This window comes from Lontra canadensis, unplaced genomic scaffold (assembly GCF_010015895.1).
Source record: "Lontra canadensis isolate GAN:19392208 unplaced genomic scaffold, GSC_riverotter_1.0 scaffold134, whole genome shotgun sequence".
In the NCBI taxonomy this organism is placed as follows: Eukaryota; Metazoa; Chordata; class Mammalia; order Carnivora; family Mustelidae; genus Lontra; species Lontra canadensis.
This window is the reverse complement of record NW_022631128.1, coordinates 1776029-1847021: the sequence shown is the minus strand read 5'-3', so window position 1 is coordinate 1847021 and position 70993 is coordinate 1776029. Positions and strand designations below refer to the sequence as shown.

The following is a 70993-nucleotide window of genomic DNA, read 5'->3' as shown; positions in this document are numbered from 1 at the left end:
CCTTTATTACTTTGAGGTATATTTCCTCTAAACCTACTTTGTTGAGGGTTTCTATCATGAATTGATGTTGTACATTGTCAAAAGGTTTTTCTGCATCTATTGAAATGATCATATGGTTCTTATCTTTTATTAATGTGATGTATGACATTGATTGATATATGAGTTTTGAACCACTCTTGCAACTCAGGAATAAATCCCACTTGATCAGGATGAATGATTTTTTTTTAATGTATTGCTGGATTTGGTTTGCTAGTACTTTACTGAGAATTTTTGCAATTATGTTCATCAGGGATATTGGTCTATTTTCTTTTTTAGGGGGTCTTTATCTGGTTTTGGTATCAGGGTAATATAGAATGAAATGTGGAAGTTTTCCTTCCTTTTCTATTTTTTGGAATAGTTTGAGAAGAATAGGTATTAATACTTTTTAAAATATTTGGCAGAATTTGCCTGTGAAGCCATCTGGTACTAGATTTTATTTGTTGGGAGTTTTTTGATTACTCATTCAATTTCTTTGCTGGTTATTGCTCTGTTCAAATTTTCTACTTTCTTCCGTTTCAGTTTTGATAACTGGTTGCAAGAACTCATGAAATTCAGCCCCTCTTGTTTCCCAAGCCAATGGCTTTGGGGAAACCTCCTTTTGTGTTCTTCTCTCTAGGCTTTCTCTGTGACCATCGTTCCCTTCCCCCTGCAGCACCCATGATCCCTGTGTTCCCAAAACACATTCTTCAAGGTGGCCTCTTCTCTCTCTTTAGTTGTGGAGTTTATTCTGTCAGTCTTCAGGTTGACTTCTGAGGTATTTAGGATGATTTGGTACTCATCTAGTTTTGTTTGTAGGATGAGGCAAGCCTAGGGTCCTCCTACTCTGCTGCCATCTTCCTGCCTTCACCCCCCCAACATCTGCTTTTAAGGGTTCATGTAATTACACCAGGCCCATTTGGGTAATCCAGGATAATCTCTCTACATTAAGATAAACTGATTAATAATATTAATTATAGCTGTAAAATCCATTTTGTCACGTGACAACATATTCATGTATATGGCAACTCATCACTCAGTTGCTGGGAATTAGGGCAGGGTATCTTTGGGTGTCCATTATTCTGCCTATTATACCACCTAATCACATAGGTTCAAAATATATAAAGTGAAAGTTGATAGAATTAAAAGGAGAAATAGACAAATCCCCAACAAAGTTAGGGACTTTAACCCACCTCTCTCAGTGATGGAACTAGAAGAAAGAAATCAGAAATGATATAAAAGATTTGAATAACACAATTAAAGAATTTCATCTAATTGGTACATGGGCAACACCATGCCCTGCAACTGAAGAATTCACATTCTTTTCAGGTGCACAAAGGACATTTACCCAAATAGATCTCATGCTGGTATACAAAGAAAGTCTCAACAAATTTCAAGGGATGAAGTTTAACTGTGTATATTCTCTGACCACAATGGAATTAAATTACATATCTATAACAGATAACTAGAAAACCCTCAAATATGTGAAGATAAGTCACACACTTGTAAATAACTCATGGATCAGGAAGAAATCACAGTAGAAATTAGAAAGTGTCTTGGACCACATGTTAATGAGAATATGTCATTTCATTGATGCAGGAAAAGAGACTTGACAAAAATCCAACATCCTTTCGTGAAAAAACATTCAACAAATTAGGAATAGCAGGGCACTTCCTCAATCTGATAAAAGGCATTTATGGGAAACCCATAGCTAACATCATACTCAATAGTGAAAGAACAAAAGCATTTCCTTAAGATGAGGAACAAGACAAGGAGGCCCACTTTTGCCACTTCTATTAAACATTGTACTCAGAGTCCTAGCCAGAGCAATTTTCAGTCAAGAAAAAGAAATTAAAGGCACTCAAATTGGAACAGAAGTAAAACGATTTCTGTTCCCAGATAATATCATCTTATATATATAAAATCCTAGAGAATCCACAAAAAAACTATTACAGTTCATAACTGAATTCAGCAAAGTGTCAGAATAGAAGATCAACACACGAAAGCACTTGTATTTCTATACACTGGCAATGAACAATCTGAAAAGGAAATCAAGAAATCAATTCTATTTATAATAGGACCCAAAAGAATAAAATACTTAGAAATAAATTTAACTAAGCAGGTGCAAGACTTGTGCGCTGAAAAGTTTAAAACACCAGTAAAAGAAATGAAAGAGACTTAAATAATGGAAAGACATCCAGCGTTCATGGTTTGGAAGACTTAACATTGTGAAGATGGCAATACTTCTCAAAGCAATGTACACATTTAATGTAATCCTTACCAAAATTCCAATGGCCTTTTTTGCAGAAATGGAGAAGCAGATCCTAAAATTTATATGGAATTGCAAGGAGTCCCAACTAGCCAAGACATTTTTGAAAAAGAATAAAAGTGGAGAACTCCCACTTCCTGATTTCAAATCTTATCACAAAGATACAGTAATTGAAACAGTGTGGTACTGGCATAAGGAGACATATATATAATCAGTGGAATACAACTGAAAGTCCAGAAACAAACCCACCAGGTACAGTCAATTGATTTCAACAAGTGTGTCAAGACAATTAGATGGGGGGAAAGAACAGTCTCTTCAACAATGTGCGAGGACAACTGGATATCCACATACACAAGAAGGCAGCTGGATCCTGACCACACATCACATATAAAAATTAGCTCAAAGTGTATCAAAGACCTAACTATAAGAACTAAAAGTATAAAATTCTTTAACAAAAATATAGTGGTAAATCTTCATGACCTTGGATTTGGCAGTAGCTTCTGAGATATGACACCAAAAGTATCAGGAACAAAGAAATGATAGATGGGTTGGACTTCATCAAGATTGAAAACTTCTGTATATTAAAGGACGTTATCAGGAGAGTAAAAAGATAACTTAGAGAATGGGAGAAAGTATTACTAATCAGATATCTGATAATGGTTTAGTATCAAAAATATATAAAGAACTCTTACAAGTGAACAATAAAAAGACAAAAATCCATTTTAAAAAATGGGCAGAAGTGCCTGGCTGTTTTAATCAGTGGAGCATGTGACTCTTGATTTCAGGGTCATGAGTTCAAGTCCCATGTTGGGCATGGAGCCTACTTTAAAAAAAAAAGATTTAAAAACTGGGCAAAGGATTTGAAAGGACATTTCCCCAAAGATGATATACACATGGCCCATAAACACATGAAAATATTCTTACCATCATTAGTCATCAGGGAAATGCAGATCAAAACCACAATGAGATAGCACTTCATACCTCCTGGAATGGCTGTAATAAAAACAAATAGAAAATGACAAGTGTTGGGCAGGATGTGGAAAGATTGGAACCCTCCCACACGGCTGGTAGGAATGTAAAATAGTGTAGCCATAGTGAAAAACATTTCGGTAGTTCCTTAAGTAGTTAAACATAGAAATACCATATGGTCCAGCAAGCCTACTCCTAGGTATATACACAATAAAATTGAAAACAGGTGTCCAAACAAAAATTTTTACACGAATGTTCATAGTAGCAGTATTCATGATAGCCAGAAGGTAGACACAACCCAAACGTCTACCAACTGATGAGTGGACAAACCAAATGTGGTCTATCCCTGCAATAGAGTATTTAGCCATAAAGGAGAATGATTACTGATACATGACACCACATGGGTATATCTTGAGGCCTTATGCTCAGTGAAGGAAGCCAGACACAAAAAGCCACGTAGTATACGATTCTATTTATATGAAAATCCCAAACTGGCAAATCCATAGAGACAGAAAACAGATTAGTGGGAAGCAGGAGCTGAAGGCACAGGGGAGAATGGGGAATGACTGCTTTATGGGTAGAGTTTCCTTTCAGAGTGATGAAGTTAGTCTGTAGCTAGATAGGGGTCATGGTTGCAGACCATTGGGAATGTACTAAGTGACACTGAATTGTACACTTTAAAATGGTAAAAATAATAAATTCCATGTTATATGTATTTTATTGTGATAAAAAAGGTGTTCATTCTCTCTCCCTTTCCCTGCTATTGTGGCATGTGCAATTGATTTTGTTCTTCGTCATATCTTCTCACAAGACCTTTAGGATCAAGTGATTCCTGGCCAAGAAACATAATCAAGAATTATCTTATCCCTTGATGGGTTTGAATGAAAACTGGTGATAAAATCAGGTATAACTCCAAGAGGAGACAATAGGGAAGAACGAAGCTAGGTGTGTAAGGAATTGCACATGAGATCACACATGTATTTATGCTGTATCAAAGTCACTAGCATCTTAAACCATATCAAGCTGAAAACATCACCACTACCTGGACAGCTGGGCATGCTTAATTGGGAAAATGATTTTTCTGTTTGTTTCTGTGCTTCTGCACTAGAATGTTGTTTGTGGGACTTTTTTTTAAAGGTGTTAATATGGGGTACAGTATGGGTGACTGGTGGCCACAAAGCAGAGTGAATGCGAAGTGAGTAAACAGTGGGACCGGATGGGGAAATCTGGGGCACAGTGGGAGGGAATAGATTTGAATGATTGGTAGAGTAGGAAGGAATGGGAGCCAGGAGGGACAAAGGTGAGCTGCTATGGAGGGGCCTGGCAGTTTCAGACTTTATAGCTGAATGAGTCCTGTTCTTCTGGAAAGCACTGATGGAGAAGAAATACCCCCACTCATTTGTGTTCTGGGAAGTGGAGAACCGCAAAGTTCCCAGTATTAGCTCGAGCTGCCGTAACAAAATACCACAGACTGAGGAGCTTAAAAACAGAATTTAGTTTCTCACAGTTCTGGAAGCTGGGAAGTCCAAGACCTAGGCACCAGCCGATTTGATTCCTGGAGAGAACTCTCTTTCGGGCTTTCTGAGAGCCACCTTCTCAGTGTGTCCCCACATGACCTCTTTGTTGTGTGGCAGAGGTGTCTCTTCTAAGGACGTTAATCCCATCCAATCTGGGCCCCCCTGTATGATCTCATCTAACTTTAATTAACCTCCCAAAGGTCCCATCTCCAAATATCATCATTTTGGGGGCCAAGTCTTCAATGTATGTGTTTTGAAGGGGACACAATTCAGTCCATAGCAATTCCCAATACCTTTGCATATTCCAAGGTAAGACCAGACTCTGTCCTTCCTGACTCAAGGATGACTTTTTTTTTAATCTGCCTCATGTTAAAAAAAAAAACAACCAAACCATAGGTTCAAAATGGTGTCACTTAGACTGAATTCCCAAATATAGTCCCAAAGACATAATCTTTTTAAAATTATTTACATTTTGTTAATATACAGTGCGATATTGGTTTCTGGAGTAGAATTCAGTGATTCATCACTTACAACACCCAGGGCTTGTCACCCTCTTTAATAGCCATCACCCATCTAGCCCATCCCCCACCCATCTCCCTCCATCAACCCTCAGTTTGTTCTCTATCATTAGGAGTCACAGCGGTTTCCCTCCCTCCTTATTTTTTTTCCTCCTTCCCCTTTGTTCATCTGTTTTCTTTCTTAAATTCCACATGTGAGGGAGATCATATGGTATTTGTCTTTTTCTGACTGACTTGTTTCACTTAGTATAATATACTCTAGCTCCATCCATGCTGTTGCAAATGGCAAGGTTTCATTCTTTTTGAGGATTGAGTAATAGTCCACCATATATATACATCTATCTGTCTATATCTATGTGTGTGTGTGATATCACACACACACACACACACACACACACACATATATATATATATATTACACACACACACATACATATACCACATCTTCTTTACCATTCATCAGTCGATGGACGTTTGGTCTCTTTCCATAGTTTGGCTTTTGTTGATAATGTTGCTATAAACATTGGGGTGCATTTATCCCTTTCAATCTGCATTTTTGCATCCCCCAAAGACATAATCTAATTGCAGTTCCAACTTCCTGAAGAAGTGTAGTCTTAACCAGACAGCCAGGAATTTTTCAATCCACATCAATGAATCTGCCACTTGAGCCCTTTCCATACCACTCCCAAAAAAGATGAGGTAATCTGTAGGATAAGACATCTTGCTTTTATTGCACTACTGGGTATTTACCCTAAAGATACGAATGTAGTGATCCAAAGTGGCGTGTGCACCTGAATGTTTATAGCAGCAATGTCCACAATAGCCAAACTGTGGAAAGAACCTAGATGTCCATCAACAGATGAATGGATAAAGAAGATGTGGTATATGGAATATTATGCAGCCATCAAAAACCGAAATTGCACCATTTGCAACGACGTGGATGGAACTAGAGGATATTAGACTAAGCGAAATAAATCAATCAGAGAAAGGCAATTATCATATGATCTCACTGATATGAGGAATTTGAGAAACAGGACAGAGGATCATAGGGAAAGGGAGGGAAAAATGAAACAAGATGAAACTAGAGAGGGAGGCAAACCATAAGAGACTCTTAATCTCAGGAAACAAACTGAGGGTTACTGAAGGGGAGAGGGGTGGGAGGGAGAGGTGGCTGGGTGATGGACATTGGGCAGGGTATGTGCTATGGTGAGTGCTGTGAATTGTGTAAGACTGCTGAATCACAGACCTGTACCCCTGAAATAAATAATACATTATATATTTAAAAAAAAAGGGCACCTTGCTTTTCCCCCTAGAGTGAGGCCTGGCCTGAAACAATCCTTTTCTTTTGTTAATAACTTTCTTGCCCTCATCCTTCTGTACAAATGTGCCATTTTTTACAACTCCTTAGAGCACCTCTCTACTTGGTGGGGGAGGGGTGGCTTCTGGCCGATTCATGAACCATTTAATAAAACCAATTAGATTTTCAAATTTACTTGGTTAAGTTTTGTTACTTAACACTCTATAAAACCCCAGGTCCCTTTCCTTGCCTTTGAGATGTTCCTCGTTAATGAGTTTTCCCCATTGCAATAGCCTGAAAAAAAAATCATCTCCTTAATTATTATGTACATTTTGCCTTTCACATGACTAAGTGGTAGAGTGTGATTAATAGGGTAGAGTGTTTAAGGTCCAGAATCTGAGCACACTGTCCTGGTTGACCCTCCATAGGTTACTAAGGCCCAGAGGCCAGGGACCTGGGACTACAGGACTCGAACCCTGGCATCTCGACCCTCCCACAGCTTTCTGGGAGCAGATGCCTAGAAGGGGGATGGAATGTGGGCTTGGCAGATCACTGTCAGGTTCGGATTCTTATTTAGTCTCTAACTGATGAAGTTCTAGAACCTAGGTGAGGTTCGGTGGTATGAGGTCTGGAATCGATGACCAAGAAAGAATTCTTTAGACATCTTTGGTGCAAAATGGTGGTTTATTAAAGCACGGGGACAGGACCGGTGGGCAGGAAGAGCTGCTGCCCCGCTATCCTGAGGAGTGGCTGATTATATACATAGGAGTTGGGTAGGTGAGGACAAAGGGGGTGTTCAGAAGGGCTATCAGGGTAAAGAAGACTGTCAGGATATTGAAGCCTGGTTATTATCACGCCAAGGCCGTTTTTCCCTCTAATGGGGCACTAGCATGAAGACAATTGGGAGTTTCCTGGAGGAATGTCACATTCCTCCTATCAAGTGTCCTTATTAGTGAGATTTAGGTTTAGAAGAAATTTAACTTTATTTACATTTCCTTCTACCTCAGCCTCCTTCAGTTTTGTTTATGGAGGGGAGGGTGATGTTAGGGCTTGAGGAACTGAGTTATGTGTCTCTGGAAATTGGGCTATTGCTAAGATAACTTCCTTGTTGTAAATTTCTAGGACATTTGTAAACCAAGGGAGACTCCCGCCTTGCAGGATTGTGATCTCTGCAAGTTAACTATTTGTTTTTCTTTTAGGGCAGTCAGAGGTGCCTGAAGAATGTCACACATATTACCGAGGGGAGTGGGTGGAGAGGGGGTGCAAGGTGGCTAGCTTTTGCTTTGTTCTCAGCCAGCCTCCTGCTCCCTCATCATAACTAAGACCTCCCTGTCATCCCAATCCTCCCAAGGCTTCTGTCTCTGGCTCTCCTTGCACTTCTGTTTACCCTTGTCACTTTCTTCACCTGTCTCTTTCTGCGAGGACAGACTTTCCCCCATCTGCGCTAGTGGTATCTCCCAAAGAGGAAGGCTAGCTGAATCGTATCTATCAGAAGGACTGTACTTCCCCGGCTCTCCACGCCCCCATCTCCCCGGTATTACGTTCTTGCACCCCTACACTTTCTCTCTATTGCCCCAGTGGTAGAGGAAGGGATCATTCCCAGTTTGCTTCCCTTCTTCCCACTAATAGTTCCCGGGTATATCTGTAATACTCCCGGTCTCCTCACTCCCACCTCGCCGTGGTATCTTCCCACGGAGGCGGTGGTCTCGTCCTCAGCCCTACGTTGGTACAGATCAGTTCCCATCACACCCGCAACCACGCGCAAAACTCTCCCATCACTAGCCTTTGCGTCTAGGGCGTCAGTCATGGCAAGTTTTCAAAGTCCTCCCGAAATCTCATCTCTTCTGAACTTTCAGAGACACCTATCTCCGCTGTACGGAATTGGCACCTTCGAAAGATGTCTGCTCCCTGACAAACCGGTTTATTGGCGCGGCCATTTCCTTACCCCCGCCCCCCGCCGCCTTCACGCCCCACCGCCGCAGAAACAGGCACGCTGGGCGCGGCCACTGGCTACTGGCCCCGACGGCTTCAGCGAGGGCCACTGCGCATGCGAGGGACAGAGCAGGACCCTGCCGCCGGCTGGGTAAAGGACTGAGAGAGTGGTTGTCGGAGGAACTGGTGACTGATTGGGGGAAACTCCAGGCGGAGCTCGCCAGAATCCAGGGGGAAACAGGAAGAGTAGGGGATGGAGGGCGGACGGTTCGCTCAGAGCGGCGGGGAGACAGCGCGGGTCTGCGGGCGGAGCGGCACGTGCGAGTGCGGGCTGTGTAAAGACGCGACGTCGCCGGGTGAGTACTTGGAGGGGGCCTCTGAGATGGGTCGTGAGAGTCGTCGGGGGTATGCGATGGGGGGGGGCCCCTAGGGGGGGGGAGGGGCCGGGGGGGGGGGGGGGGGGGGGAGGGATGGGGGGTCAAGGGGGTGGGTTGTGTGATGGGAGGTTTCTGGCGTCAGGGATGGGGGATATGTGGGGTGCGTCCTGGGGTCCGTGGGGGTGAATAATGAGGGTATTTGGGGGTGATGTGGGGTGCCTAGAGTCAGTGATGGTTGAGGGTGAGTACTGGGAAGTCTGTGGATTCCGTGACAGAGCGGTGTTGTGGAACGATGGGGCTCTGTGGGGCAAACAGATGTTCTTTTCTGTTTTGTCTTGGCTACGGCAGGGTCATTTAACCAGCTGGCGTTTATGGATTGCTAGCCTTATGATTTGGTGAACTTTCCAGTTTTCCATGCTGTTACAACTCTTCTCTTTTCTTCTCTCCGCTCTCCAAAGCTTTGCTTTTCTAGGCCACTGCCCACTCTCCATAAGGCAGACATGACTAATTTCCAGGTAAGTTCTTATTTGCTCTCCCCTCCCTGACCCATGTTAAAACACTTAGAAGCAAAGAAGCAGTAATGTGTAGTGGTTAAGAGCCCAGACTCTGGGGCCAAAATGTTCATAATAGCTTTGTGAGCTTAAGCAGGTCTCTAACTTCTCTGTAGCTTAGTTTCCCCATTTGTAAAATGATGATGATGATACCTAAGCCTTTATGATTGCTAGTGAAGATCAATTGAGTTAATGTTAAGTGTTTAGGGGGCACATGGGTGCCTCAGTTGGTGAAGTGTCTGCCTTCAGCTCAGGTCATGATCTCAAGATTCTAGGATCCAGCCCTGCCTTGAGCTTCCTGCTCAGTGGGGAATCTGCTTCTGTCTCTTCTCTCCCTCTGTGCGTGCTCTCTCTCTCAATTAAATAAATAAAATCTTTTTTAAAAGTTAAGTGTTGGGTGGGTGGTTGGGTGAGCCTGGTGGTGGGTATTATGGAGGGCACGTATTGCATGGAGCACTGGGTGTGGTGCATAAACAAAGAATGCTGGAACACTGAAAAGAAATAAAATAAAATGGAAAATAAAAAATTAAAAATTAAGTGTTTATAACAATGCCTGGCACACACATAATAAGGTTTATATATGGGGTTGGCATTATTTATACCATAAAATGAGCATGTATAAACACATGAAAAGTTAGGATTAGGGAAATACAGCAATACCAAAGCAAGGTTGATATGTATACATGTAGATCATAGGATCTTACATAATTACATTGAGCTACAGTTCTTTTTCTGAGCTTCTTGGAAGCTGTGACATATAGGGGAGAAGCACTCGTTTTACTTATCGTACCTATAGAGAGAAAGTAAGCCATTCCCTCAGAAGCAAAGATTTCCCGATGCTGAGGTTTCAAAATAATTCTCTAGTGGGTTAGCCATATCCTCATCACCAATCTTGTGATAATCACAGGGAGATGATTGCTCTGCGTGTGACTTAAAATATATCTTCCTACCAGCCAAAGGTGTCCTGCTGGGACAGAACTAAAGGGATGTGATACTTCAGGAAACCAGAGCCATGTCAGTACAAGCAGCTGTCATGTTCAGGGTCAATACAGGGATAAAACCTTAAGGGTCAAGAAATAACCAGTAAATGGGGGCATCCAAGTGGCTCAGTTGGTTAAGCATCTGCCTTCAGCTCGGGTTGTGATCCCGGGGTCCCGGGATTGAGCCCTGCATCGGGATCCCTGCTCAGTGGGAAGCCTGCTTCTCCCTCTCCCACTCCCCCTGCTTGTGTTGCCTCTCTCATTGTCTCTCTCTTTCCTTGCCAAATAAATAAATAAAATCTTAAAAAAAGAAAGAAGCAGTAAACCCCATACCCTCCAAATTATTTTCCAGTATTTCTTTAAATTAAAGTATAATTTAACATACAATGTTATATTAGTTTCAGGCATACAACATATTGATTTGACAATTCTCTACCTTACGGAGTGCTCACCGGAAATAAGCGTAGTCACCATTTGTCCCCCGACGACATTATCACGGTATTATGGACGATATTCCCTATGCTGTACTTTTCTCTCCTGGACTTATTTATAACAGGCTGTTTGTACATCTCAATCTCCTTTCTCTATTTCACCCATCCTCTCACCCACCTCCCCCCAATACTTTGTTTTTTTTTCTCATCTGAGATTTCGGCAAAGCTGGAGCAATCCAAGATCTGACTTTTTCCTTTTCAGGCTGAGAATTCATGATGTCCCTGACTGTATTCAGTTCTTTCCCTTTTGCCCTTTGCATGTATGTATGTACGTATGTATGTATGTATTATGTATTTAATTCATTTGAGGGAGCAGGAGTGCACAAGTGGGGGGAAGGGCAGAGGGAGAGGGAGAAGCCGATTCCCACTGAGCAGGGATCGTGATGCGGAGCTCGGTCCGGAACCCGGGGTCATGACCCGAGCCAAAGGCAGGTGCTTAACCGACTGAGCCACCAAGGCACCCCTCCCTTTTGCCCTTTATAAAAATGTCTATTTCATTTTGTCATTTTTTCCCCCCCCTCACTATAAAAGAAGTGGCACCAAAAAACTCAGACTCTTAGGAATGTAGTCTAAAAAGAGAAAATATCTCTAGGTGTCATATCATCACTCATTCCAGATAACCAATTCTATGGTAAATTTAATTTCCATCGACACTCCTCTCTGTCCCTTCTTCTTTATATTTACATACACATAAAAGCATATTGTTGCTGTTGACCTTCCTTTGCTAAAATTTGCTCATAATATACTAACTGTTTTGCAACTCCCTGTTTTCTCTTTACATGGTAATATTGATGAAGGTAGTAGGAGTAATGATAACGATAATACAGAGGATAAGGAGGAGGATGGTATTAGTGAAGGAAACAGGAGCTAACATGGAAAGAGCCTGCACTGTACCGGGCACTCTACAAAGTATTTTATTTTTTAAAAAGATTTTATTTATTTATCGAGAGAGAGAGAGAGAGAGAGAGAGCGAGCGAGCTCATGGGCACACAAGCAGGTGGAGGGGCAGAGGGAGAGGGAGAAGCAGGCTTCCTGCTGAGCAGGGAGCCCAGCACAGGGTCTTGATCCCAGGACCCTGAGATCTGACCTGAGTCGAAGGCAGATGCTTAACTGACTGAGTCACCCAGGCACCATTGTTTTATTTTTTTTATCATGAGAAGCATACTCCATAATCTCCATCCCCTACTTCCCCCATTCTCCCACTTCTCTCCCCTCTGGTGACTGTTAGTTTGTTCTCTATTCTTAAGACTCTGTTTCTTGGTTTGGCTCTCTCTCTTTTTTTCCTTTGTTTTGTTTCTTAAATTCCACCTATGAATGGGATCACATAGTATTTGTTTTTCTCTGACTGCCTTACTTCATTTAGCCTAATACTCCAGCTCTATGAATGAAAATACCCTTTCTAATCCTTTTGTCATGTTTTTAGTCCTTGCCATTTGATAGTTAAAATATTTCTTTTGTTTGTGTTTATTTAGTTGGCAATGAGGTTGAGTGTCTTTTCATATTCTTTCCTTTGTTGGTGAATTGTTCTTTTACATACATGGCTCTTTTTCATGTGGGTTCTTTTTTTTTTAAAGTTTTTTTTTAAGTAATCTCTACACCGAAGGTGGAACTTGAACTCACAACCCTGAGATCAACTATCATGCTCTACCGACTGAGCCAGCCAGGTGTCCCTTTCCTACACGTTCTTAAATCTTTTGTTGTTGTTGTTCTTATTATCTTTGTCTTATTTTTTATGGAAATATTTTATTTATTTATTTATATGATGCAGAGAGAGAGAGAGGGAGAGACAGCAAGAGAGGGAACACAAGCAGCGGGGAGAGGCAGAGGGAGAAGCAGGCTTCCCGCTGAGCAAGAAGCCTGATGTGGGACTTGATCCCAGGACCCTGGGATCATGATCTGAGCCGAAGGCAGACGCTTAACAACTGAGGCACCCAGGCACACCTTTTTATGGAAATATTAATGGGAATATTACTTAGATAAGAATTTGGGGGTTGACATTTTGTTGAAGCATAGCATACAGAGAAAAGTTTATAATTTGTGTACGTTCATGAACTACAAATTGGAAACACCTGAATCAAGAAACAGGAAGTGCGAAGTCACCCAGAAGCCTCCTTCACACCCCTTCCAATCACCATCCCCTGACTCCCGGATAACAGCTGATTTCTTTAAGCATAGATTATTTTGCCTGTTCTTGAATGTCACATAGGTGGAATCATACATTATTCTTTTATGTCTGGCTTCTTTTTTTTTTTAAAAAGATTTTATTTATTTATTTGACAGACAGAGATCACAAGTAGGTAGAGAGGCAGGCAGAGAGAGAGGGAGAAGCAGGCTCCCCGCTGATCAGAGAGCCCAATTCGGGACTTGATCCCAGGACCCTGGGATCATGACCTGAACCGAAGGCAGAGGCTTTAACCCGCTGAGCCACCCAGGCACCCTTATGTCTGGCTTCTTTCAGTTATAATGTTTTTGAGATTCATCCTTGTCATTTTGTGTATCATTAGTTTCTCCCGTTACTGTGTACTGTTTTATTGTATAAATACATCACCATTGTTTATCCATTCTATGGCTGGTGGATGTCCCCATTTTGGCTATTTCAAATAATGCTTCCATGGATATTCTCGTACATGTCTTGACGTGTGTGCATTTCCACTGGATATATACATAGGAGTGGGATTGCAGCGTCCTCGGTTAGGTGTACACTCAGCATTAATAGATTCAGCTAAAATGTTTTCCAAGGTGGCTGTACTCTTTTATGGTTTACTCTCACCAACAATATGTGAGAGTTCCAGTTGCTCCATACCCTTGCCAACTTTTGGGTCTTTGGTCTTAATTTTAGCCACTCTGTTGGTATATAGTTATATCTCATTGTGGTTTAAATTTGTATTTCCCTGGTGACTGAAGATGTCGAGCACCCTTTTTAAATAAAATTATTTATTTATTTATGAGAGAGAGAGAGAGAACACAAGCAGGGAGAATGGCAGGGAGAGGGAGAGGCAGGCTCCCCACTGAGCAAGGAGCCCAATGTGGGGCTTGATCCCCCAGGACCCTGAGATCATGACCCGAACTGAAGGCAGACACTTAACTGACTGAGCTGCCCAGGCACCCCTTGGGCACCCTTTCATATGTTTACTAGTCAGTTGGATATCATCTTTTGTGAAGTATCTATTCACATCTTTTTCTAGTTTTTCTATGAGATTGCCTATATTTATCATGATTTGTAGGAGTTCTTTATGGTTTCCATAGTATAAAAGTCCTTCGCTAGAGATAGCTATTGCAAATATCTCAGAGAAAACTTTTTGGAAATTATTAAACAGTAGCCTCTCTCTAAAGAATATTCCATTTATCTTAAAATATATAAAATATAAAATATATCACCATTTATCTTAAAATATATCATCATTGAACAGATCGAGTAGAAGGATGCGATGACGGAGATCAGTGTCATTTGAGGATGTAGCTGTGGACCTCACCCAGGAGGAGTGGAATCATCTGGAATCTTCTCAGAGGATACTTTACAGAGCTGTGATGCTAGAGAGCTATAGCCATTTGGTCTCTGTGGGTGAGCATGGATTTCCTGAGTAATTCACAGTGTACCAAATAGGATCACTTTCGACCTCTGAAGTGTTTCAATACTTTGACCTCAAGTTCTAGGGATTCAAGATTCCTAATCCCTTTTAGGGGTACAAACACCCTTTAGGTGTTTGTATTTTCAGCTCATGTGAAATTTATATTTACTAAGATATACCTTCCTAATTGCCTTGAGGCCATGAAACCCACACAGATGTGCCTAGGTCATCTATCATTTCCATTACAGGGTGTCCTGTTACCAAACCAGATGTGATCACCTGTTTGGAGAAGAGAAGACTTCAGATCATAGAGAAATTCCGAGTTTGAGTTATACAGGTAAATAAGAAACGGACAGATGGAGATGATGAGTAAGACCCCAGTGGGTGAGTGAGGGCTGGATGTCCTTAGAAACTGAGAAATGTCTTCCTCAAGGATATACCTTTCTTTTTTCTTTTTTCGCTAACTCCAAATTGTTACTCTTGTGAGTTGCTGTCTCATGGTAATCTTGGAATGGAGTGGTGAGGAACTAGACTGTGATCTGCCTTGTCCTTCTGCTTATTCTCTTGGTCATGTCAGTTGTTTTTAGCCTTCCTTTTTTTTTTAAGAGCGAGAGAGAGCAAGCGCACATGCACAGGTGCACATATGCACAGGTGTGCACATGAGCAGGTCAGAACAGAGGGAGAGGGAGGGAATCCCAGGTTGGCTCCATGCTCAGTGTGGAGCCGGACATGGGGCTCAATCTCATGAACCTGAGATCATGACCTGAGTTGAAACCAAGAGTCCATCGCCCAACCGACTGAGCCACCTACGTGTCCCATTTTCAGCCTTCCTGGAAGGCTCTTCTGTTTGAGTCCCCTTCCTCCAAATCCTGGATCTACTACCTCTCAACAATCCCTTTTCCCTACTCATGGCTTTCTAAACCTATTTTCACCTTCTCTCTTCCATTTTAAGGTATTTTTCTTAATCAAAGTCACTTGTATTTTTTTAAAAAGATTTTATTTGTTTATTTGACAGACAGAGATCACAAGTAGGCAGAGAGGCAGGCAGAGGGAGAGGAGGAAGCAGGCTCCCCGCTGAGCAGAGAGCCCAACGAAGGGCTCGATCCCAGGACCCTGGGACCATGACCCGAGCCGAAGGCAGAGGCTTTAACCCACTGAGCCACCCAGGCGCCCCAAAGTCACTTGTATTTATCATTACTTTATTGTTCCAATTTCTTTTAGAGCAACTTGTGCTTTCTTTACCTCAAGCTCAGAATATAAGAGACATATAATTTGAATTTCTTTCTGACTGGTATCTAGACCTAAAAGAAAATAAGTCAACCTTTCAGAGGTCTGCTTCTAACAAAAGGTAGATTCACAGGGAATGCTTTCTTCTTCTTCTTCTTTCTAGAAGTCTGGCAAGTTGACCAGCTGGAGAGGCACCAGAAAAACCAAAATAGACACTGGAGGCAAACTACGTCCATTAGAGAGAAAGATGTGACTAAGGAGTAAGGTCGTGAAAGAATAGATTTGTAAATCCACTTCCTCAAAGGACATGGGTGGTTTCTGCATTACACATACCCTATATACAGGACTCCTATGGAATAAGTTTTTTTTAAAGATTTTTTTATTTAGGGAAGTCTGGGTGGCTCAGTCAGTTAAGTGTCTGCCTAGGGTTTGGGTCATGATCCCAGGGTCCTGCGATCGAGTCCTACATCAGGTTCCTTGCTCAGCAGGGAGCCTGCTTCTCCCTTTGCCTGCCACTCCCCCTGCTTGTGCTCTCTCTCTCTGTCAAATAAATAAATAATCTTTTTTCAAGGATTTTTTTAAGGCTTTTAAGCTACCTGATAAGATTTTAGGAGATCTACTTTTTACTTAAATTCAGCAGAGTTCATTTTTGCTGCTTTTGATGAATATAGAAATCAGTACCCAGAGTGATGGCACTCTTTATAGATCTCCAGGGAAGTGTGAGATTGGGCCCTCCAGGCTGGCTGGGGCTGAAGGCAGGAGAAATCAAAATGGCATTAAGGAGGGGGGCTCAGTCATTCTCCCACTGGTGGATATCTGCTTTAATGATCATCTGTGCTTACCCTGGATGAAGTAAACACTGAAAACAAGACTCTGGGTAGGTGAATATCCACCCATAATCAAAAAGTACAAAAGGCATGAGGGACTGCTTCCTCACAGGTGTGGTTGCTTCTGATGGGGCCAGTACAGAGAGTGGCAAGTTGAAATTCCTAAATTCTCTGCCCAAGACACAGATTCAAATCCAGTCATTCCGTAAAAAAAGAAATTACTACCCTGCGCATCCATTGAATTCCTGGCCTAGATTCCCACCTGTCATTCGAAATTTACCATTACTTATGAAAGAGGGAGTGTGGGGCCAACTGTTAGAATAGGGAGATATGGGAGGGTGTGGGAGAATGTGAACACTTCAATTCCCACTGAGTTTCCTGTGTAAGCTGAAACCAATCTTATTTTCCATGGAGAGACTGTATCTACCTTAATTAAAGACTCTGTAGTGACTGCTTTTTAAGGAAAGCAAATTTTCATAGCTCCTCATCCCACCCTTCCATCTCTAGACCGATAACTGCCTTGTGACACTCTAGGTGCTTTCCAAACATTCATTCATTTAATTCTCCCAACAGTCCCATGAAGTATGTGCTACCGTTATCACCCTCATTTTGCCAATGAGGAAGCAGAGGCACAGAGAAGTTAAATGCCTTGCCCGATGCAACATAGCTCCTGAGTGGTAGAGATGGTATTTGAACCCAGGAGAAGCTATGCTCTTACCTTCACCCCAAGCAATATGGTGTCCCTGATGAGAGCTTTGAATGTATGTGGGCAGTGATTAAATGGGTGGGGGGGGTACCTCCAGGCATTGGGAAAATGAAGAGAGTTAGGCATCAGAGGACGCTTGTCTAGTTTATAGATACCATTCTTTATTAAAACCACAGAAGAAAGAAAAGAAAGGAAAAGAAAATCTCTTCTTCTGGGAAACCGAGTCACAAATGATTAACCTTCTTTGCGTCAGGTTTCACAGGCATATTGCATCCCTTGAGCCATTCAGATAAATCATGGCCAGAACAGTGCCGGGTCCATGAATCCCTGGGAAATGAAGGGAGAGGAGGAGGGTGAAGCGGACAGGCTGATAGGGTGGCAGTGGCATTATCCCAGCTGCCCAGGATCCAAGCCACCCCTATGAACTTACCAAGTAGCCATACCATCCTGTGAGGACACCACCTGCCTGGCACACAAGATATCATCTAGAATATGGCGGTTGAGCAGGTCTAGGTGGGGAGGGGAGAGAGGGACATAGTGATCTGGTGCACTGGGGACAGGGTGACAGTGTATGGTGGGCCCAGGGGTTCTGGATTCCTTGGAGCCTGAATAATTTCAACCACTACGTCGACTGATTCTAGATGACCTTGATTCACTTGTCAGCTGGTTAGGAGTGACCTCAACTGCCATGTTGGCTGGTTCTATAGAACCTTAACTCACACTGAGAGATCCTGGATGATCTTGACTGTCATCCTGCCTGGTTATGAATATCCTCAGCCTTTATACTGCCTGGTCCTAACAACCTCAAACTCTGTGTTGGCCGGTTCTGGATGACCTCAACTGTAATTTTGTGTGATTATGGATGATCTCAACTGCAAAGGCAGCTGGTCTGACATCATCTTAATCCCTGTGCTGGCTGGTAGGGAAGCTACTCAGCTGCAAGGCTGGTCAGTCTTGGTGACTTCAAACACTATGTTGTCAGGTCTTGGATAACCTCAGCTGCCACTTTGGTTACAAATGGCCTCAGTCTCCATGCTGGCCAGTTCCATTCAACCTCAGTCATCATGGTGCTTGGTTCTAGGTGATCCCAGCTGCTCAACCAGGGTGACCTTCACTGCCATTCTGACTGGTTAGTGATCTCCACTACAATGCTGACCAGTCCTGGACAACCTCAGTTGACATTTTGACTCATTATAAATAACTCCACCCTCCATGTTGACCATTCCAGGACTGCAACTTCCATTATAGCTGGTCCTGGATTACCTCAGCTTCTACGTTAGCTCAAAGTGAACAACCTTAGCCTTTATTTTAGTTAATCTTGAGAAAGCTTACTATTCATGTTACCCTGTCCTCGACAACTTCAACCTCTGTGGTGGCTAGTTCTGGACAACCTCAACCTTCAAGCTGGCCAATCCTGGGTAACCTCTTCTGTTTCTGTAGCAGGACTTGGACAGCCTCAACCTCCATTTGGCCTGACCCCCAATGACCTCAGTCCCCATTTTGGTCTGTCTTGGACAACCCAAGTCCCATTTTGGCCAGCCCCGGACAACGACCATTACATTTTGTCCTCAATACCACCACACTGTTATCTGGAAAGCTCTCTTCTTTCTGCACAGATATTCCTTATTTCTGTTCCTATAGCCAGATGTGCATTTCTTCCCTCAGGGCCTGAACAGCATCAACCCCAAGTCAGGACAACCTCCCCCTTCCATTCCACATGGAGATAAGTTTCCTGTTTTCTGAGTCCCCGAAACCTTCGGCCTCCATTCTTAGGGAGGTATAGGACTTCTGAGCGCTCCTGACCTGGACAAAATCTCCATGTAGTCGGTAAGGATACAGGAGGTGGTGTCTCTGACAGCCCAGGCAACTATACTCCTTTCCCTATAATTTTTCTGCTTTTGTTACTGGAGAGTATGGCTCAGGCAACCTTGCCCTCTATGTGTTGGGCAGTGGGGCCGGGCAAGGCTTCAGGGTGTCCGCAGTGCTGCCTCACCTCGACACTCTATGTGACAGAGGTTCTGGGTGCGTGTAAGGCCGTTGTTGCACCACCAGGCAGAGTTCAGCTGGAAAATGCCGTACTCGCTGCTGCCGTCAGGATTGTGGTCCACGAAGGAGGTGTCAAAGCCACTCTCATAGTGTGCCATGCACAGCCCTGGGGCAGGGAGGGGATAGATAGGAGGTAAGCATGAGTCCTAGGACTGGCTGGTGGTAGGAGAGGGGGAGGGTACGGGGATGGTTGTCATCTCGGTTGTGGGGGGGTGATCTTGGTTTGCTGGTGGTGTAGACGTTGGTGATTCTGGTGAGATACGAGGGATGGCAAGGGGTGTTGCCCCTTGATGGCAAGGGGTGTTGCCCTGTGATGACTCAGGGTAGTGATGGTGTTGATGGCAGAGGTGAGGGTGATGGTTGTGAAGGCAATGATGGTGAGGACATTAGAGCAAGTCAGGGGGTGGCCGAGAGGATCATACCCTAGCCTAGGGAGGTGATAAATGAGAAGGAGGGGCCTGGGTCTGAGTGTGGTGGGTAGCTCGGGGTGTGGGTGGGACTTGGGGCACTGGAATCTCACAGTCTCCAATGCTGTAGCCCCTGAAGCCATTGAGGCCTGCCTTCTCCAGCTTCACTGCCAGTTCACAGCGTTCATAGATCTTCGCGTCCACGGTGGCGACCATCAGTGTGGCCAGAGTCACCATCACAGTGACGCAGGTCTGCATGATAACACCCATAGGCCCTCCTATCCAGCTCTTTGCTCTAGACTCAGACGCTGCCCTGCTCAGAACTAGGGGCATTCTGGAACTCCGGGCCCTGTGAGCAAACACTATGTAGTAGATTCTGGAACACAGAAGCCAGAGGGCTGGACACCCTCACTGTCTTTCCCAGTGCCATCTCTGTTAGAGACGGAAACACAAGGGAAAAAAAGATACTGACCTGTACATAAAGATGGGAGGGGGCAAAACCAGGGAGAAACCCTGAGATGTCAGAAAGAGCTGCAGGAAGAAAGGAGCTGGAGACACAGAGATAGGACTCAGGCCCTGGGCCTCCTGCTCAGCCCACATTCCCACACTTTCCTTAACATGGTGCCACTGCACTGTTTTTAATCTTGCTCTACCACTTGGTTCCCTCCATTTCCACTCATTCTGCCCTCATCGCCTCCATCCCCCTCACTCTGCTCAGCAGTCAGCAGTCAGCTCGGTTCACCACACTGAATCCTACCACCTCGGTTTCTCATGCTCTGCACAATATGGCCCCCATGCCCTCGCCGTCCGCCCCTCGTTACCTCCATTTACTCATTCTTGGCACCTCGTTCACTTCACTTACTACGCCCTTATGTCCTGGGATCTGGCCACGTTTGCCCGATTCGATCACACTGTGCCCTCCACTACATATTATACACGACACGTGACGGAGATGTGCCCTCTACTGCTGTTCTGCTCCCATTCTTGTTCCAGCTTTCATTCCACCCCCCCAACCCTGCACCATTCACTTACACTGCCTCTTGTCCACTACCCTTCCTGCACGCTGGGCCTCCTATGGCCACAGTTCCTTAACCCTCTCCTCACATGGCCCCAGTTCTCTCACGTCGTATTCCTTCACATCCACTCACTCTTAGACTCTCATTTTCCACGTTCCCCTCTGCTCCTTGACACCGCACGAAGCGGCTCCCATTCACGCTCATGTAGCCCACCCTTCCGCTTGGTTCCCGGGCTCTGGGCCTCATTCTCTCCCTCATTCACTCTCTTGCTGCCCCTTCTTCACCTTTGTTCTCTCTAACGCCGCTCCCACATTTACCCCCATTCCCTTGCACTAGCTCAGGTTACCCGCGGATTCTCCTTCTACGCTTGCTCAGCCCCATTCCTCACTTTCCCTTCGTTGACTCCGTTAACTCTGCCTCTTGTTCTTCGAAACGATCTCACTCATAGAAATTTCCAGTGTAACCCATTTCTCCTGGCACCACTCCCATTCTGCACCTGATCTCATGTCTAGTTGTTTTCATTCTGCCCTATAGTACCTTCATCCAATCACACTCTGCCCTGAATTCACCACTTTTTGCTAACACTGGTCCCCATGTTTCCCCAGTTTAGTCACTTGGGGCCACATGACCTGTGACCTTTGTCTTTCCCTTTGGCTCACAGTCCCCACAGTGACTTGCCTTCTTTTTGCTTCTATTCCCTCTTACTCTGCCCAGCATTAGCTCCATTCATGCCCATGCGGCATCTCCTTCACCTGGTTGATGGATGCTGGGATCTCTGGACATTCCTGGAGCCCCACATCACCCCTGTCTGGTCCCAGTCTGCCCCTCATTCACTCTAGCCACTCCCCTTCTCCCTCAGAGTGTCGCCACTCGAACTCAACCTGATTCACACATTCACGTTCTACCATGTATACGGCTTTAGTCCCTCTTCTTCTGTCCCTTGTGCTCCCCATTCTTCCTTCTATGCCCCACATTACCTCCATTCCCTCCCACGTTCCACCTAAATTCACCTCTCTCACCCTTAACATGCCCCATAAACCATCATTTATTCACACTCTGGTCCTCTGTGCTCAAAACAATTTGCACTCTCCTGCTTTGTCAACTCCATACACATTCACCGTGTGAATTGCTCCATTCACTCAATCTGCTCCTACTTTCACTTTTGGTCACTTTAGCCCAATCCTCAATTTCCTGTCACTTACTCAGTCTCATCCATAATCTCGATTAATTCAAAATCAAATGCACAGGCATTCCCTCATGTGGCTCCACACTACCCACTTTCATTCCACTCTACTCTTGCATCCCCCTCCCATCTCCCTCTGTCTCTCCTCGCCACCATTCACTCCCAATCTGCCCTTCATTCACCATTATTTACCCCTGCCCCCAGCCAGTCCCATATGTCTCCCATTGAGTGACACTCACATTGGCCAAGACAGAACAGGCTGACAGGATTCATGTACCAGTGATGGCATGTACTACAAACACCAGTGGCTTCAAAAGAATGGAAGGGGGTTCCTCTTCTTGGAAGCAGGTAGTTCAGGGCTAGCATGCCAGCTTCAAGGTCACCAGAGAACTGGCTTGTGAGCTGTTGCTCTGACAAACTCACCCACTACCTTATGGTCCCAAGTCACTGCTTGTAATTGGCCACGCTTCTATAGTTTTGATGAAATGTATCTTATATTGTAAAGTAAGCTCTATACCCAATGTGGGGCTTGAGCTCACGACCCTAAGATCAAGAGTCACATGCTCTACCAACTGGGCCAGCCACATACCCCCTGATGAAATGTATCTTAAGAGCAATCGTGGTGACGACTCACTGGTGAGGTGGGGGAACTGTGGGTGGGAGTGTCACACTGTACAAACTCTGTGGTGGGACCAGCTGCTGTCAGCTTCCCACACCCCTTCAGCTAGCTACCTGCTGCTTAGACCACTGTGTGAGGAGGTCGCTCCGGCAGGGACTGTTGGCAGAGGATGCCCAGCACAGAGTGAGAGTCCAGCTCCTCAGCCCAGAAAAGCTGGCCTCACATAGGTTGTCAATGTACCTTGTGAACCCTGGGACGGTTCTTGAGGGGTGTATCACTGACTCAGGGACATTTCTGGAGCTGGCAATCTCTGTACCCTAATACCCACCAATCCTAAAGGATTCTTTCTATACACAGGTGTGTGTGTACAAGGTAGTGGGGGGATGATGTTTGTAAGATGGAAGAGGCCAGGCTGGGATGGGCCCTACAGTCTGGCCCTTCCTATTTCCCACTGACATATTTTGTACCCAAGAAGTACTGATCCTTCGAGGAGCAAGAGATAGGAGCTAGTCTTCTGTTTTCTCTCTTTGCTTTGGCTGCCAAGAAGCTCCAACTAGATTTCTGGTAAAAAAAAAAATTCCTTGTCTAGTTTTAATGGTTCTGGAATGAGGACCTGCAGATTCTTTCCGGAAGTTCTGTGGGATAGCGAATAAACAAAAGAATATTATTGGGTAGAAGTTAAGGATCCAACCTTGGAAAACTGTGTGACCATGTGCACATTACTTAGTCTCTCTGGGACTCAGTTTCCTCCTCTGACAAGTAGAGACCATGGGACTGTTCACAGATAGTGGAGACTGAGTGAGGCAGGTCATACCATGTGCTTCACACGGTGTGTGGCACACAGGAGATACTGAGCTAGGTCTGAGCCCCCATTATCACTTGCTGGGCCTGTTGGCAGAAGCCACAGTTTTTCCTGCTTTCGCCCTTGCCCTCTGTTGTCTGTTCTTCAAAGCAGCCTGCAGGTTATCTTTGAATTTTTTCCTTTTGATTAACAAAAGCTTAATATATGTAGATGCCTGATTTTATTTAAATAATAATACTAAAACATGTGGCACTTGCTGTGTGCCAAGAATTGTTCTAAATCTTTACAATTACCAGTTCGTTGGTCATCGTCCCCATTTTACAGATGAGGAAACAGCACAGAGAAGAGTTCTGCCCTAGTTACAAAGCTGGTGAATGGGGGTTTGAAACCAGGCTGTCTCCATCATGTTTGTTTGGTTCTGTCTTCTTCCTTGCTGTGTTCCCAATGTCTGGAATACTGTCTGTCATACAGGAGAAGCTCATGTTCTAGTGGTGCACGACTCGCAATAAACAAGAATTCGAGATTGCTTCTGATGGGTTTTTAAAAAAAATCTAATCCCTCTCACGGCTCCCCATTCTGTCTAGAATGAAGCATGAGCTCTGTTCCTGGCAGAGGAGGCCCTACGGCATCTGCCCCCCCTCCCTCCCTCACACCTCCTACGCTCCCAACACACTGCCAGTTTCCATTCCTCCCAACACGCCAAATTGGTCCCACTTCCCGGCCAGGAGGCACTTTTCTTCGGCTGTTTGTGTGGCCGGCTCCTTTTGGTCAGCAAAACTGCCACCTCCGACGAAAGGATTTCGTTCCTGCCCATCCGGAGAAAAGAACCCGTCAGCTGCGGCTTAACACGTTGGCTTCACCGCGGGGTGTGTGTGTCCTAGGTCGCCGTTTATGTATCCTTCAGCTTGTTTGTATGCTGTCCTTCAAAACTCCCGGCTTTAGCCACTGGATGGAGCCAGTGTGACCTTTCCCAACCTCCCGGCCTTTGTGCACGCTGGGCGATTCTGCCACGCGTCCCGTCTTCCTGTTCAATTACACCTGTAAACCCGACGCTGCCCTTCGGGTTCAAGACACCAAATTCCCGCCTGCCAGGATTTTCCTCCGTTGGGCAGTTCCCCTCCCCATCATAAGGAAAATGGTTTTCGAAGCCTCGGGCATGACGGTCTCTGTAAAACCAAGTAGACACCTGCTCCACAACACAGCCCTCGAGGTGTAGAGCCCCGGTGGGCGCGGCCATCTCAAAGCAGGGACCGCACGGGCGCGGCCATCTTCCCTCCGCGCAGGCGCCGCGGCCCCGCCGCGTTCGCGAGGGGCCAGGGGGAGGGGGGCGGGAGGGGGCCGGGTGTTGACTATTGGCGGACGCGGGCTCAAAGCCCCCACTGAGCGTGCGCACAATCCAACCGCTGCAACACTGTAGGTTGCGGAGCCTGAGTTGGTCCTGAAGCGGAAGTGCTTCTTGGGGCCAGTTCTTGCACTGGTTTCCTCTGCAGTGAGCAGAAAATCTATTGTCGAGAGGGTGAGAGAGAGAGAAAGAAAGGAGTTGAGAGGGCGAGTGCTAGAGGTGATGGGCGGAGTGATGGGGAGTTCGGGGGGAACGAAAGAAGGGGGATTTTGGGGGGGGTCATTGATGGTGGGACTTGTGGGGTGAGTGATGGGAGACCGAATGACGATCTCTGGGCACGATGGTGGACAAAGTTATGGGACTAGTCAGGGTTGAGTGGGGCTTGTTAAACGTTGACTTTTACACATTTTCCAGCACAGTGACCTGCGCTAAGGGTTCATACGCACTCCTCAGGCCCCTCCTTAGGCGCCCCCCGCCTCTCCCCGTGCCCCTCTCCCATTGCCCGCGCCCCAGGGTAGGGGCCTGATGTGAATGCTTCAGCCGAAGTGAATCTGCACCCGAAGGCTTCCTTCTGGCTCCTGGGCAAGCCGGCCCCAGTGAGGTGAGGAGAAGGAAGAGGCACCTGAGAGGACTCATCTCCCGAGCTGAGAGCTTGGGACTTGGGAGGGGGGTGGGCGACGCCTGGTGCTGCGGGGTCTGGGGGTGGATCATCAGGCTTAAAACGTCAGGAGGCTGATAGTTTTCCAAAAATTCAGTTTTCTTGGCGTTTAACAAATACTAGCACATTTGAATTACAGATTAATTAAAAATAGTGGGAAAGAAAATCAAAAGGAATTCATTTTATCCCCCTATGCCTATATGTCCATTCTTAGACAGTTTTAGGGTTTTAGGGCTCTGGGTTTTTAAACATTTCACATATAGTTTGTGGTGGGTTCCTGCGGTTTTATAACCTACCTTTTTTTTCATTTAGAAGTTGACTGTGATTCAGCTTAATTTATTCTGTGACGTGTTAAAAACTTTCATTTAGGTATGTGTACAGAAAAGTACACAGATGCTAAAGCATACAACAGTCTTTTAAATAGCTATGTAGCATTTCACCCCTTGTATCTCCTTATTAATCTTCTTATTTTGAGTCATACAGGATTAACTTTGGCATTCATAAAGTCGACGCTGAGATGAAGGTACTTACAGAGGAATTGTGATGCATTAGAGTACATTATTTCATTAAGGAAAATGCCTAGAAATACTATTTCTGGGTCAGTACACAAGTGTATACAGACAAAACCCTTTTGTGTTAGATCCTCATGTTTGGAAAAGAATCAAGAATACACAGGTGGTTGTTAAAAACCACACGGTTGCCCACACTTCCACAGAGTGGCCTCATGCCCAGCTTATGGGAGGGAATTCTTGGGCCGATAATTCTAGGCAGATAGTCCTGATGGGTTCTCTCATACTCTGTATACTTCTCCGTTCTTCCAGCTCAGCCTTCGCACATCTCTGCCTTTTCCCAAGAAGAACAGGAAATGGCCAAACCCCAGGTAAGTATGTGGTCTGTTCCTTTTTTTTTTTTTACCATGGATGTGATGAGCTTGGGGGAATTCCTGACATAAAATAGGAAATTATTTGTAAATAAGCATTGGGATCAGGAAAAACGAGAGACAGCAGCAAGGCCAAGTTAGAGTGTAGACATGTGGAGGACTTAGGGTGTGACTGGTACTAACATTGACTTACAGATGTCTCTTTGAGCCTCTGGCTGCCAGAGGGATACTTAATTAGGAAGCTGGCTCACCTTGCTCATCAGGAGAGAGCACACCAAGTCCTCAGGGAAGTGGAGGTTTCCTGTAATTGCCTTCCATGGCATTTCTTTTCAGAGTCTTCCTGTGGATGGCGGAATTGTCTTTAAGCACAGCCTGGTGATAAATGCAGTCCTTGGTTTCCTGCCGATATTTCTTACAGCATTCCTCAGTGAGCTGGTGACATAACGTCAAGGTGTAATTTGGGAACGAAATGTCTTAGGGAACTGGCTTTTCTTGAAATCATTTTCCTGAAGTAAGTTTATCAGTCAGACTTTGGGTTCTCATTTGGCCAAGAGACAGAGTCTTGCAGATGTGCTTATAGCCACATCTTTTTTCTTTCAGTAAAAAAAAAAAAAATTAAATTAGTGCGCAGGAATATTGAATTTGTTGTCACTGCCCAGTACAATAAATATGAACCCATTTGACGTTGTTAATGTCAGTGCTGAGGCGAAGGTATTTCATGAATACAGATGGGTGTAACTAATCTATGGGATAGAGAATAGTTTCATCAGGCAAAAAAATGCCTTATGCTACTCCTTTATGGTTCTCTCCTTCCCCACTTGTAACCTCAGACAACCACAGATCTGTTCTGCATCACTACAGTTTTTATCTTTTCCAAGATGTCATATAAAAGGAATCATATGTATGTAACCTTATTAAAAAAATTAAATGTTCATTGGAGATAATCGATTGATGTGCAGTTATAAAAATACAGAGACATCCCATGTATCCTTTACCTGTTTCCCCCAATAGTACATCTTACAAAGCTATAGTAGAATGTCATGACCAGGATGTTGACTTTGCTGTGGTTAAGACAAGCCCCGGCACCGCAGGGACCTCTTATGTTGCCGTTTTATAGCCAAATCCATCCCTTTTCTCTAATCCTCCCTTTCTTAGCCTCCTAGGAATTACCACTCTCCATTTCTAAAATTTTGTTGTTTCAAGAATGAGATAAAAATCAAATCCTGGGGCGCCTGGGTGGTTCAGTGGGTTAAAGCCTCTGCCTTCAGCTCGGGTCATGATCCCAGGGTCCTGGGATCGAGCCCCATGTCGGGCTCTCCGCTCAGCAGGGAGCCTGCTTCCTCCTCTCTCTGTGCCTGCCTCTCTGCCTACTTGTGATCTCTCTCTGTCAAATAAATAAATAAAATCTTTAAAAAAAATCAAATCGTACAGTATGTGACCTTTTGATACTGAGGATGTTTTTACTCAGCATAATTCCCTAGAGATTCAGACAAGCTGTGTGTGTCAGGTCTTTTTATTGCTGGGTGGTATTCCATGATCATTGATGCACCACAGCTTGTCTGTCCCTTCTTCTGTTGAAAGACATTGGAATTATTTCCAGTTTTTGACAGTTACAAGTAACACTACTTTAAACCTTCATACACGGGTTTTTGTGTAAACATCGGTTTTCATTTCTGTAGAATAAATATTGGATTGCTGGGTCACATGATAAGTGTATGTTTAACTTTTTAAGACTCTGCCAGATTGTCTTCCAGAATGGTTGAATCATTTTTCATTTCCACCAGCAATGTATAAGAATTCCAGTTGCTACGTTTTTGTCGGCACTTGGTATTGTCACTATTTTTAATTTTAGTCATTCTGGCGGTATAATTGGTATCTCATCATGGCTTTAATTTGGGTTTCACTAATAGCCAATTATGTTCAAGGTCTTTAGATACGCTTATTTACTTTTTGTATATCCTCTTTGATGAAGTGTTCAATCCGCTCTTCTGCCCCATTTAAAATTAGATTGTTTTCTCACTACTGAGCTTTGAGAGTTCTTTATGTATTCTGTGTGCAAGTTCTTTGCTGGATACATAGTTTGTGTGGTTTGTCTTTTTATTCTCTAAACAGTGTATTCACAGAGAAAGAATTTTTAATTTTGAAAATGTCCTGTGTATGAATTATTTCCTTTATGGATGGTGATTTTGGTGTCATGGTTAAGAACTCTTTGCTGGATCCTTACGTCATGAAGATTTTTTTCGATTCTGTAAGTTTCATAGTTTTAGCTTTTACATTTAGACCTGTGATCTCTTTTGCATTAATTTTTATATAAGGGGTGAGAAGTAGGTGGAGGGTTATTATTTTGCATGTGTATTTCCATTTGTTCCAACCCCATTTGTCCAAAGGATCATTTTTCTCTTTTGAATTGCTTTTGCAGGTTCGTCATAAATCAGTCGGCCATATTTGTGGATCTATTTCTGGACTCTACTCTGTTCTGTTGATCTATGTATCTAATCCTCTGCCGGTCCCACACTTTTTCTTACACTTTTATTTAAATTCCAGTTAGTTAGCATACAGCTGTTTCCATAATTTGGCTATCATAGATAATGCAGCTATAAACACTGGGGTCTGTATGCCTTTGAATTAGTACTTTTGTATTCTTTGGGTAAGTACCTAGCAGTGTGATTGCTGGGTTGTAGGGTAGCTCTATTTTTAACTTTTTGAGGAACCCCCATACTGTTTCCAGTGTGGCTGCACCAGTTTGCATCCCTACCAACAGTACAAGAGGGTTCCCCTTTCTCCACATTTTCCACAACATCTGTTGTTTCTTATGTTGTTGATTTTACCCATTCAGACAGATGTGATGTGGTAACTCATTGTAGTTTGGATTTGCATTTCGCTGAGTGATGCTGAACATCTTCTCATGTGTCTGTTGGCCATCTGGATGTCTTCTTTGGAGAAATGTCTATTCATGTCTTCTGCCCATTTTTAACTTTTTTAAAAAGATTTATTTATTTTCATGCTTTACAGGTGTTTTATTTCCTAAAGCTGATGTCACTGCAAGCTGCTTTTCCATTTTAAGTAAAACACTCAAATTGTTGATAGGTTTTGCTGGTGGCACGGGGTTTGTGGTGACCCCTGCACATTGTTTAAAAATTGGTCATACTGCACTGGGACACTCAGGTCCATTTCAGGAATCTTTTCTTAAATTACTTACTTCAGTAGTCACTGGTATTCTGGGGAAAAACTTTGGGAAGTTTCTGTTTGTATTTTATTGTAGTTTATAATAAATCAAATTATTTTTTATTAGTTTCTGAGGTAGAATTTAGTGATTCATGGGTTGAATACAATACCCAGTGCTCATTCCATCAAGTGCCCTCCTTCATACCCATCACCTGGTTGCCCCGTCCCCTACCCACTTCCCCTCCAGCAACCCTCAAGTTTGTTTCCTAGAGTTTATTGCCTCTTAATGGTTTGCCTCCCTCTCAATTTTCATCTCGTTTTTTTCCCCTTCCCTTCCCCTATGTTCATCTGTTTTGTTTTTTAAATTCCAAATATGAGTGAAGTCATATGGTATCTGTCTTTCTCTGACTTATTTTGCTTAGAATAATATGCTCCATCCACGTCTTTGCAAATGGCAAGATTTTATTCTTTTTGATGGCTGAGTAATATTCCACTATACTATCTATCCATCTATCTATATATATATATATCTGTTCATGTCTTCTGCCCATTTTTTTTTATTTGAGAGAGAGAGAGCATGCACAGTGGGGAGGAGGAGAGGGAGAGAATCTCACTCAGTCTCTGTGCTGAGCTTGGAGTCCAATGTGAGGCTTGATCTCACGACCCTGGAATCACAACCTCAGCCAAAACCAAGAGTCAGACTATTGACAAACTGTGCCATTCAGGCATCCGTTCTGTCCATTTTTTAATTGCATTATCTGTTTTTGGGGTGTTGAGTTTTATACGTTCCTTAGATGTTTTGGATACTAACCCTTTTTGAGATATGTCATTTGCAAATATCTTCTCTTGTTCTGTCGGTTGCTTTTTTAGTTTTGTTGGTAGAAGACTTTTGTTTTGATTTAGTCCCAATAGTTTACTTTTGCTTTTGTCTTCCTTGCCTCAGGAGACAGATCTAGAAAGAAGATGCTTCTACGCATGGCAAGAAGTTACTGCTGGTGTTCTCTTCCACAGTTTTTATGGTTTCATATCTCACATTTAGTTCTTTCATCCATTTTTAATTTATTTTTCTGTGTGGTGTAAGTAAGTGATCCAGTTTCTTTTTTTTTTAAGATTTTATTTATTTATTTGACAGACAGAGATCACAAGTAGGCAGAGAGGCAGACAGAGAGAGAGAGGGAAGCAGACTCCCTGCTGAGCAGAGAGCCCGATGCGGGACTCAATCCCAGGACCCTGAGATCACGACCTGAGCCGAAGGCAGCCGCTTAACCCACTGAGCCACCCAGGCGCCCCTCTCTCTTTTTTTTTTTTTTGAAAGTTGCTGTTCAGTTTTCCCAACACCATTTGTTGAAGAGACATTCTTTTCCCACTGGGTATTCTTCTTGCTTTGTCCAGAATTAATTGACTGATACTTGTGGATACATTTTGGGGGTTTCTTGTCTGTTCTGTTGACCTATGTGTCTATTTTTGTGCCAGTATCATGCTGTTTTGATTAGTACAGCTTTGTAATATAACTGGCAGTCTGGAATTGTGATGCCTCCAGCTTTGCTTTCCTTTTTCAGGGTTGCTTTGGCTATTTGGGGTCTTTTATGGCTCCACAGACATTTACGGATTGTTTGTTCTAGCTCTGTGAAACATGCTGGTGGTATTTTGATAGGGATTGCTTTAAATATCCAGATTGAGCTTCGAATAGTATAGACATTTTATTTATTTATTTATTTATTTATTTTTTAAAAGATTTTATTTATTTATTTGACAGAGAGAGATCACAAGTAGACAGAGAGGCAGGCAGAGAGAGAGAGAGAGAGAGAGAGAGAGGGAAGCAGGCCCCCTGCTGAGCAGAGAGCCCGATGTGGGACTCGATCCCAAGACCCTGAGATCATGACCTGAGCCGAAGGCAGCGGCTTAACCCACTGAGCCACCCAGGCGCCCCAGTATAGACATTTTAACGATATTTGCTTTTCCAATCCATGAGCACAGAATGTCTTTGCATTTCTTTTTTTAAAGATTTTATTTAAATTATTTTGAGAGACAGTGAGAGGTGGGGAGAGAATAGGGGGGAGAGGGAGAGGGAGAGAGAGAATCTCAAGCAGACTCCATGCTGAGCGTGAAGGCGGATGGGGGGCTTGATCTTAGCACCATCAATATCATGACCTGAGCTGAAACCAAGAGTCCAATGCCTAGCTGACTGAGCCACCCAGGTACCCATCTTTCCATTTCTTTGTGTCATCCTCAATTTCTTTTATCAGTGTTTTAGTTTTCAGGGTACAGGTCTTTTATCTCCTTAGCTAGGTTTGTTCTTAGGTATTTTACTGATTTGGGTGCCATTGTAAATGGGATTGGTTTCCTTTTTTAAAAAAAATTATTTGAGAGAGAGAGAGAGAATGCAGGAGAGCAGAAGCAGTGGAGACGGAGAAGCAGGCTGCCCATGGAGCAGCGAGCCCGATGCAGGGCTCAATCCCAGCACCCTGGCATCATGAGCTGAGCCGAAGGCAGATGCTTAACTGACTGAGCCACCCAGGTGCCCCTGGGATTGATTCATTAATTTTTTTTTCTGCTGCTTCATTATCGGTAAATAGAAATGCAGCAGATTTCTGTACATTGCTTTTGTATCCTGTGACTTTACTGAATTTGTGTATCAGTTCTAGCAGTTTTTTGGTGGAGTCTTTTGGGTTTTCTATGTACAGTACCATGTCATCTGCAAGTAGTGAGATTGTTAGTTTTTCCTTGCCTATTTGGATACTTTTTATATCCTTTTGTTCTCTGATTGCAATGACTAGGACTTCCAGTACTCAGGTAAATAAAAGTGGTGAGACTGGATATCCCTGTCTTGTCCTGACTGTAGAAGAGGAGCTCTCAGTTTTTCCTCATTGAGTATGATGCTAGCTGTGGGTTTTTCATATATGGCCTTTATTATGTTGAAGTATGTTTCCTCTAAATCTACCTTGTTGAGAGTTTTTATCATGAATGGATGTTGTACTTTGTCAGATGCTTTTTCTGCATCTATTTCAATGATCATATGGTTCTTATCCTTTCTTTTATTAATGTGATATATCACATTAATTTGTGAATTTCGAACCACCCTTGCACCCCAGGAATAAATCCTACTTGATCGTGGTGAATGATTTTGTTAATGTATTGTTGGATTTGGTTTGCTGATATTTTATTGAGAATTTTTGCATCCATGTTCATCAGGGATATTGGCCTGTGGTTCTTTTTTTAGTAGTTTTTTTTTTTATCTGGTTTTGTTATCAAGGTAATGCTGCCTTCATAGAATGAATGTGGAGGTTTTCCTTCCTTTTCTATTTTTTGCAATAGTTTGAGAAGAATAGGTATTAACTCTTTAAATATTTGGTAGAATTTGCCTGTGAAGCCATCTTGCCCTGGACTTCTTAGTATATGTGCTGCTGAAGTGAGCACTCTGGACTTTTGTTCATTGGAAGTTTTTGGATTACTGGTACAATTTCCTTGCTGGTTATGGGTCTGTTCAGGTTTTCTATTTCTTTGTGTTTCAGTTTTGGTAGCTTTTATATGTTTGTAGGAATTTATCCATTTCTTCTAGGTTGTCCCAATTTGTTGGCATATAGTTTTTCATAATATTCTCTTATAATTATATTTCTGTGGTGTTGGTTGTGATCTCTCCTCTTTGATTTGTGATTTTATCTATTTGGGTCCTTTCTCTTTTATTTTTGATAAGTCTGGCTAGAGGTTTATCAATTTTATTAATTTTTTAAAAGATTTTATTTAAGAGAGAGAGCAAGCAAGCATGAGCAGGGGGAGGGGCAGTCGGAAAGGGAGAAGCAGAAGGCAGACGCTTATCCCACTGAGCCCCCGCCAGGCGCCCATCCCTAAATTTTATTAATTTTTTCAAAAAACCAGCTCATGGTTTCATTGATTTGTTCTGTTGTTTTTTAAAATTTCAGTATCATTTATTTCTTCTCTAATCTTTATTATTTCCTTCTTTCTGCTGGCTTTGGGCTTCATTTGTTGTTGTTTTTTTTTTTAAAGATTTTTATTTATTTATTTGAGAGAGAGACAGTGAGAGAGAGCATGAGTGAGGAGAAGGTCAGAGGGAGAAGCAGACTCCCCATGGAGTTGGGAGCCCGATGCGGGACTCGATCCCGGGACTCCGGGATCATGACCTGAGCTGAAGGCAGTCGTCCAACCAACTGAGCCACCCAGGCGTCCCTCATTTGTTGTTTTTTTACCTAGTTCCTTTAGTTGTAATGTTAGGTTGTTAGTTGAGATTTTTTTCTTGCTTCTTGGGGTAGGCCTGTATTGGTATATACTTCCTTCTTAGGTCTGCTTTTGCTGTGTTCCAAAGGTTTTGGACCATCGTGTTTTAATTTTCACTTGTTTCTGTGTATTTTTTAATTTCTTCTTTGATTTCCTGGTTGACCCATTCACTGTTTGGTAGCATATTGTTTAACCTCCACGTGTTTGCGGGATTTTTTCTTGTAGTTGACTTCAAGTTTCATAACGCTGTGGTCAGAGAAGGTGCATGGTGTGACTTTAGTCTTTTTGTATTTGTTAAGACCTGTTTTTGTGACCTAATCTGTGATTTATTCTGGAGAATGTCCTGTGTGTACTTGAAAAGAATGTATTTTGCTGTTTTAGGATAGAATGTTCTGAATGTATCTAAGTCCATCTGGTCCACTGTGTCATTCAAAGCTGTTGTTTCCTTGTTTATTTTCTGTCCCTTGATGTAAGTGGTGGGGTGTTACTATCCTCTACCATTTTGTATTGTTATCAGTTAGTTTTTTAATGTTTGTTATTAATTGTTTTATATATTTGGGTGCTCCCAGGTTGGGTGCATAAATACTTTCAATTTTTATATCTTCTTGTTTGATTGTCCCTTTTATTATGATACAGTGCACTTCTTTGTCTCCTGTTGCAGTCTGTTTGAAAGTCTGGTTTGTCCAATATATGTAGTTACTCTGGCTTTCTTTTGACATCCATTTGCATGATAAATTTTTCTCTATCCCTTCACTTTCAATCTGTGGATGTCTGGAAGTGTAAAATGATTCTTGGGTGGAGTGCCTGGTTAGCTCAGACAGTGGCCATGTGACTTTTGATGTCAGGGTTGTGAGTTTGAGCCCCACGCTGGATGTAGAGATTACTTAAAAAAATAAAAAGTAAAATAAAATGAATCTCTTATAGGTGACATATTGAAGGGTCTTGTTTTTTTTTAATCCATTCTGACACCCTGTGTCTTTGGATTGGCGCATTTAGTCCATTTACAGTCAGAGCAATTATTGATAGATATGCATTTATTGCCATTTTATTTCTTGTTTTGTTATTTCTGGAGATTTTCTCTGTGCCTTTCTTGCCTTTGTCACTTTTGGTCTTTCTTTTCCAGAGTCCCCTTTAATACTTATTGCAGGGCTGGTTTGGTGGTCATGGACTCCCTGAGATTTTGTTTGTCTGGGACACTTGTTATCTCTCATTCTATTCCGAATGCTAGCCTTGCTTCGTAGAGTACTCTTGGCTGCAGAGTTTTCCAGTCAGCACTTGGAATAGATCATGCCACTCCCTGCTGACTTGCCAAGTTTCTTTTGATAAATCTGCAGCTAGCCTTATGGACCTTAACCTTGTACGTTAAGGATTAATTTTTTTAAAGATTTTATTTTATTAATTTGACCGAGAGAGACAGTAGGAGAGGGAACACAAGCAGGGGGAGTGGGAGAGGGAGAAGCAGGCTTCCTGCAGAGCAGGGAGCCTGACACGGGGCTCAATCCCAGGACCCTGGGATCAGGACCTGAGCCAAAGGCAGACATTTAATGACTGAGCCACCGAAGTGCTCCAAGGACTAATTTTTTTAAGATTTTATTTTTTAAGTCATCTCTATACCCAGCGTGGGGCTCAAACCCACAATCCCAAGATAAGGAGTCACGTGCTCTACTGAATGAGCCAGTTGGGTGCCATTAAGGACTTCTTTTATTTTACTGCTTTTTAGATTTTTTCTTTATCAGTATATTTCATAGACTTAATTACAGTATGTCTTTGTGTTGGCCTGCTTTTGTTGATTTTGATGGGAGTTCTCTGTGCTTTGTGGATCTAGATGTCCGTTTCCATCCCCAGATTAGGGAAGTTTTTAGCTATTATTTCTTCAAATAAATTTTCTGCCCCCCCCTTTTCTCTCCTTCTTCTGGGACTCCTATAATACAAATGTAATGTTTGATGGAGTCATTGAATTTCCTAAGTTTATCCTCTTGTTGCATAATTTCTCTCTCTCTTTTCTTCATCTTCATTACGTACTTTCTATTATTTTGTGTTTTAGGTCACTAATTCATTCCTTTGCTTCTTCTATCCTGCTGTTTGTTATATCAGGCGTGTTTCTAATCTTGTTTATTGTCCTTTTCATCTTTGGTCAATTCTTTTTTTTTTTAAGTTGACGCCCCAATGTGGGGCTTGAATTAATGACTCTGAGATCAAGACATGAGCTGAGAGTTAAACCAAAGGCAGACGCTTAAACTTCAGAGCCACCCAGGCACCCCTGATTGATTCTATTTTAAATTTTTTTTCTCTTTGGCAAGTGTCTCACTGATGTCTTCTGTTCTTTTATCAAGCCTAGTGTGTATCCTTATGATGATTGCTTTAAATTCTCCATGAGGCATGTTACTTACACCTGTTTTGGTTAGATCTCTGGCTGTGGCCTTGTTCTTTCATTTAAGATAGTTTCCTCTGTCTTCACGTTTTATCTAAGTCTCTGCCTTTTTTTGTGTGTTAGAGAAGCCGTTTATGTCTCCTGCTTCTGAAAGTAATGAAGGGGCCATGTGATGCCCAGGGCCTGGCACTTCACAGAGCATCTCCTGTGTGTGCTGTGTGTGCTCAGCTGTTGTGTGCTGGCCGCTCTTAAAAAATAAAATCATCTGCAGAGGCTCATCTTGCCTGATGTGGGCAGTGCTTGGTCCCTGGCCTGAATGTGGTGAGTTTGAACTAGATGTGCTGTGGTCTGCTTGTTAAATGAGACCTGTCACTGACCTCACTGGAACTGAGGCCCTGCAGAGAGGACTCCCTGGTCAGGCGATGTGGTGTGGACAGGGATTTCTGCTGGTCTCTGGGGGAGGGGCCTGCCATGCTGGGACTGAGCAGGGCTGTTCCACCTGTGTGCAGGGGCGTGAAGCTTTGTGTAAACAAGTTAGGTAGCCAGTGTCAGTGTATGCTGCTTGCCACAGATGGCTCCGTGTATGCTGAGGGCTGGGGAATTGAAACGACTCTGGCCAACTTCTTTGTTCCTGGGCAGGTGTCTCCATGAGGGCTGTCTCTCAGGCATACACTCCAAGAAGAGTGAATAATCTCCCTACTGTGTTCCCCGGGCCCTGAGCTTGTTTTTATATATGTGTATGAAAGTGGTCCGGTTTCATCCTTTGGCATGCAGCTGCCCACTTTTCCTAGCACCCATTTATTTAAGACACTGTCTTTTCTCCATTGTTATATTGTTGCCTCCTTTGTTCTAGATAAATTGACCATATAAGCATGGGTTTATTTCTGGGTTCTCTATTTTGTTCCATTGATCTATGTGTTTGTTTTTGTCCAAGTACCGTACTGTTTTGATTACTGTAGCTTTGTAGTATAGTTGAAAATCAAGGAGCATGATATCTAGCTTTGTTCTTTCTCAAGATTGCTTTGTCTGTGGGAGATGTTTTGTGGTTCCATATAAACTTTGGTATTATTTGTTATAGTTCTGTGAAAAATTCCTGTGGTATTTTGATAGGGATTGTGTTAAATCTGTAGATTGCTTTAGCCACAGCATTTACACAATATTATTTCTTTCAGTCTGTGAGCAGGGTATCTTTCCATTTGTGTCATCTTTCGTTTCTTTCATCAGTGGTTCATGGTTTTCAGAATAAATGTCTTTCATGTCCTTGGTTAAATTTATTCCCAGGTATTTTAGGTTTTTTTTATGTAAATCTGATTTTTTTTTAAATCTCTTTCTGATAGTTTTGGTGTTAGTGTATAGATACACAACAGATTTCTGTGTATTAATTTTGTGTCCTGCAACTTTACTGAATTTATTCCAATAATTTTTTGGTGGAGTCTTTAAGGTTTTTTTTTCAATATAATACTATGTCATCTGCAAATAGTGACAGTTTTCCTTCTTCCCATTTAGATGCCTTTTCTTTCTTTTTTTTTCTGCATAGTTACTGTGGCTAGGACTTCAAGTACTATGTTGAATAAAAGTGATGAGTGGATTTCCTTATGTTGTTTCTGATCTTAGAGGAAAGGCTTTCTTTCACCTTTTCACTGTTGAGTATGATACTAGGTGTGAGTTTGTCATATATGGCCTTTATTGTGTTGACATACCTTCTCTGTATACCCACTTTGTTGAGAGTTTTTATCATAAATGAATGTTAAGTTTTGTCAGTGCTTTTGGTGTATCTCATTGATTGATTTGTGGATGTTAAACCGTTAATTCCAAGTGGAATTAATTACTTGGTCGTGGGGTGTGATCCTTTTAATGTTTTATTGAATTTGGTTTGCTAATATTTATTTATTTATTTATTTATTTATTTATTTTAAAGATTTATTTATTTATTTATTTGACAGACAGAGATCACAAGTAGGCAGAGAGGCAGGCAGAGAGGCAGGCAGAGAGAGAGGAGGAAGCAGGCTCCCCGCTGAGCGGAGAGCCCGATGCGGGGCTTGATCCCAGGATCCTGGGATCATGACCTGAGCTGAAGGCAGAGGCTTTAACCCACTGAGCCACCCAGGCGCCCCATGGTTTGCTAATATTTAGTTGAGGACTTTTGCATCTAGGTTTATCAGGGATATTGGCCTGTAATTTTCTTTGTAGTGTCTTTGGTTTTGGGATCAGGGTAATGCTGGCTTTGTATAATGAGTTTGGAAGTGTTCCTTCTTCTTTAAGAATTGGCATAATTTGGGGCACCTGGGTGGCTCAGTGGGTTAAGCCTCTGCCTTCAGCCCAGGTCATGATCCCAGAGTCCTGGGATCGAGCCCCACATCGGGCTCTCTGCTCAGCAGGGAGCCTGCTTCCTCCTCTCTCTCTGTCTGCTGCTCTGCCTGCTTGTGATCTGTCTCTCTCTGCCAAATAAATAAACCTTTAAAAAAAAAAGAATTGGCATAATTTGAGAAAGCCAACTTGACCTGGACTTTTGTTCTTTGGGAGTTTTTTGTTTACTGATTCAGTTTCATTTTTAGTAATTGGTCTTCAGATTTTGTGGTTCTTCATGATTCAGTCTTGGAAGATTGTATGTTTCTAGGAGTTTATCCATTTTTTTCTAGGTTGTCTAATTTGTTGATGTGTAGTTGTTGATAGTATTCTCTTACAATCTTTGTATTTCTATTTTTTAGGATTTTATTTATTTATTTGACAGACAAAGATCACAAGTAGGCAGAGAGGCAGGCAGAGAGAGGGGGGAAAGCAGGCTCCCTGCCGAACAGGGAGCCTGATGCGGGGCTCGATCCCGGGACCCTGGGATCATGACCTAAGCTGAAGGCAGAGGCTTTAACCGCTGAGCCACCCAGGTGCCCCCAATCCTTTGTATTTCTATGGTATAGGTAGTAATTTCTCATGTTTCTGATTTTATTTATTTGGGCTCTTTTTTTTTTTTCTAGAGTCTGGCTAAAAGTTTGTTGATTTTATCTTTTCAAAGAACCAGCTCTTATTCATTGATGTTTTCTATTGTGCTTTTAGTCTCTATTTCATTTATTTCCATTCTGATCTTTATTCTTTCCCTTTTTCTACTAACTTTGGGCTTTGTTCTTCTTTCTTTATTTCCTTGAGTGTTAAAAGACAGATTGTTTATTTGATGTTTTTCTTGTTTCCTGAGGTAAGCCTTTATTGTTATGAACTTCTCTCTCAGAATTGCTTTTGCTGTGTCCCAAAGATTTTGGAACATTGTGTTCCATTTCTTTTGTGTCATGTTATCTCTCTTTTTAAGATTTTTATTTACTTGTTTTAGAGAGAGAGAGAGAGAGAGAGTGCGTGTGAGCGCACAAGCAAGTGGGGGGAGGGTCAGGGAGAGAGGGAGAGAATCCCAAGCAGATTCCCCACTGAGCTCAGAGCCTGACTTGAGGGCTAGTCACGAGACCCTGAAATCATGACCTGAGCTGAAACCAAGAGTTGGACACTTAACTGAATGAGCCACCCAGGCACTCCCATGTTACCTTTTGATTTCTTTTCAGTTTCTTGATTGGTTGTTTAATAGCATATTGTCAGACTGGTTTTGTGATCTAACATGTGGTCATCCTGGAGAATGTTCCCTATGCATTCAAGAATGTGTATTCTCCTGTTTTTGGATGGGGTGTTCTGTATATATCTATTAGATTCATCTAGTCTAATGTATTGTGTAAGGCCAGTGTTTTCTCACTGATTTTCTGTATGGATAATCTATCCATTGATGTAAGTGAGATGTTGTAGTCCTTCACTATTACCGTATTGCTGTCTATTTCTGTTTATTTTTGTTAATATTTGTTACATGTATTTAGATACTCCTATGTTCAGTGCATAGACATTTACAAATTCCATATCCTCTTGTTGGATCGACCCCTTTATCATTGTGTCTTTTGTTATGGTCTTTGTTTTAAAGTCTAATTTGTCTGATACAAGTATTGCTACCCCAGGTCTCTTTTCATTTCCATTAAATGAAATATCCTTTTCATCCCCTTACTTTCAGTCTGTGCATGTCTTTAGGTTTGCAGTGAGTCTTTTGTAGGCAGTATATAAAAGGGTTTTTTTCCCCATTCACCTACCCTATGTCTTTTGATTGGAACATTTAGTCCGTTTACATTTAATTATTGGTAGGTATGTACTTACTGCCATTTTGTTAATTGTTTTCTGGCTGTTTTGTAGTTCCTCTTTGTTTCTTCTTCTCTTTCTTCATTTGTGGTTTATTTTCTTCAGTGTTATGTTTAGATTCCTTTCTATGTATTTACTGAAATTTTTTTCTTCATGGGTACTGTTAGGTTCACATATAACATGTATGTAACAGTCATTTTTAAGTAGACAGTAGTTTAATTTTGAACACATTCAAAAGCAAAGCTTTATATTTTTACTCTTTCCCCCAAATTTTAGATTTTTTTTAAAGATTTTATTTATTTATTTGACAGACAGAGATCACAAGTAGGCAGAGAGGCAGGCAGAGAGAGAGGTGGAGGCAGGCTCTCTGCGGAGCAGAGAGCCCGATGCCGGGCTCGATCCCAGGACCCTGGGATCATGACCTGAGCTGAAGGCAGAGGCTTAACCCACTGAGCCACCCAGGCGCCCCGCAAATTTTAGATTTTTGATGATACATTTTGTATCTTTTTATTTCATGTATCCCTTAATTATTTTTTTAATTTTATTTTTAAGTAATCTCTACACACACCGTGGGGCTTGGATTCACAACCCCAAGATGAAGAATCAAATACTCTACTGACTGAGCCAGCCAGGTGCCCCTAATTATTTTACTGTCAGTTAATTTTACTATTTCTGTCTTTTACCCTTCATACTTGCTTTATAAGTGGTTGACCCACTGTCTTTGATTTTTACTTACCTTTTCAAGTGAGAGTTTTACTTTTGTATGTTTATTTTATTATTATTATTTTTAAAGATTTATTTATTGGTGGGGGGAGAGAAAGAGAGAGGAGGGGCAGAGAGAGAGAGCCATCACATAGACTCCCTGCTCAGAGTAGAGCCAGACATGGGGCTTTATCCCAGGACCCCAAGATCACGACCTGAGCTGAAATCAAGAGTTGGATGCCTAACCAACTGAGCCACCCAGGCGCCCCCCCACCTTTAAATATTAATTAGTGCCTTTTCTTCATAGCTTAGAGAAGTCCCTATAACATTTCTTGCAAGGCCAGTTTAGTGGTGATGAGCTCTGTTTTTAAGATTTTGCTTATCTGAAAAACTCTTAATTTGTCCTTCAATTCTGAATGATAACCTTGCTGGGTAGAGAATTCCTGGCTGGCAGTTTTTCCCTTTCCACACTTTGAATATGTCATCCCACTCCCTTCTGGTCTAAATGTTTCTGCTGAAAAATCTGACAGACTTCTGGGGTTTCCTTTGTAATACTTGGTTTTTCTCTTTTTGCTTTTTACATCTTCTCTGTATTCTTATCTTTAACCACTTTTTAAAAAGAGTTTATTTATTTGACAGACAGAGATCACAAGTAGGCAGAGAGGCAGGCAGAGAGAAAGGAGGAAGCAGGCTCCCCGCCGAGCAGAGAGCCCGATGCAGGGCTCCATCCCAGGACCCTGAGATCATGACCTGAGCCGAAGGCAGAGGCTTAACCCACTGAGCCAGCTAGGCGCCCCAACTTTAACCATTGTAATTATAATGTGTCTTGGAGTGTTTTCCCTTTGGGTTCATCTGATTTTGAACTCTGATTTTGAATTTCTGAAACAGATGTCTGTATCCTTCCCCAGGTTAGGGAGGTTTTCAGCTATTTCATCAAATAATTTTCTGATCCTTTCTCTCCTATCTTCTGGAACTCCTATAATGCTATTATTCTGTTTAATGTTGTGCCAGTGGTCTCTTAAGGTATCCTTACTCTTTTAGTTCTTTTTTTTCTCTTTGATGCTCTATCTGTATGTTTTCCATTGCTTCTCTGATTTGTGCTTCTATATAATCTCTTTTGCTTTTGAACCCTTCTGGTGCGTTTTTCCAGTTTAGTTATAACTTCTGTTTGTTACTTAACATATTTTTCTTTTTTTTCCCCAAAAGACATTTATTAGAGAGAGAGAGTGTGTGTGCATGAGTTGGGGGAAGAGGCCAAGGGAGAGAGAGAAGCAGACTCCCTGCCCAGCTGGGACCCCGACACAGGGCTCAGTCCCAGGACCCTGAGATCATGACCTGAGCTGAACACAGATGCTTAACCTACTGTTCCACCTAGGTACCCACATATTTTTTTCTTTTTGTTGAAGTTCTTTTTAAAAAAAAAAAAGATTTTATTTATTTGTGACAGAGAACACGAGCAGAGGGAGAAGGCAGAGGGAGAGAGAGAATCAGACTCCCCACTTAACAGGGAGCCTGACGCTCCATCCAGGGACCCTGAGATCATGACCTGAGCTGAAGGCAGATGCTTAACTGACTGAACCACCCAGGCGTCCCTCTTTGTTGAAGTTCTTATTGTGTTTGTCCTTTCTTCTCCTGAGATCAGTGAGCATCTTTATGACCATTACTTTGGATTCTGTATCAGGGAGTCTCCCTATCTCTATTTCATTAAGGTCTTTTTCTGAGGGTTTGCCGCCGCCTTTGGTTTGGAGAATATTCCTCTGTCTCCTTATTTTGCTTGTCTCTCTGTGTTTGTCTATATGTATTAGGTAAAACAGCTACCTCCCTCGGTCTTGAAGGCGCAGTCTTGTGTAGGAAATGTTCCGTGTGGCCCAAAAGTCTCCCTTGGCCACCAGAGCCTGGCACTCTGTGGGTGTCCCTGGTGTGGGCTGCACGTGCATGCCGGCGGTGACGGGGCCACAGGTGCGTGGGGAGGGCAGGGCTCGGGGCCCTTGCCCAGCTCTGTTGTGGTTGGGCTGCTGCATGGGGAGAGTGGGATGCAAGCTGCTTTCCCTTTCCTTGTGGCCTGGTCTCTGCATGGGGAGGGCAGGCCTTAGGGCATTCACCCTGTCCACGTGCAGCTTAGCCACTGTGTGGGAAGGTGAGGCTCAGGGCACTGACCGGGCCTGCTGGCATCTTGGCCACTGAGCAGGGACAATGGGGCTTGGCATGCTCACCTGTCCTCCCCATGGCTTGGTCTCTGTGAGGGTCGCATGGTGCTTGGGTTGCTCACCCAGCTCTGTTGTGGCTCAGATGTCTTGCAGGGTGTGTGGGGGGCTAACCCAGCCCCGTTACAATGTAGGATGGGCAGAACATGCCCTCTGGTGCTGGTAGGTGCCCAAAATGGTGCCTGTCGGCTTCATCACCAGCAAATTAGGATGAGGTTGCCAAAATGTTGTTGGTCAGCACGTCCTTTCCCAGACAAAATCCTTGTAAGTTCTGTCTCTGTGGCAGCTGCTTGGGAAAATTAGTCAGTGTGTCTCTCTTCTTTATGGTCTAGGCGCTTTTCAGTCTGTTGCTTCTGTGCTGGATATCAGGGTGGGTGGGTTTTGCACGAGAGCCCTGGAAGAATCTCTTCAAGGGATCTCTCTGTTCCCGACATTCTCTGATTCTCCTGGCCTTAATCCCCATTGACTTTCAAAACCAAACATTTGGGGGGCTTTCTGGTGTGGGCCCCAGGGTCAGGGGTGCTGATGTGGGCCACAGTCCCTTTACTCTTTGAATACCATATTTTTATGATCTCTTCTGATTGTGGGGTCGCCACTCCTGGTGTAGGGTCCCACGTGAGGTTCTGTCACTGCCATTCCTGGCCTTCTCCTTGTGTCTCTTTGTCTTTTGTTGTGGAGGTGCTGTTGTTCATCTAGTTCTCAGGTCCTTTTTAGAGGAAAATTACTCTATATAGAGCTGTAAGTTTGTTGTGTCCGTGGAAGGAGGTGATTTCATGGTCTTCCCACAGGGCTGTCTGGAACTCCCATTGTGGTTTTAATTTGCACTTTCTTCAGGACTAATGATGTGTTGAATATCTTTCTGTGTGCTTATTTGTGATCTGTATGTTTTCTTTGGTTTAATATCTTTCTTCCTTTTTTTTTTTAGTTATGAGAGCTCTTTATATATTCTCAATACAGTTTTTTGTGTTTTTTTTTTTTTTTTGCCAGAATGTGATTTGTAAATATTTTCTTTCATTCTGTGGCTTTTTCTTCTTTTAACAGTGTCTCTTGAATTTCACTCTCCCATCTAAGAAATATTTGACTAACCTAAGGTTAAAAAGATTTTCTCCTGTGTGAGTGTATTTTTTTTTTAAGCCCCAACACAGGGCTTGAACGCATGACCCTGAGATCAAGACCTGAGCTGAGATCAAGAATTGGACGCTTAACTTACTGAGCCACCCAGGTGCCTCTCCTGTATCTTCTAGAAATTTTATAGGCTTAGATTTCACATTTAGGTCTGCGATCTGTTCTGTATTTTGAGTTTTATATATGTTGGAGATACTTATTGGAATATTTTGTTTTTGCATATGTATATCCAATTGTTTCAGCACCATTTGTTGAAATGGGAACTCCCATTTTCCGTTTAATTGCCTTTGCACCTCTGTTGAAAATAATTTTGGGGGCGCCGGGGTGGCTCAGTGGGTTAAAGCTTCTGCCTTCAGCTCAGGTCATGATCCCAGGGTCCTGGGATTGAGCCCCGCATTGGGCTCTCTACCCAGCAGGGAGCCTGCTTCCCTTCCTCTCTCTCTGCCTGCCTCTCTGCCTACTTGTGATCTCTGTCTGTCAAATAAATAAATAAAACCTTTAAAAAAATAATTTTTAAGTATAAAGATATAAAGTACATTTAACTATACATGAAATGCAATTTATAAGTGTACAGCTTGGTGCGTTATCACAGAGTGAACACACTGTCTAGTCACCCCCCAGGTCAAGATTAGAAGAGGACAAGGACCTCCAAGTCCCCACTCATGCCTTTTCCCAACCAGTACCACCCAAACCAGTACCACCCACAAAGGTAATTACTCGCCTTTTTTTTTTTTTTTTAAGATTTATTTATTTATTTATTTGACAGAGGGAGACAGTGAGAGAGGGAACACAAGTAGGGAAAGTGAGAGAGGGAGAAACAGGCTTCTCGAGGAGCAGGGAGCCCGATGTGGGACTCAATCCCAGGACACTGGGATCATGACCTGAGCCAAAGGCAGATGCTTAATGACTGAGCCACCCAGGTGCCCTTGCCTGACTTTCAACATTATGGATTAGCCTTGCCTGTGCTCTTACTCTCTATATAAATAGAATCGTGTAGCATATACTCTTGTGTCTAGGTTCTTCTGCTCTTCAGTACATCTGTGAGATTCATCTGTGTTACGCAGTTTGTAGTTCATTTATTTTCGTCACCACACAAGATCCCGTTGAATGACTGCCACAGTTTCCCTTTGTGTTGTTGAGGGACATCTGATTTTTTTCCCCTGATTTAGTTTTAGAAGTAGGGCTTCTGTGAACATCCCTGCACTCGTTTCTAGAGCACGTGTGCATGATTTTCTTGAAGCTGTGTACCTAGAAGAATTGCTGCGTCGTACCGCATGCAAATCACTAACTTTAGTAAACACTGTTAAACAACTTCCCCAATCAGCTCTGCTTCCTGCTAACTGTGGGAGTTCTCATTTCACCACAGTCTTATGCTATTTTCGGCTGCTTCATTATAACCTTTCTAGTCGGGGTACAGGAGTGTCTCAGCATGGCTTAAATTTTCCTTTACCTGAGTGCTAATCGGGTGGAGTACATTTTCTTATGTTCACAGGCCATTTGGATCTTGTTTTTAGTGAAGTACACATTCACATCTCTTCTCAGCTTTTTGGTGTTGTCTTTCTTCTCTATGTGCAGGGGTTTTATATGCACCAGAGAAGATCCCTTTATCAGTGTTGAATGTTGCAGATAATCTCCCCATTTCTTTTTACTGTTCTACCTTTTTTGCTTTTATTTAAATTGCAGTTAGTTAAGATACAGTGTATTATTAGTTTCAGGCATACAGTATAGTGACTCAGCACGTCCATACAACACCCAGTGCTCATCATGACAAGCGCCCTCCTTAATCCCCTTCCCCTGTTTCACCCATCCCCCACCCCGTCCCCTGTGGTGACCATCAGTTTGTTCTTTACAGTCAAGAGTGTTTCTTGGCTTGACTCTTTTTCTCTTTTGTTTTCCCCTTTCCTCATTCATTCTGTTTCTTAAATTCCGCATATGAGTGAAGTCATATGGTATTTATTTTTCTTTGACAAACCTATTCCACTTAGCATAATACTCTCTATCTCCATCCGCATTGCAAATGGCAAGATTTTGTTCTTTTTTATGGCTGAGTACTAGTCCATTGTAGATACATAACACATCTTCTTTATCCATTCATCAGTCAATGGACACTGGGCTCTTTTTTCATAATTTGGCTATTGTTGATAATGGTGCTATAAACATCAGGGTGCATGTATCCCTTCAAGTCAGTATCTTTTTTTTTAAGATTTTATTTATTTGACAGAGAGAGAAACAGCAAGAAAGGGAACACAAGCAGGGGCAGTGGAGGAGGGAGAAGCAGACTTCCCACCAAGCAGGGAGCCTGATGCGGGGCTCGATCCCAGGACCCTGGGATCACAACCTGAGCCAAAGGCAAACGCTTAACTGACTGAGCCCCCCAGGTGCCCCTTAAGTCCGTATCTTTGAATCCTTTGGGTAAATAGCTAGTAGCAGAGTTGCTGGATTATAGGGTAGCTCTATTTTAACGTTTTTGAGGAAACTCCATACTGTTTTCCGGAGTGGTTGCCCCAGCTTGCATCCCTACTACCCTTTCTCCACATCCTCGCCAACACCTGTTTTTTTGTGTGTTCTTAATTTTAGCCATTCTGACAGGAGTGAGGTGGTGTCTATCTCATTGTGGTTTTGATTTGTATTTCCCTGACTGTTGTACTTTTAATCTTGTAACATTTACAAATCTTTTCCTTCATGAGTAGCACTTTCCACATCTTGTTTCAGAATTCTTTCCCTTCACCAAGACCATGAAGACATTTTCCTGTCCTGTTTTCTAGGCACCTCCTGTGTTAACACTCACATTAGATTGACAGTTCCTCTGTAGCAGATTCTTGTGTATGGCGAGTTAGTGGCTAAAGGTGATTTCCCCCCATAGATACCCAGTAATCCGTCCACATTTATTTGAAAAGGTCATTCCCCCCCCTTCCAATGCCTTGCCATGTCAACTTTGTCATAACTCAGGTGTCCAGAGGGCATCTGGATTCTCTTTTTAGTCCTACTGGACTGTCCTTCCTTGTGCAAGTACCACATCGTTGAACATACATTCTGTATACTTATGGAACAGTCCATATACTCGATGGATCAGACTTTCTGCTGGGGCTTGTGATTTCCCAACAAAGCAGGCGTCCGGTATTAAGTCATCATCACGAACTGGGAACCCAGTCAGCAGTTCCCTGCATTTCATCCTCCTCACCCAGTGGTCAGTATTTTGGAGTACAAGGAATGTGCAATTACAGGGACTCGTGACATTCGAGGATGTGGCTGTGGATTTCACTCCGGAGGAGTGGCAGTACTTGAACCCTCCACAGAAGACTCTGTACCGAGAAGTGATGCTGGAGACGTACAGCAACCTGGTCTCTGTGGGTAAGAATGGCCTCCTCAGGTTATTTTGCTGCTCGTGACTATTGTGTCTGATAGAGGGCCTTTCCTTGCTCGCTCTGGAAAACTTGTAAGGTCTCTGAACTGCCTGAAACCTCGGACGTTGAGTTTCGGGGATCGAAGTTTCCTCACAGGGTGTTTGTGAACTCAAAACCCAGGTGGAATGGTGTGACTTGACCACTGGACCATTGTGTCAAGTGAGCGGGTCTCCCACGCTGCCCCAGACCCCACCGCCCTCTTTCTCAGACGCTCTCTGAAGACCCAGGAGGTATCACTGTCATTTCTCATTAGCAGGACCGCAGGGGACCAAACCAGACCTCATCCTCAAGTTGGAGGTCAAAGAGCCATGCCTGGGAGAAACAAAAATCTCCTTCTGGAGCTTTCCAGGTGAGTGGGATCGACTCAAGATGACGGGGCCGGGGGTGCCAGCTTGTCAGCCAGGGGCGATTGTCAGCCAGGGGCAAGGACATCTGAAAGAGCTTTCAGGAATGTCTGGAGAAGCGCTGTGACCCTTTATTCTTGTTGGACAGGGACATGAATACCTCAGACATAGGACTGACACCACCCGCCCCTGTCCCACACCCACTAGACCACTCCCCTTAAGTTGGTGCTCACCCTAAAGTTTCTGCACAGCCTTTTCTCCCAGTGGCTAAGTGTCTTGTAAGTGCCGGTCCTGCCCCACGCCCTCTCCCAGTCTCGCTTCTCACTGCCTTACCTGAAGCCAGGCCCCCCTGAGTCCCAGGCCTGGGCTACCTGTTTCCATCCAGTCTAGATAATCCTATCAGGTTGCTCTCCTAAATCATCTTGATTATCTTTGTTTAAAAATAGCTTTATTGAGAGAGAATTCCCAGACCACAAACTGCACTCTCTCTGATAGATACAAATGCAGCGGTTTTTAGTATCTTCGCCAAGGTAGGAAACCATCACCATTATCTAATTCTAGAACATTATCGTCACCCCAGAAAGAAGCCCATACCCCTCATCAGTCAGTCTCTATTTCCTCCTTCCCCCATCCCCTGGCAACCACTTTCTGCCTCTATGCTTTTTCCTGTTCTGGAGATTTCATGTAAATGGAACCATACAAAATGTGGCCTTTCGTGTCTGGTCTCTTTCACTCGGCATGGTTTCCAGGCTCCTCCACGGGGTAGCATGTGTTAGGACTTCATTCCGTTTTATGGTGGGATGATCCTCTGGTGTCTGGCTTCCACCACTTCTGTTCATTTATCTGCGGATGGGTATGTAGGCTGTTCCTACTTTTTGGCCATTAGAAAGCTGCTATGAACATTGATGTAGAATTTTTTATGGAGATGAATGTTTTCATTCCTTTTGAGTATGGACATAGGAGTGGGATTGTTAAACCACATGTTTAACATTTTGTGGAGCTGCCAAATGATTAATATCCTGTTTTCAAAAATTTTTACTGAGTGGTTTTATCACCCACAGAGGATTCTTGCCCGAATCATTTTATAAGATATTTGGAAGAAGGAGGGGGAATTTTCTATCATTCCTTCTCCATTTATAAGTTGGCAGTCTTCGCTTACCCTGTCCCTTTAATGAATGCATTTTAGTATCGGTATGGACTCAGAGTTTTATTTTTCAGGATGTTATAATGCACTAATGTCTTCAGTCGTTACTCATTTTGATGTTCAAATTGTCCTCAGCTTGGCCAGTAGGAGTCCCTTCGGGCTGGCTCCTCCGTCTCTTAACATGACCCCATCCTTCTCTGAGCACTTTCTAGCACAGAAATATGTTCCAGGTTCACACTGTACTTGCCCTGTTTCAGACCTAGAATCAGCAGCTTCTCCAAGGATTTCTGATCCCTTTTAGTGGGGGATGGTACTGAGAAATGAGGATCCGGGGGCAGAGGGTCCTCACAACTCCTTGCGTTCTCGTTTCTCATAATGTACAAACGATTCCCAGCTATCTCCTCCCCCCTTTTAAGTAACTGTTTGTCTTTTAGTTTCCCATGGTCTGGACTTTGCTAAGTACCCTACTTAACATATTCCCCTGTCCCTTATTTTTTGCTTATAAATTGATGGTTAGATTTTGAAGTTTGACCAGATTCAGGATTTTATTTTATTTTTTTTTCTTTAAGCAAGTTCACTTCCTGGCTGGCATGACATCCTCTCATCAGGAGGCATGTAATGCATGGTTGTCTGTTGTAGTTATGAGTTCTCGGTGGTCATTGCTTGTATCTGTTCATTAATGTTGCAAAATGGTGATATTCTGTCATGCCTTCTTTGTTGATTAGCTGGAATAGTTCTATAAAGAAGACTGATTGCCTTTCATCTGTTACTTACATTGTGTGTTCCAGGAGTTCCATTTCAGTTATATACGTTTTCCCATTTGTTTACCAGTTTTAAAAATAATGAGTTGGTTTTATAGCATCATTCAAAAGGTGACTAATAGGTCTTTTTTTAGATTTTAAAAAAGATTTATTTATTTATTTATTTGACAGAGAGAGAGAGAGAGATAGAGATAGATCACAAGTAGGCAGAGAGAGAGGGGGAAGCAGACTCCCCACTGAGCGGGGAGCCCGATGCAGGGCTCAATCCCAGGACCCTGAGATCATGACCTGAGCCAAAGGCAGAGGCTTAACCCACTGAGCCACCCAGGTGCCCCAATAGGTCTTTTTAAAAAAAATAATCAATATTTTGTGTTTTAATCCATTGCCTTATCCTCATTATGAATCAGACTGCCTTATCTCTGGCCAGGGGAAACTTTGTGGTGTCACAGGATGTTCCAGGCTCATTTTATATAGTTCTCATCTCTGGCCTGGAATGAGCCATTTCTCCAAGGTGCCCTGTTTTTTGTTTGTTTGTTTATTTGTTTGTTTTGGGGTTTTTTTGGTTGGTTGGTTGGGTTTTTTTGGTGGTAAATGGTGTTTTTTTTAAAGATTTTATATATTGATTTGACAGGGAGAGATCACAAGAAGGCAGAGAGGCAGGCAGAGAGAGAGGAGGAAGCAGGCTACCTGCCAAGCAGAGAGCCCAATGTGGGACTCGATCCCAGGACCCTGAGATCATGACCCGAGCCGAAGGCAGAGGCTTAACCCACTGAGCCACCCAGGCACCCCGTAAATAGTGTTTTGAGACCACAATTTGGATGCTAGTGAATTGCTTCTAGGCCTTTTAAAAATTGACAGGGATGCCCAGGTGGCTCAGTCATTAAGCGTCTGCCTTCGGCTCGGGTCATGATCTCAGGGTCCTGGGATCGAGCCCCACATTGGGCTCCCTGTTCAGTGGGGAGCCTGCTTCTCCTTCTGCCGGTGCTCTCTCACTCTCAATCTATCTCAATTAAAGTCTCTCAAAAAAGTAAAAATAAAAATTGACAGAGCTAGGAACCATGTAAAAATGATTTCTAAAAAGATTTTATTTGAGAGAGAGCATGGGTGAGAGAGAGAGCAGGAGCTGGCGGGGGGGCAAGGAGACTCCCTGCTGAGCAGGGAAGCCCAATGCAGGGCTTTACCCCCAGGCAGACGCCCAACTGACTGAGCCGTCCAGGTGCCCGGTAAAAAAAGTTTTTGTAAGAGGAAATAAATCATGTATTCCAATTGACACTTCTCCTTCATTGAAAAAGATTGGTATTTCCAAATCAGATTCTGGGGTTAAACGTTTCTGTTAATCTTACATCTGATGGTAATGTAGTTAGTATTCTTCTGAGACTGCTGTTGATAGTGGTGTGAATCAACTGAGGTAATCACGTTGGTGCCGTTGAGAACCAAGACTTTCCAGCAATGGTGGTCTGGAAATACAGATGAGGGTATATTATTATTATTGCGGGATCCTTTTAAATCCAGTTTTGCTTTAGGAATGTATAAAATACTGACTTGGTTCCAAAGTCAAATCTAGAAAAGAAGGTATATTTAAAGAAGTTCAGCTTCTTTCCTTGCATTTCATTCTCTCCCTTCCTTCTGTAGGTAACCATTTATTAAAATGCAAAGGTGTATTCTTCCCTTGTTTACCTGTTGAGCCTATTTAAGTATGTATTTATAGATTTCTTTCCTTAGAAATATGGTAGCCTACTATACAGTTTTCTTCACCTTTTTTCACTTAATGGTCAAGAGCATGTGAAATGTGTTGAGTTATTTCTTTTCAGAGTAGTGCTGTGGCTCTGAGTCAGCATAGCTGCTGTTGTAGTAGCAGCATTGGTTGTGACACTTGGTGGAGCTTGGGTGGCCCCATCAGATGTATTTTGCAAAAACAACTTCTATGAGTCTGATATTCATGCCTAAGAATGAGTTTTTTGCTAATGATATTAAGGATGTCATAGGAACATGGTCCATTTTCAAATTCAGTATTACTATTGTAAATGTTATCACTGTTAAGTCTGAGTGGTAGTCTGAATAGTTTTTTATACTCTTTCATCTTTTCTGTCCATTTTTCATACAAAATTTCAGGAAAAGGTGAAAAGTCAACTACAGAAATGATTAAGATTTGGTAGATGCAGAAAGTATTTACCATATTTTATTGACTTCAAGATCCAATTGATTTTAATACGTAGCCACTAAGAAAAGTTTCCACCACTTAATTGGTGACAAGCCATTGATAATAAGGTACACCTGGGTTTAGAAATGTGTTAAAATGTGAAATAATGTGCATCTTGCAGGTGATGAAATATGGTATATTTAAGCCTAAGCTTTGCAACTTTAACTTTCTAAATGAGTGGGACAGATAGCTACTTTAGAAAAAAACAAAAATTAGTTATACAGGAAGATCAGAATAAGCTTCTTTGAAAAGACAGAATTGCTTCTTGAAAGTTATCTAGATCTTGTTTTTTTTTAAAGATTTTATTTATTTATTTGACAGAGATCACAAGTAGGCAGAGAGAGAGAGGAGGAAGCAGGCTCCCTGTGGAGCAGAGAGCCTGATGCGGGGCTTGATCCCAGGATCCTGAGATCATGACCTGAGCTGAAGGCAAAGGCTTTAACCGACTGAGCCACCCAGGCAACCTGAAAGTTATCTAGATTTTGAATATAGCAAAATATGGGAGACTAGGCTATGTGGGTGATAGAAAATGAGGAAGGGTTTGGCATTGATAGAGTCATCGTTTTTAGTGAAAATAGTGTGGACAGGAGAAGGTGGGGTTGAACTGTGAACGTAAGCTTGGATGAATCCAGATTGGGGAAAGATCTTTGAGTTTTTCTTCATTTTTGTAAGGTTAATTATTCTGCATCTTTCTCTGATTGACTAAGAATGTGGATTCAGGATTGTCTAAGATTTGAGTCCACTAACCACACTGTTGCATTTCTACTTAGAAATTGTATAAGTCCTGGACACTTAAGAGTTCATATGATAAATAAAGATAAAGGTTGATAAGGTCCCCAGAGTTGACAGGAATCAGAGATGATGTAAAAGTAGAAGTAAGACAGACTGAGATGTCAGGGCAAGATTGTTCTTGGTAACAAAAAGCCTAGCAGGTGGGAGTTTAGTAAAAGAACGGGATTTGATGGTCAGGATCTTCTCTAGAACTCAGATAAAATGAGATAATAGTATCAGCTTTCATATGGTAGGGCACTTTTAAAGAAGGTTCATTATATAATATTAAGTTACAAAAATGGTTTATTGTACTTCCTTCTAGAAGCAGTCTGTCAAATTGGTGAACAGATTGAGAGACAGCACCAGGATGACCAAGATAGGTATCTGTTGATGCAAGTTGGATTCCCTGACAAGAAAACAATTATCACCAAGACTGGCCATGACTATAATGAATTTGGAAACGCATTTCATCTGAATACAAACCTTGTTGCTTCAATCCAAAGGTCCCATAAATATGAGCCATTTGGAAATAATATGGTAGATAGTTTAGACTTATTTACCAGAAGCTCTGTAGGAAAGAAATATGATAGTGGATGTGCAAAGTTATTTTTCCATACGGAGTATGAGAAAACAACTCCTGGAGTAAAGCCCCATGGATATAAAGAGTGTGGGAAGGCCCACAGGCGGAAGAAAGGGCTCAGTCTACAAGAGAGAATTAAAAATGGAGAGAAACCCTTCGAATGCACCGCGTGTAGGAAAACCTTCAGCAAGAAGTCACACCTCATTGTACACTGGAGAACTCATACCGGAGAGAAACCCTTCGGATGTACTGAATGTGGAAAAGCCTTTAGCCAAAAATCTCAGCTCATTATACACTTGAGAAGTCATACAGGAGAGCGACCTTTTGAGTGCCCAGAATGTGGAAAAGCCTTCAGAGAAAAGTCAACCGTCATCATACATTACAGGACTCACACAGGAGAGAAACCTTATGAGTGTAATGAATGTGGAAAAGCCTTCACTCAGAAGTCAAACCTCATTGTCCATCAGAAAACGCACACGGGCGAGAAAACTTATGAATGCACTAAATGTGGGGAATCTTTCATACAGAAGCTTGATCTAATTATACATCACAGTACTCATACAGGAAAGAAACCCCATGAATGTAACGAGTGTAAGAAAACTTTCAGTGATAAGTCAACTCTTGTTATACATCAAAGAACTCATACAGGGGAGAAACCTCATAAATGTGCCGAATGTGGGAAGTCTTTCAATGAGAAGTCAACCCTCATCGTGCATCAGCGAACTCATACAGGAGAGAAACCCTATGAATGTGATGTGTGCGGGAAAACCTTCACCCAAAAATCCAACCTTGGTGTACATCAGCGAACTCATTCAGGAGAGAAGCCTTTTGAATGTAATGAATGTGAGAAAGCATTCTCTCAGAAATCCTATCTCATGCTCCACCAGAGGGGTCACACAGGAGAGAAGCCCTATGAATGCAGTGAATGTGAAAAGGCATTTTCCCAGAAATCATACCTCATTATACATCAAAGAACCCATACAGAAGAAAAACCCTATAAGTGTAATGAATGTGGCAAAGCCTTCAGAGAAAAGTCCAAGCTCATTATACATCAGAGAATTCACACAGGAGAGAAACCCTATGAATGTCCTGTATGTTGGAAAGCTTTCAGCCAAAAGTCCCAGCTCATAATACATCAGCGAACACACACAGGAGAGAAACCCTACGCGTGTTCTGAGTGTGGCAAAGCCTTCAGAGAAAAATCCACGTTCACTGTACACCAGAGAACTCATACGGGAGAGAAACCCTATAAGTGTGCAGAATGTGGGAAGGCTTTTACCCAAAAATCGAACCTGATTGTACATCAGAGAACACACACGGGAAAGAAAGCCCACGCGAAGGGCCATAGCCGGAAGTCAAAGCTCATCACACATTAACGAGTAGATCCAAGGTGCCTCTTAAGGTTCACCGAGGGCAAGTTTTGTCTCATTAACGTTTTAAAGGTACGTTCTGATTTCTGGTTTAAATATGGGGAGTAAAAGGCTCTTTTCATCTCAGTCTTCACCCAGACACTACAAGGAGCAAAAGAGGAAGTGTAATCTCTGTATCTGCCACAAGGAGGAGATAGCGGAAACCCTGCCAAGAGCGCAGCCGGAGGCAGAGGGGACCACGCGCCAGTGCAGGAGATCTCGAAGCAAACACTCAAGGCTGCACACGTGGGGCCGCACTGGTGAGGACTCACCAGTTGAGGTTCAGGATATCCCCCAAGTGCAAGGCCAACTACATCCACTACGGTAACAGAGGGCATTGACAGGTGGGAGTTAGGATGTCTCCTAGACCCATTTGGGGTCTGAGGAGAGGCTGGCAGAGGCCTTGACAAGAAATCACTCAGACAAGCCATATTTGTAGAAAGTAGTCTGCAGTCATGAGAGGAGCCCTTGACAGGGGCTGGGGCAGGAGAAGGGGGTGTTCCTTGTGAAGAACCCTACAGCCGCCCCGGTTTACGGACTCTGGAGAAGTCAAACCGAAAAGAAATACCAAATGGGAGGGGGGGGAACAATTTTAAGAAAAACTCTTACCTGCCTAGAATGTGGCCCCCCTTTCTTACCCCACATGAACCTCTGGGGAACAGCAAGTCCAGGCAAAACTCTTACTCAAATAATGATTCCAAAGTAATGAAAACCACAAAGGCAATGGCTTTTGGGCCTACAGTTCCACTTCTAGGAATGTATATACTCATGTACGTACGAAATGATGACCACGCAGAGATCTTCACAGGTGCACTGTGAAAACAAAAGGTTGGAAGCTGTCTAGATGACAGGGGTCTAGATACCGAAATCATGGTATGTTCATACAGCAAACCTCCTAGGTAGACAAAATGAAAAAAAAAATTGTGTGTGTGCGTGTGTGTGTGTGTGTGTATATATATGTAGAAATATATAAAAATTTATATATATACATATATATAAAGAGAACTTGGACATCATCTGTGTAGTGATGTGGGACGATCTCCAACATGATTAGGAGCAAAAAGCAAGATGCAGGATCATGAATATAATATGCTACCATTCGCATATAAAAACAAATTGTAAGTACGTAATTGAGCATATATGCATCAACTCTCTCTGGGAAGATACATGAGAAGCTGCGAACCCTGATTACCTCTGGGAAAGGGCAGGGGAAGTGGGTGGCTGGGGGAATGGAATTGGGAGGGAGACACCTCTATGTCCTTTCATAACTTTTGAAAATTGTGCTCTGTGGCTGTACTACCTTTTCAATAAATAAAACTTTTTAAAATGAATATTTTGTTTCATTGCTGTGATAATGAAGTTCGATTCTAGATACAGGATTGCCTAACATTTGAGACACGGATGTTCAATATGGAGTTTAATGTTTTGAGTGAATAGTAAACAGAATAATCTGTCAGAACAACAGATAGCCAGCCGGTTCGAAAGGCACAGCCGGTTCGAAAGGCACACGGGCCTCACTTTCCCGAGTGTGCCAAGTGCGGTGGTTCTTAGGTCGGCTGGGACCACATCGCATAAACTGAAATCATGGAGACTGGAAAACATTTCCTAATTTAGTGTGCTCCATGACCTCTGAAAATACCCTGTATTAAAGCCCATCACTGTCCTTACATATTTTAACAAAACAATGTACGTTGCTTCATTTTGTGTTTGTGCGTGTGTATTTTTATCGTGAGAGAAAGAAAAGCGTGAGTACCCAGGCAAGTTGGGCAGCTCGCGTCCTGGGTCACACAACTGCTGGTGACCTATCGAGAGCTGTGGTCTGATCGGACATAGCCGAAGACCAGGTTGCAGTATGTCTGCACCAGAGTGAGAGGTCCCACTCTGTGACTATGTTTGTGGCCTCAGGATGCTGTGGTTTTTCACTGGGGCTCGATCTCTGGTGGGACAGGGGAACCCAAGCTGTGTAAATCCAGGGCAGGGGAAGGGTTTTGATTTAACCAGACAGGTGAGTGAGCCAGACCTCTGAGACCCTGCCTGTCTCCTGCCGGGCCTTGTTTTTTCCCTAAAGTATCCTGTAAGAAAACGAGGCGTGGGTTTGCTTTTTTGGAGCTACATAAGTCAGACGTGTCCCATTTAGTGTCTTCCCAGGGAGGAGGAAGCTTGGGGAAGAAACATGGGGCTGACAGCCTTACTTCTGGAGCCGTCTGCTGAGAGGACGCCCAGAGGCACCAGAAAGGAAGCGTTTCCTCTTCCCGCTGCTGGGGAATATCCCTGGGGTTTCAGGCCTGTCAAAGGTCCGAAGGGCGTTGTGGACAGGGGTCAGGTCTTGCCGTTTCAGGTTGATCGTGGACACCAGCTTCCTGGGACACAGATGGCTGTCTGATGGGCCCTGTGTGTGAGTGGAAGTCAGTGAGGCATGGACCATGGGGGAGAAAAGGGGAGGCGAACAGCAGGATACGGACGGATGGACCAGAATCGGGAAAAGAGATGAAGGTAACGAAGGGCCAAGTGTGGGGGGGCGTGGGGGAATGAGAGGGCAGAAAGGGGGCGAGCAGGGAAGAGTAGGCAAAAATGTGGTAAATAGCCAGTGGGGAAGGTGCTGGAGAAGAAAGAGTAGAGTAGAAGGGAATGTGAGTAATGGCTCGGAAAGGGAGAGTGAGTAGTCCGTGAATGGGCCGGCCGCAGATGTTGGCAGTGTGGGCAGAGCGGTGTAAGTTGGGACGTGAAGCATGGCGGGAATGCTAGCGTTGAGTGGGGCGGAGTAGAGAAGGGTCAGACAGGTGGCAAAGTGTGGCGGAGCACTGGCAAGTGTGAAGAGGAAGGGTACGGGTGGTTGTGGGACAGACTGCTGGATCTGGGGAGTGAAGGGTGCTCTGTGAGTTGGGCTGTAGGGTCTTGGGGTTTCAGGGATGCAGGGCCTCACGGTATTGGTGATGAGTGTTTGGGGAGGACTGAGTGGAGGCGGCAGGAGGTGGTCTGCATGGGTTTTTGTATGAAGAGGAGCTGCCCCGAGGACCGCAGGTGACTTCAGCTACGCGGGATGGGAAGAGCCCATGCTCGGGACACAGTGTTCAACAAATGTGCCTCCCATGTCCCACGTTCTTGTTCCGATGGTATACCCTGGGAGAGGGAGAGCCCCCCCTACCCCGGCAAGGATAACCCCGATGCCGCCCCCAAGTCCGCTCTGCTGTGGCCATAGGCCAGCCCTAGTCCTGTCATCTTGTTTTAGCTAAAACCTCTAAAATCGTATAAGTAATGATGGCTCTTCAACCTGTTTCCCAGGACCCTCGAGACTACCCTTAGATCCCTAAGCTCAGCCCTGTGACCCTTGATTGGCCCTGTGACCACCCAGATCAACACTGGGACCCTAGTATTTTAACCAGTTACTTTCTATTGTCTTATTTCTTTAGGAAAGATCTCCAAACTGAACTATGATCCCTTCTCACCTCCTCCTCTGGGAATGGTTACTATGAGAAATTCCCTCGATAGAATGATGGCCTCTAATACACTACCAGCCAAGCCGTCCCAGAGGTCTCAGAATAGGAAGGCTCACAGACCAAAATAAAAATGCTCCAGTGATGCGGCTTATTGTCACTTAAAAAACATAAGATCCATATATTTTAAAACCCACCAAGAAGCAAACAGAAAGGGACGGGTAAGTTAACATTTAGAACAGGGGGCAAACTCGGTGAAGAACCACGTTTCCTGATTCCTGTGTTACGTATTGTTCATACACACTTACCTCCGTTCTCGCTCGGTCTCTCCCTGTCTCTTGCATCAGCCTCACTGATGACCAGAGTTGAAGTTTAGACAAGGGGGCCAATCAGACTGAGGTTGCCCAAGGCCAAGGACATCTCCTGCTGGCCCCAGCTGTAGCTCCCCAGTTAGCTTCCGGCACAGTCCTGGGTTTTATCTGTGATCAATGGAACAATCCCGAGTGTCAGCAACTGGCGGTGAGTTTAGGTAAAATGCAGCTGTTGGTTTGGGTGGTAGGACACCTCTGTCCTAGTTTTTGCATTCCTTTCTGTCTTTAAGTGACACTGGTGTTTGTTCCACCACATATTCCATTTATTTTATTTCTCTTCAGCGTATCCTATCACTTACTGACTTACTCGCTAACTATATTTAACACATCGTACAAATTCTGCCTGTGCCTCCGAAGCAGCCTGCCCACTCACTGTTGATACCTAATGCCTAATGAGTTCTGGTAGATCCCAAGCTCTTTTCTGTGCTTTACTCTTAGGAGTTTCCTCCCTCGCATTTGCTTTCCTGTCCTCTAAAGGACAAGCAATAAGAAAAATCAAAGGGAGTTCTTTGAAGAGGTTAATGCATAGGAGAAACCCAGAGAAACCCAGGTCAAGGAGGAGGGAAAACACAAATTGTCAAATTAGGAGTGATACAGTGGACTTTACAGATTTCATAAACATTAAACAAATTGGGGAATTATGAAAAAAAAACTTTATGCCAGTAAAATTGACAATTTAGCCAATGTAATTAATGGAGAAAGTCACATCCTAATCTCTACGGACGCGGAGAAGGGGATCTCCTACGATTCAACATCCATTCATGATATAAATTCTTGGCAAACTAGGACAGGAGAGAGATTCCTTAGTCTGATAAAGGGTGTATTAAAAAAAGAAAAACTTGGGGCACCTGGGTGGCTCAGTAGGTTAAATGTCTGCCTTCGGCTCAGATGATTCCTGGGTCCTGGGATGGAGCCCTGCATGGGGCTCCTTGCACAGCAGGGAACCTTCCTCTCCCTCTGCCTGCCACTCCCCCTGCTTGTGCTCACTCTGTCAAATAAATAAATAAATAAATAAATAAATAAATAAAATCTTTGAAAAAGAAAAAAGAAAAACTTAGTGGTGACAGTAAAAACTTTCCTCCTGAGACTAAGAATGAGAACTAGGATGGCTGCTGTGCCCACTTCTATTCAACACTACAGGAGGACTTAGTGGCACACAGTGAGACAGAGAAAAGAGTGACTGGAAAGGAATAAAGCCCCCAGTTTTTTTTTAAGATTTTATTTATTTATTTGACAGACAGAGATCACAAGTAGGCAGAGAGGCAGGCAGAGAGAGAGAGAGATGGGGAAGCAGGCTCCCTGCTGAGCAGAGCCCGATGCGGGGCTCGATCCCAGGACCCTGAGATCATGACCTGAGCCAGAGGCAGAGGCTTAACCCACTGAGTCACTCAGGCACCCAAAGCCCCCAGTTTTTACAGATGACATATGTACACAGAAAAATCCAAAAGCATCCATAAATGAATTGTTAGATTTTTTTAAAGATTTATTTATTTATTTATTTGACAGAGAGAGAGAGAGATCACAAGTAGGCAGAGAGGCAGGCAGAGAGAGAGGAGGAAGCAGGCTCCCCGCTGAGCAGAGAGCCCGATGTGGGGCTCGATCCCAGGACCCTGGGATCATGACCTGAGCTGAAGGCAGAAGCTTTAACCCACTGAGCCACCCAGGCGCCCCTGAATTGTTAGATTTAAGTGAACTTTGCAAGGCTGCTGAATATAGGCTTGAACACAAACTGTTTTTTGTATTTGACTGAAAACAACTAGAAGACAAACACCATAGCTTCAATTTGGTGAAAGACAAATAATGGATGGGGCCAGGGAACGGTGATCCCTGAAAGGAGTTTACATGTGGGTGGGGTGAATTCCAACTGGGAAACGGAGAAAACAGCTTAAAGCTTCTCACAAGGAGGAGAGAAGAAAGCAGAAGAAGCAAAGGTCTCAAAGTTACGGACAGATCTATAAATGTCTGAATGCATAAAAAAGGATTGACGACAGGGGCGCCTGGGTGGCTCAGTGGGTTAAGCCTCTGCCTTCGGCTCAGGTCATGATCCTGGGGTCCTGGGATCGAGCCCCGCATCAGGCTCTCTGCGCAGCAGGGAGCCTGCTTCCCTTCCCCTCTCTCTGCCTGCCTCTCTGCCTACTATCTCTCTGTCAAATAAATAAATAAAAATCTTTATTTAAAAAAAAAGGATTGACGACAACTGGAGGGTTGGATAAATGAAAAGGCCAGGGAAAGAAAGGAGAATGACCCAGAAGGGCTTGTTCCAGCTGCAAGAGGCAGGGATGAGATCTTGAGGAAAAGAAATGGTTTTTTCAAAGCTAAGCAAGGAATATGGGGGGTCGGGAGGGTGGGAATGTGGAAAGGAAAGTTATTCCGAGGAGCTCACACCCATGTTCTATAATCACCAGAGGCCTACATCCTCTCTGTTAAGGAAGGCCAAAGATCTATCAATTACGTGTCAAAGAAATCTCCCTCTTCCATCATCACCCAGGGAGGATCTTGCCCTGCCAGCTGGCTCCTGTACATAGAAGGCAAGGAGAGAGCAAAAACAGAGACCAACTGTTCCAGATTGGTACGAGGCAAGTTTAGTAAGCCAGGGGACTTCTTATGAGGCTTGTCTGGGGTGGCTATAAGAGGAGTCCATCTCCACACCCACTGGCCGGGATCTTGAAGGGATACAGAGGCCATAAGTGGGCTCAGCCACATACACCAATCAGATGGTCTCAACGACCTATTACTCTCTGACGTCTGCATCCTTGAAAATGGCTCCCACGGTAAGGATGGTGGAAGAGTATACGTTCCAAGGACAGGAGAGGGCGTGAGGAGCCTCTTGTGGCCTGGGTCCCACTCACGGATGAACTGGAAGTCCTGTCCTCCTGCTGACCTCCTCCCACACCCCAGTCTTTGTGATTGGTTCTTATACTCTTACCCATGCCCGTCTTCTGCGGTGGGTCCCGACCAGTCAGCAAGAGCTACGGCCGGCACGGAAGCGCCTCATCTGTAGGCCATCTGGTGGCACTGGAGGCAGACACCCACAGCGACAGTACAGGCACATGCGAGAGGAAACACCAGTTCAGATGATAATTCCCCAAACAAGCAACAGTGGTTTCCACCAAGAACCCCATGACCCAAACCACCGATTCATTAATTCCTATAGGCTGGGGACTGGATCACTTGGGGCATTTTGTGATTTACTTAATTTTTTAAAAGATTTTATTTATTTATTTGACAGAGATCACAAGTAGGCAGAGAGGCAGGCAGAGAGAGAGGGGAAGGGAAGCAGGCTCCCCAGTGAGCAGAGAGCCGAATGCGGGGCTCGATCCCAGGACCCTGAGACCATGACCTGAGCCGAAGGCAGAGGCTTAACCCACTGAGCCACCCAGGCACCCCACATTTTGTGATTTAATAAGGATGATACATTAGCAGGCTCGTCCGGTATGAACACACAACAATGAATAATGGCACAGGTGCCTCCTTGAAAGGCAGTAATAATGTCTGAGGCCATTGTACTTTGGAGGATAATCCTTCTCATGAGAGACATTGCAGTGTTCAATACAAGGGTCTGCTGGCTGTCATTTTGTTGGGTGAATTCGTAAGGTTTCTGTGTGTACTATAACAACCTCCAGACTAGTGGAGGGGACAAAGATGGCGGTCAGGTGATCATGGAAAAGACAGTGTGCCCACTTGGCCTTGAGGAAAGGGAGACTGGAAGCTCTAGGCACTTGACTGGGCTGTGCATACCATGTATTTGGCTGGTGGAGGCAGTACTGTCGGATGTGAGGAGATGGACAGGGGACAGGACCTCCTCCTCCTCCTCCTCCCCTCTTTCAATGGTGCATGCTCCACTCTAGGCATAGTGCATTTCAACAGGTCCAGCTTGCAGCAGGATAATGGGATCCCAGGGGAGAAGGGAGTAGTTCCCCCTCACCAGGGGGTGTGAAGTCACTCACCGATCCTGGAGAAATGCCCCATTGCAAATTCCCGTAGATCGTGCCTTTCCCAGGAGTGTTCTCAGCAGCACAGCCTGTTGATCCATGGTGAAAGTTAGGGCAACAGCCATCTCCTGTGACTTCCCTACCTTTATGGTATTGGCTGTATCTGCAGTGGCCCCTAGTCTCGCGTAGGGGGCAACAGACCCTACCGGTTGATCGTTCAAACATCTTAAAGGCTCCAACATCTGGCCAAGGTGGGTTTACCTGTTAGTAATTTAATCTGCTGCTTTAACATTCCATTCTTTCTAACGTCCCGGCTGCTTATGGCTTATAGGGGAAACGGAACCTCTGTTCAATGCCATGTTGTTTTGCCCAGTCTTGCACATTATGACCTTTGAACTGTGACACTGTCTAGTGAGTGAGGGTATCTGTACATGGTACACAGCTTCTCTGATCCCCTAATGGTGGCAGCCTGGTTTGCACAGTGATGGGGGAAAGCTCAGGTTAGGCCGGACACAGTGTCCATACAAACCAAGACATATATAGAACCGTGACTCGGGGACGGGGGTGGGGGCGGGGGCAGTATCATCAGTTTGCCAATCTCTCACCAGTTGGGAACTCCCGTGGATGTTCAGACTCCGTCAGCAGCTGTCTTGGGCACTGTTTAGAACACACAGGACATGCGGTGACTGTATTAACCAAGTCACTGCATTTCAAGGGCAGTGGACAATCCCACACAGGTGCTACAGGGGCCACTCTTCCTACGCACCCTGCTCTGTTGTGTCTACTGGAGGATCTGTTGCTAGGGCTTGTACCCATGCTGGGGCATCAGCTGCCTCATTGCCTGGGGGTGTCACTGCCTTAAGGCCCAGGATATAGAAGACAGAGAAGACTGCCTCAGGTTCTCGAAGGTGAAGCCAAGTGCCTTCCAACCTATCCCGACCCCCAAGAGGGCTTATTCCTGATCATCCACCACTCAGCTTCCTATTGTCCAAGCCACAGGGTCAATCCCTGTAGAACAGCCCAACTGTCAGGGCCAAGGGTTAACAGCGGGGGCTCAGGAGTGATCACCAGCCAAGCCACTCAGAGTGCAGCCTTACAGCTCCTGTGGCTCGTTCCTGTTTTGAGGCATCAACAGGAATTGCCCCCGTGCCCACTCTGCGGGCTGCAGGATGGCCACAGGAATTAGGACGGGGCATCTGGATCATCTACATACCATAAAGGGCCCAAGAACCCCCATATTTCTCGAGACAGCAGGCTGGCAGACGGGATGCTCTTCTGCTGCAAACAGACATGGGGCTTCATCAGAGTGGGGGGTTTGAACCATGGCAGAGGTGGGCAGACGGAACATCCTCTCAAACCACCCTGTGGTAGGGAGGGAAGTTCTTTCCCTGATGTGTTGCTTCCTTCATGAGAGGCTTGACCCAAAGGAGCACTATGTGCCCCTTTAGAAGCTGTCTCTCTGGGGGGGTATACTGGGCTTCTGCCCCCGTCCAGAGCTGGAACCCAAATCCTAGGGGTACTCTCCCCTGTTATTTCTGCCACAGTGCCCCAACCCGTGCCTTCTGGAGTCACATCCAGCTCAAACGGCAGCCCCCCCTCCAGGCTTGGGAGATGCCCAGAGTTTTCATCTGCTTCATCTCACCCAGACAACTTCCCTAAACCACAGTGCTGTCTGGGTCTTGAATGTCCTGTGGGTTCACGGCCCATCCTCTTCCTCACGATGCTCCAGCAGAAGGTCCTGCAGCAAAGGCAAGACTTCACGTGTTAACAGGACGTCATCGATGCAACCGGCCCATCTTACCAGTGTGGGGAAAGAACAGGGACAGGTCTCGGGCTCCCAACCCACGACGCACCATGGGGCTGTGCAGGCCGCCTTGGGGAAGCACTTGGAAGACCCACTGGTGCCCCCCCACATGAAGGCAAATTCCTCATCCTTATCGGAAAACTGTACCTGTCAGTCTTTTCCATGAATCCCCATGAAGACGATGCACTTTTACAGGAACACTGTTGCCAAAGCACTTTGGTAAAAGGATAACCATCTATCAATGACCAAAGACTTAAAAATGGTCATGACTGAAGATCTGATGGTTCATGATAATACAATGGACAAGGAAATTTTTTTTTCTTTTTTTCAGAGAGACCAGCTCTAATGTATCTTTTATTTATACAAAAAGGGCCTATTAAGCAGGAGACACACCAAGAAATGTGTGTTATGTGAAATGTGAAATGTTATGGCCCAGGAGACAAGGAAGGGAATGACAGGCCTCTTGAGGCCCTGCTGGGATAAGAGGAGTCTAGGGAAAGTGATGAGAAGATTGGAGGAAAATTGTTTTTTTCTGTGACATCCTTAAAAAAAAGGATGTTACTAGAATTACAATCAAAAGGATTGTTACTAGAATTACGATCGATAACATTATACCAGGAAATATCAGAGTTTTAGAAATTTCATACAATTTCTGGAACATTTATATTTATATAACATATATTTGGGGTGCCTGGGTGGCTCAGTCGGTTGGGCATCTACCTTCAGCTCAGGTCATGATCCCAGGATCCTGGGATCGAGCCCCACATTGGGCTCCTTGCTCAGCAGGGAGCCTGCTTCTCCCTCTGCCTGCCACTCCCCCTACTTGTGTTCTTTCTCTGACAAATAAATAAAAATCTTAAAATAAATAAACATATATATATGAATATCACCTAATGAAAGTTTAGCATCACTTATTTGACAATGCTTCCCATGAAATTTAATATATCAAATAAGCCTAGCTAGTTTAATACCTTTCATTTTTAAGGAGAGAGCACACATCTTTTGAAATGTTCCAGGGAACATCTCGGAAATCCCAAAGTTAGTTTGAGGTCAAAAAGACTTCAGGATTTGGGGCACCGCCCAGGTGGCTCAGTGGGTAAGTGTCGAACTCTTGGTCTGAGCTCAGGTTGTGAACTTGGGGTCGTGGGATTGAGCCCCACATCAAGCTCTGTGCTTAGTGCACAGTCTGCTTGAGATGATCCCCCTCTCCCCTCCAACTCTCTAAAATAAATAAAATCTCTAAAAAAATAGCACTTCAGAATTTGTCTTTATGACATTTGTCAAAAATATCAAAGGAATTTAAAACACTTCATTAAACAATCATAGATTACTGTGAAACAATACTTAAATATCCATTTAATCAGTGACAAAGACTTCAAAGGCAAATGCAGAAAGTTACATAGTTACAAAAAAACTTAGCTCTTTCAATAGAGAGTTTTCTTAAGTAATCAAAGACACTGCGCATGGGAAAGAATTTTGATAAAACATAGGATCTTTGTTTTCTAGGCAGGTTACTTAAAAGGTAAAGAAAACCTTTTCATAACTTTCTTAAGAACAGACCAATAGGACAAGAAAACTTTGTCCTTCTGGCAGATGAAAGAAAGTTAAGTTTTTATTTTACATAAGTACACCATTAATATTAAAATTTATTTAAGTCAAAATTATTTAAGCCAATTAAATCAAGCTCTTTTACAAATTAATTTTAGCAATATCCTCCAGATATAGGAAAACATTTATATATATATATGTGTGTGTGTGTATATATATGTATATATATATATATATATATATATCTCCTAATATCCAGAGACAAACATAAACATAGAGACACAGAGTCTCTATAGCTTTCATTCCAGAACTTTAGTCACCTATCAGGTACAACAACAATGTAAAACTCACTAGTTGCTAGCTAACAGTTGACCAAATTGTGTCTCTAGTGGATGGAACAAGTTAAGGTCACCAGCTTACACGGCTCAAACTTTCCCCCCAGATTTGTGGAGATTTTAAGATTTGTATTTGCCCTTGACAAGTAATCTTATGGATGCTGTGGGCTAGATTTTGGGCAAGGGAGCTTCTAGAGTAATATTTTAAAAAGCCTCTTTCCCTTTTTTTCTCTTCAGTCTCAAGCAATTATGGGCAGTGATTACGTTATCTCCTGAGGTGTTTCCTTTTCAAAGACACAATAAGATTCACGATTTCAAGGGACAGAGAGAGAAGGCAAGTTTTCTCCTAGGAGTTTTGGGGACATATTTCTCTATTATCAGAAGTCTAGGATAATTCCAACTTTTCCTTTCTATTGGGTCATATGGTGTGTGGCACTTCGTCTCTTCCACCATCAATGACCACAACATCCTCCTCTTCACTCCTCTCACTTTCCAGGAATCCCACCTCTCAGCATCCTTATCAGATTTTGCCACAAATGCTCAGACCCTTGGGGCTCCTGGGTGGAGCTCAGTCATTAAGCCTCTGCCTTCAGCTCAGGTCAGGGAGTCTGCTTCTCCTTCTCCCAGTACCCCTGCTTGTGTTCCCTCTCTCGCCATCTCTCCCTCTGTCAAATAAATAAAAATCTTAAAAAAAAAAAAACTAGGGGCGCCTGGGTGGCTCAGTGGGTTAAGCCGCTGCCTTCGGCTCAGGTCATGATCTCGGGGTCCTGGGATCGAGTCCCGCATCGGGCTCTCTGCTCAGCAGGGAGCCTGCTTCCCTTTCTCTCTCTCTCTCTCTGCCTGCCTCTCTATTTGTGATCTCTGTCAAATAAATAAAATCTTAAAAAAAAACAAACTAAACATACAAGGTCCTATGTAGGACACAATAATCATGAATACTGGATTACCTGGGCGAGCTTTCCTTGCCTAGGGACGAGGTGGCTGTCGTTCTGTGGTATCCCCTCTCCAACCAGAGGTCTTTGAGCAGGGCCTGCGAGCGGCCACTCTTGCCAGCTGGAGTCCTCAGCCTTCTCCTCAGATGTCACGGATCTGGTGGTGGCTCCATCCGAAATGGTCTTCTATTAGAGAAGGTCATCAGCAGGACGTGACTGCCAGGTGACCTGGGAGCTGGAGCCCAGCAATGGGAGGCTCCTCACCCCGTCTCCTGTCCTGGAATGCCCGCCACTCCCACAGCGGGAGCCATTCTCCAGGACGCAGCCTCAAGAGAGTGAGGTGTTCCTGAGACCACTTGGATTGTACACACGACTAATCCGCGGTAAGGCGCCTCTAGAAAGTTTTATAATTCTGGCAGGTAGACACGAAGATCTCATCTCCCGACCACCCACGACATGCCTCGGAAGTCGCCTTGCTTATTTAGAGCTGCTGTTTGCCCATCTGGAATGGGTTGCCTCTTTCTTGGGGCTCCCCTTGTTCTCCACGTACAGGGGCCAGTTTGTGAAGCAACAATTGGAGAGCCATCCCCAAAGTGCAAAGAAACGCACCAGCTTGCCTCCCTGTCAGGAGCTTCCAAGGTATAATCTGGAACTGGCCCCCCGCACTCAGAGGGCAGGGAGAGAACAAAGACAGAAGCAGGCCCCTCCAGCTGAGTATGCAGCTGATTTAATAAGCAAAGGAAACATCTATAAAGGATTTGTCTCGGGGAGAAGCAGGAGGAGTAGATCCCCGCACCTGCCTAACAGATCCTTAACGTTTACACAGAGAAAGGGTTTAACTGGGTTCAGTCAAGTACGCTTGCCGGTGTTCTCAGCACCGCATCACTGTCTCAAGGCTTTGTCTTTGGAGAAGCCTCTGGGAGCAGGTAAGGCAAGTGGAACCCACACTTCAAGGACAGGGTTGGGGAGTAAGGAGCCTCTGATGGACTGGCTCATGGGTTAACTGTCGCACATGTGCTCTGGATGACTTTCCCCAACGAAATGGGCCTTGGGGAAGAAGCACCCACAAGAGAAATCCTGAGTTGGCCGTCAAGCTCTCTGGCAGGAGTGGGTAGGGGTGGCCCAGAGGTTAGGGGCTTTCGGACTGCCCTGAGAGTATGGTGATGCCCCATGGTCCTGGCTGGTTTGGGGTGCTGGCCTGGGGAACCACGCCGAACGGACCGCAGCAGAGAAGGGGAACAAATGGCAGCCACGGTGGGCTGGCCACTGCTTGAAAGGGTTCATCTGCCCAACTAGAGGCAGAAGAGCGAGGCAGAAAGTCGGGAGAAGCACTGAGATTAGAGAAGGACATGCAGTTGTCTATTGCTTTGGGAGCTTCGGGGCTGGCAGACCAGGTGGGGGGACAGGATAATATGTTGGAGAGCTTAGCATGCCATTTTTCAAAGCTAGGAGGGTGCAAGCTGCTACAGATTAAGGTCTGAGCATTTTTTTAAAAGATTTTATTTATGTATTTGGCAGAGATCACAAGTAGGCAGAGAGGGAGGCAGAGGGAGAGGAGGAAGCAGGCTCCCCACCGAGCAGAGAGCCCGATGCGGGGCTCGATCCCAGGACCCTGAGATCATGACCTGAGCTGAAGGCAGAGGCTTAACCCACTGAGCCACCCATGCACCCCAGGTCTGAGCATTTTTAAAAAACATTTCATTCATTTATTTGAGAGAGAGAGAGAGAACGCACAGAGGGAGAGGGAGAAGCAGGCTCCCTGCTGAGCAGGGAGCCCGATGCAGGGCTGGATCCCAGGACCCTTGGATCACGACCTGAGCTGAAGGCAGAGGCTTAATGACTGAGCCACCCAGGCACCCCTTCTGTTTAGGTTTTGAAAGCTATCTTTTTTCCTCATCCTCAAATGTTCATGAATTTGTAATGACACATGATGACTACATGTAAATGGCCATCCCTGGGTGATGAGGAAAAGGTATGAGGGAATATCTTCTCTGTTCAAGAAAGAGTGCCTGTGGGGCCCCTGGGTGGCTCAGTCATTGGGTGTCTGCCTTTGGCTCAGGTCACAATCTCAGGGTCCTGGGATCGAGCCCCGAGTCGCGCTCCCTGTTCCACGGGGAGTTGGCTTTTCCCTCTCCCTTTGCCCCTCCCCCTGCTTGCTCTCTTTCTCTCTTTCTCACTCTCTCTTAAATAAATGAAGTCTTTAAAAACCAAAAATAAAAAAGAATGCCTTGCTCAACCTGGTTTGTGTTACATGTTGGAGGAGAAACAAAAATCTAATTGGAGAAAATTCTGCTTTTGGTGATGACAGAGAAGCTTTTAGCAGACCAATTTTCCTGCTGAGATAAACTAAACAACTGGATAAAAGACATTATTGATTTGGAAGCATCATAAAATTGCTGGGGAGACAGAGAAGTGAGAGGCCAAGAGCACAGAGAATTCCAAGCCCCACATTGCCAGACCAGATGAGTACCAAGCCCAACTATAGTGCATGCCACGTGGGAGAGACCACGTTCTCTGGTCTTGCCCTTACGCACTGCACATGGGGACTCCAGGCCCCGTGTGGGTGGCCACCTCAAAACTAAGTCTCTCTCCAGTGCCTAAGCCTAGCCGGGGTGGTGTCCTCTGGGTAGGTTACCAGGTGTGGTGCTAGCACTGCAAGTAGATGGCCCTTACTGCATGGTACCATGTTTCTCTCATGGGCTCTCATGTCATGAGGTCACCAGAATGGTACTACTGGCACATCCTAATTTTGGATGATGCTCACAGTGAACATGGGATACCTTCTGGGCTCAGAGCTATAAAGGTCCACCACCAATCCTCGAGTTTGAGCTACATGTGTGGGCCCATGTATCAGCTCATCTGTTAGTTTTCTGACTATAGTGCCACTTCTGGCTTCAGCATTCAAGAACAGCAAGGTGTCTTTATTATAACGAAATGTAGAGGGCACCTGGGTGGCTCAATTGGTTAAGTGTCTGCCTTCAGCTCAGGTCATGCTCCCAGGGTGCTGGGATCAAGTTCCACATCGGGCTCCCTGCTCAGCGGGAAGCCTGCTTCTCCCCCTCCCCCACCTTCCTGCTCGAGATCTCTTTCTCTCTCTCGAATAAATAGAACTTTTTTAAAATGTAGAGAGCAAAACGATAGAGAAAGATATAGCATGTCGAGACTAACTCAAGAAACTAGGAGTATCTATACCAATAACAGGCATGAGGACAGGAACCTCCAAATTAAGGATATTCATGAACACTATGCAGAGTGAGGTGAAAGAGAGAAGGGAGGTATATGCAGGAAGTTTCAACTGCATCTGTAATGGTTTATAAAAAGAAGAACTATCTAAAGCAAACATGGCAAAATATTAAAGCTAGGCTGGGGGCACCTGGGTGGCTCAGTGGGTTAAAGCCTCTGCCTTCAGCTCAGGTCATGGTCCCAGGGTCCTGGGATCAAGCCCCGCATCGGGTTCTCTGCTCAGCAGGGAGCCTGCTTCCCTTCTTCTCTCTCTACCTGCCTCTCTGCCTACTTGTGATCTCTGTCAAATAAACAAATAAAATCTTTAAAAAGAAAAGAAAGGTCATGGAGTGCCCAGGGCCTGATGCTTCAGGGCACGTCTCTGGTGTGTGCTGTTGTGTTCTGGCTGCTCTGTCCTTCAGGGCAGTCATCTGTAAAGCCTCTCCTTGCCTACCGTGTGAGGTGTCGTTTGGTCCTTGACCCGAATGTAGAGAATTGCAACTAGGCGTGCTCTGGTCTGCTGGTGAAGTAAGACCTGGTACTGTTTCCACCAGGACCGAGGCCCCACAGAGCTCTCTGGCCACGAGACGTGATGGGGGCAGGGCTTGATGCTAGTCTGCCGGGGAAGGGGCCCGCTGTGCTGGGACTG

General features: G+C 44.1%; 2 protein-coding genes and 1 long non-coding RNA gene across 16 annotated transcripts; 2 read left to right on the top strand and 1 right to left on the bottom strand.

Annotated features, from left to right (window-relative positions):
• The first annotated feature begins 8567 nt into the window (after positions 1–8567).
• LOC116858311 lies at positions 8568–16087 on the top strand. The gene is made up of 5 exons (XR_004380888.1): positions 8568–8873; positions 9353–9409; positions 14327–14478; positions 14734–14869; positions 15876–16087. It is a non-coding gene; the product is annotated as an uncharacterized LOC116858311 (long non-coding RNA).
• A 1382-nt stretch (positions 16088–17469) lies between these two features.
• Positions 17470–19983, bottom strand: LOC116858281 (sperm acrosome-associated protein 5-like). The gene is made up of 4 exons (XM_032842985.1): positions 19812–19983; positions 19239–19397; positions 17676–17754; positions 17470–17572 (listed from the first exon to the last, which is right to left on the bottom strand). The coding sequence occupies exons 1-4, from the start codon at positions 19966–19968 to the stop codon at positions 17470–17472; spliced, it is 498 nt and encodes a 165-aa protein (XP_032698876.1). The 5' UTR covers positions 19969–19983.
• A 4680-nt stretch (positions 19984–24663) lies between these two features.
• On the top strand, positions 24664–56097 carry ZNF182 (zinc finger protein 182). Of its 14 annotated transcripts, none has more exons than XM_032843034.1 (7): positions 24664–24834; positions 25075–25261; positions 25802–25841; positions 26140–26198; positions 47378–47504; positions 47811–47906; positions 53100–56097. In XM_032843034.1, exons 4-7 carry the CDS (start codon positions 26184–26186, stop codon positions 54731–54733), a joined length of 1872 nt encoding a protein of 623 aa, XP_032698925.1. In that variant the 5' UTR covers positions 24664–24834; positions 25075–25261; positions 25802–25841; positions 26140–26183; the 3' UTR covers positions 54734–56097. The 14 variants fall into 14 exon arrangements, with proteins under 14 accessions (XP_032698925.1, XP_032698924.1, XP_032698922.1 ...); XM_032843039.1 differs by lacking the exon at positions 25802–25841 and adding an exon at positions 26532–26709 and having other exon boundaries at positions 24665–24834; XM_032843033.1 differs by lacking the exon at positions 25802–25841.
• The last annotated feature ends 14896 nt before the right edge of the window (positions 56098–70993 follow it).

Excerpts from the sequence above, each read along its gene's own strand:
- LOC116858281 (XM_032842985.1), bottom strand. The coding sequence starts at position 19,968 with ATGGGTGTTATCATGCAGACCTGCGTCACTGTGATGGTGACTCTGGCC. Across the intron at positions 19,398-19,811 it reads GGGCTACAGCATTGGAGACT|GGCTGTGCATGGCACACTAT; the intron begins GTGAGATTCCAG and ends TCCCTGCCCCAG. Across the intron at positions 17,755-19,238 it reads CTGTCACATAGAGTGTCGAG|ACCTGCTCAACCGCCATATT; the intron begins GTGAGGCAGCAC and ends CTCCCCACCTAG.
- ZNF182 (XM_032843033.1), top strand. Across the intron at positions 47,505-47,810 it reads CAGCAACCTGGTCTCTGTGG|CAGGACCGCAGGGGACCAAA; the intron begins GTAAGAATGGCC and ends ATTTCTCATTAG. Across the intron at positions 47,907-53,099 it reads CTCCTTCTGGAGCTTTCCAG|AAGCAGTCTGTCAAATTGGT; the intron begins GTGAGTGGGATC and ends ACTTCCTTCTAG.